Genomic DNA, 72,089 nt, shown 5'->3' on the forward strand with positions numbered 1-72,089 from the left:
AGATCAAAGCTGCATTTTGAAGCATAAGCTTTCGTGAGCTACAGCTCACTTCATCGGATGAAGTGAGCTGTAGCTCACGAAAGCTTATGCTCAAATAATTTGGTTAGTCTCTAAGGTGCCACAAGTACTCCTTTTCTTTTTGCGAATACAGACTAACACGGCTGTTACTCTGAAACCTGTCATTTTGAAGCAGTGACACAGAAGTAAAAGACTCCCGATCTCATTACCTGTCCCTCGAGCTATCTGGCCTCCCATCTCAGCCATTTCACTTCATCTTTTCCAAATGCCAAAAATGATTAGCCCCTATTATGAAGTACTGGCTTTTCAAATGGACTTTACAGCCACTTTTGAGCGATCTGAGTGCAAACTAAAGAATTACGAGATGCGATACAGAGAGTCGGTCATAGCAAAAAGTTTTTCTGATGACATTTAGGGTGAATAAATGACTCCAGGACTTGGAGGGAGGAACAGAAACTGAATTCCAGATGGTTGGGAAAGCAGAAATGAAATAGCAAACTCCTACTGTAGGGCGGGACCAGGAATCCAAGATATGGGGAACATAGAAGTTGGGGAATGTGCGGTTATGAGGTCAGAAAGCTGGGCTGGAGACAGTCCACAAATACGTTTGAAAACTAGGAGAGCAATTGGTTGTGAGATTCGGAGATAGTACACGAGGGTGACATGGAAGGGGTGTGATAATATGGGCTCTGACTGAGCCAGGTACATAAGTATATACCTAACTTTAAGAATAGAAGTTGTCCTGCTGAAATCAATGGGACTACTCATGGTGTTAAAGTTAAGCATGTGCTTAAGTACCTTGCTGAACCTGAGCCATACTGAGGTCTTGCTTTCTTGAGTTCAGCATTCTGCCTGTCCCCTACCCTCTAGGGATTTAGTAAGCCCTAAGAGGACATAAGATCATGAGCGTCAAGAAGAAAGTGATTAAGGCAGGAATAAGGGATTCATCAGCAGTTATATGCTGGGGGTGAGGAGAGGCAGAAAGACCCCTTTACGCACCATGGAAATGTGCAAGAAAACATAAGCAGAGACAATAAAAGGGAAATGCAGAAGAAAACAGTTGAGATCAAGATTCCTGCCTTGGGGGTAAAGTTAAGGGCTCTATGAAGGACAGCGATAACAGCCAGAGACTATCATATAAGCTATCAGACAGGAAGTATGAGGAAATGAAGTCATATACTGTACTAGTCCGGTAGTTTTGAATTCTGACACTATAATTGCAAAACATAATATGAAAAAGTATAAACAAAGGACAATGGCCCATTTCAAATCCACCTAAAGGAGTGAGCACCCAATTCCCATTTCAATTATCTTAGCTACCTCTGGAAATCTCACCCGAATCCCAGCACTGGCCCTGTACACGCAAGTTTTTTAAAAGGTCTATTAGAGCCAGCATTTGCTTTATCCCTCCTTTCCACAGTGCTGACCTGGACTTTGGTTGGCCTTGCCCATTAGGAGGCAGAAAGGTCAGTCAGTCATGAGATGGTTGGGGTGACTAGATGAGGGTTGAGTTGCTCCTCTGAGAAAAGAGAAGCAGGCAAGATTACTCCTGTCATATTGGGGACTTTGCACCCTGGACCAATGAATACTTTTAAAAGTCGTGAGTAACTATTTTAGAGACTTGGGGTCCTATTACAGTCAATGAGAGTTTTGTCAATACAGTCAGGATTTCACTCGTGGTCTTATAGTAGCGCAGGTTTTTGTCTTGAACAGAGACAAAATTCCACCAAAGATGCTTCGTTGGCCCCATTTAGCACTGAAGAGGATTGGACATTCAAAGTGCAGCAATCCCTGCCACGGGCCCTTTCACTGACAGAACAGCCTGTGAGAGCATTCAGAGTAAACATGACAGTATCTCCAGGTCTTTGTAGTCACAGAGTGTAGTATGTTGTACTCACGTTGGTCCCAGGATACTAGAGAGACAAGGTGGGTGAGGTAATATCTTTTATTGGACCAACTTCTGTTGGTGAGAGAGACAAGCTTTTGAGTTTAGGGAGAGCTCGTCTTCAGGTCTGGGAAAGGTACTCTGAATGTCACAGGTAAATAATGCTAGGAGGCGTAATCATTTCACCACTGAAATCCAGGGTGAGTGTGGTACAAGAATACCCAGTCATCTTCTGGCACCATTAGAGTGTATTTGGGTTACTAGGCTGCAACTTGCATCTTATCTAGTAGCCATACAAGATGAAATGAGACATGAAAGCTGTGGAGAAAGGGACAGAGAAAACACATAAGTGAGCAGAGATTTGGGAATGAAAAGTAAGGAAAGCAAGTGAGGTGGGACAAAGGAATAAAGATGTATGGAGAGGAGGAAGGAAGGGAATGGAAAGAAAGAAACAGAATGGGTACAGAGTAGAAAAGAAGAAATGGGAGATATAGAATGTGTTATAAACAGGAGTGTATTTAGCAATTTGAAATGCATACACACCGTGGCTGGTGTATTGCCCATAACCTTGCAAGCTACAGCAGCCATTAAACACCACACAATCATTAACGCAACAGATGCCACCACAGATACCTAGCAGGGTGTTAATATAATGCCTGATGAAGAAACCACCTGCTAGTTTGGCATGGTGACCCAGGAAAGATAGACAAGTCCTAGTGATTTTGCATTATTTAATAAGGCATCTATTGCTGTCTCAACACACAGATTACCTTTATGGGAATTATACACATCAAAGGTGAAACAGAGACATAAGCCCAAAATCTCTATGGGTGTAAACAGGAAAAAATCCATTGAAGTCAATGGAGTTGCACCCATTTACACCAGCAGAGAATCTGACCCCTAAATATTCTATTCTATTCTATTCTATGTAGGGTATTGAGAGGATTTCTATCTTTATAGATCCTAAACGCCAAGGGCTTCTTGCTCACACTGGTGTAAACCTGGAGTAACTGCAGTGATGTCAATGGAATTATACTGGTGGGAGAGGAGAATTGGCTCCTACATGGTTGCTACAGAAATGTATTTTATGGAGAAAAGAACAGTTTGCTCCCCTGTTTTTATATTGAAAACATCATAGCAATAAAACTGATGTGTATTATTATTCATTATTTAATACTGAGAAGTGTTGCAGCCCTTTACAGACATGCAGGAGAACATGCTCCTACCCCAAGGAGCTAAAGGTTGCATTGGCAACTTGCAATCCAGCCCCAGGAAGAGCTAGCATGCAGGTGTGTTTTCCCAGAGGCAGAGCATGGACTGAGACTCACAATTCACTCCCTCCTTCCCCCTTGCTCCATGAGAAGTAAGTTGTACCAGTTTCTTTCTAGGCACAGTTTACTTCCCCCTCTGCACTGGCTTAGATGTGCTGGCTAGCATGTTGGGGATGGAGCTAAGACTGCCCACTTTGCACATATCTGCATGGTAGGGGCAGTAGCATTCCCCTGGCAGCTACTCTCCCTGCCATGTTACAGGTAGCCTGTGCAGGGTCTTAAAGGACTTTTATATCCCTTTACTTTTCTGCATGGGCCCATAATCGGAGTCAAGACCTGGCCCTAACCAGAGACGCAAAGCAGAGATTCAGGGAGAGAGTTATGTTATCTTCTGACCTTCTTTTAACCCTTGCTTCTTTGCTTATTTTTTATTTTAACACAAGGTAACTGTAGCACCTTCCCCCATCCATCTCCTCCCTTGGCCTTATTCCCTCAAACCTTGCAGAGTCATCCCTGTGCTTTGCCTCCTCCCAGTTTCATGGAAGAATTCAGTCATGTGGATAACAGAATTATTTATCATCCTCTCCCTTTCCAGGATAACTTGCTGCTTATGGAAAGCACTGAGGAGCACGAGGGATCACACTACAGTTAAACACAGACAGAGCTTAAAGGGTCATATCCTCTCATCGATTTTTACACCACTCTCCTCATTGATTTCCAACAGGGAAGGAATTCAGCAGGTAGATCGATGGCAGGATCTATTAGTCAAATGTCACCCATTTAAAGTGAACAAATGCTGAATTCTACAAAGCCAAGGGAGGATGCTAGGGGTGGCTCATCTTTTGCCGAAAAATAGGAAATCCATTTTTGGTGCAGATCTGAGTAGAGAATGTATCCTTTCTGATATGTGACACTTCAGCTATGCTGCTTAGTCTGCTGATTTATAAATAGGTAACACAGGCCACAGGACCAAGGCAACAACGATCGAGACAACCACATGTGACATAGTTGAAATAGTTTGAATATTTTATGCTTCTTTACAAGTTTGTTAACAGCACTTTGTGATACGGCAATCCTAACACTCACCGGAATATCCATTCATGTTTTCGCTAGGAAAAACGAAGTGTGTGGGGTCAAGGGTCTGGAATGGGGCCCTTGACAGTGAAGAGGATTTAGGCTCCTAAGTGCCTGCCATTTGAAAATGAGATTTAGGCTCCTAAATCTGTTAGGTGTTACAGCGCTGAGCGCAGCAATGCCTAAATACATCTTAAAATCAGGGCCTACGCGGCTGGGTTACCAGCTTGTCAAATGGATATAAAGGGGCAGTGTTGGATTTAGAAAGTGCTTTGAGTAAGATGCTAGAGAAGGGCAAAGTATTCTTACTCACATTATTGAGTTGTATGACTCAGCAGCTCTTATGCAGAACGCCCCATTGAATTCAGTGCCGAAGAACTGACGGCACGAGCCATTGTTATTATTTATTGCGTTGTGTGTCTGTAGTTTGGACTGAAATGGGCAGTGTTATCGTGACACACAATGTAATCATTTGAGAGTGAACGTCTCACAACAGCTAGAAAGATGGATTAAGAGACGATTACCTTCAGAAGGACTTTGTTGTTGGCCCCAATCCGGCAAAGTACTGGAGCACATACTTCATTTTAAGCAGAGGGATTCCATTGGGGCTACTCCTTTAAGTAAAGTTAAGCGTGTGCAGTTTTTCAGGATTGGGAACTTTGGGCTAGATCTTCAGCCACAGCAAACTGACTTACTCCAGCTGAGAATCAGGCCCCCATGCTTTTAGAAAAAGCCAAAATATGCTTCCAAAAGGGAGATGTGTAGCGGTGAGATGCGCAGCAGTGTTGTAATTGTATCCTTTGAATTACCATCTCCCCATCTCTGCATGTTGCCTTAGGATCAGTGGATCAAAGGGCCAGAGATCCAACCAGGGAATTTCACAGTAACGACAAACATCTCCAACTCACCACAAATTAGCCACTTCCATGATAATGCTTGTCGTCCCTGTTAATTCAGTGTCTGTGGACCTGATCCTGCAGCCCTTACGTGTGCAGTCCCTCCTTCAGTGGGGCTATTCACGTACAGATGATGTAGCTCTGCTGAGTCACAGGGTTGCATGGATGCAGGAGAGTAAGAATTTGGGCTTGCAGCTTTAGACTTTTAGGCAAGAACTGTCATATTGTGTTTACATGGTCCTAGCACAATGGACCTGAGCTGGGTCAGGTGCTACCAAAATACAAATAATAAGAAATAATATTGCAGTTTTATGGTAGATAGCATGGCCGAGTTACATCCTGGAGTCAAATCGAAATGAGAATGATGGTGTTTCTCACTGACTTTGCACTGGTATAAAGGACGACACAAGCAGCACAGCTGTGGATGATCAGGCCCCAGGCTGTAAGATATATTTACCTCCTATAACTATATTTTATACCTTAAACTGTGTTGGCACTCTTACAGGTATTCAGCTGAATGCGCTAAATATCAATGACAAAGTACAGCGCACTTTTAATAGATCTCTCCAATAAGCATGTTAGTTTGACTTTCTGTCATTCCATTGTTCTGTGGAGAAGGGGAGCAGGGAACAGCTTAATATGCCACCAGAATAGTGTGCTGGTATGCAAATAGCTTGGTTTAATGCCAAACAATGTATCTCACTATCCAGTCTGGCAACCCGGCCAGTTCATACACTCAGTCCTGAAGGTGAACTTCGTGTCACCCAGCAGTGACTGCTACCCACCTTGTCTCTAGGCTGGAAATATTATTTGCATATTATACAAATCCTGCCCACAGACTTCTATGTAACAAGGGTTTGATCCTGTTCCCAGGGAGGTCGATGACAAAATGCCTATTAATTTCAATGGAACAAGTTCAGGCTCTGAATGCAGATACCATCCCATTAGAAAAGACACTAGTCCATCTCCATAAACACTTTGGCTTAAAATACAGGAGCAGGAACAGGCCAGAAGTTGTACAGGCCAGAAGGTCTCTACATTCATTGGATAGATCATGTGAATATTCAATGGACTCCTCCTTACTGATCGCTTTTTCTTACCAAAACATTTCCATTGATTTGCATGTGTGATTTTTCAAAGTACCTGTCTCCCATGCAAGTATCTGGAATGCTGTGCAAAATGATAATAAACAAAACAGAGCTCAGCTCAGAACAAATAGGCCAACAGAAGAGCCCAAAAGAAAGGGCTGAAAAGGGAGGCACAAATATCCATAGGTGTAACAACTGGAAGAGGGCAAAAATTGTCCTTGTTTGCTCTCTTCAGTTCTTGTTCGGTCCCTCGTCACACGCCGCATTTTAAAAAGGGGTGACCTTCCACACTGTGCACTTGTAATTTTTTTGCCCATAAACCTGCTGCAGACCATGAGCCTGTCTCTATCTGACGACAGGCACAAATCAGGCAGTCAACAGTACCGGTAGGTAAGATGATTTGCGCATGTAATTTATTTATGCAGACTCAAAGCTACAGGAGCAAATTTTGAAGAACTAAACAATGTGCCCCTGGAGAGGGAGGACAGGCCTCAGTCCATCTGAAAACATAGGCCAAAGAAATGAGTGTTCAAAGTCTGACATCCTTCTCCTTTTAAGAAGTGGATGAGCTGCCTTTTAAATGCACTCTGTATTTAAAGCCATTTGCCTATGTTGCTTTCTGGATTGTGCTTTTTAGATTCTGTCCATGGCTTTTGTAAATGTTTGGGATTGTTGCTGAAAGACCTGGGATCCTATTCTCTGAGACTGCTCCTTACGGTCTATTTCTGGAGCCATGATGCTTTCTAAGTAATTTTGCATCTGCTATGTGACAGAGCCTTTGTTACAGAATGTGCCCAGTAAAATGGCTTAGACAGTGACTTGCCTAAGGGTTACTTCCAATGTTGGTGTCCTTCCGCCTTCCGTAAAACAAATCGGCCATCCAAAGAAGAACAAACAAAACACGTGACTAATATTTTTATCATTTTTTTAACATGATTAAGAAGCAGACAAATCCCCGAACTGAAAATCAATGTGTACACTAATCTGGGAGGTTTTGCAGGGTTAACTTTCACATTTGATGACAAAAATACAACCTTGTTTGTCAGGCAGTCAGATGCCAAAGCAATGTAGAAATCAAATCATTAGAGTGGCTGCAGCCAGCTGGTCGGTGGCCATTTTAAAATTGTCCTAACTCCCACCTGCTGCCCCCAGCGCTTCCTTTAGCTCTCTCTGGCTAATTTGTCGGAAGCCAGAGATGCCTGCCCTTCCACTCCTCCCCTTCGCAGCTTCTTCCTGCGCTCTCCTGCTGTGAGACCACTTCCCTCCCAAACCCCGTCACAGCTCCTTGGCCTCTCTCATCAGCAGCCAAGGGCAAACTTTGTAAAAACGTGATTTGGTTTCATTATACCAGTTGACCTAGCACTGTTTATACTCGCATGGGGTGGGAGGGTGCCTTTAAACCACCTAGCCTGAACTGGTTTAAAATAGGGTTTGAACTGGGTACAGCAGAGATGATTTGGGCCACAGTATGAAATGAACTTTATATTCAGCACAGGACTCCATTGTGCCAGGTGGTGTACAAACGCAGAACAAAAAGATCGTGTCTGCCCCCAAAAGCTTACAAACTAAGTAAAAATATAACTCATAACTCTTGTGTTTTCTGAAGTGTGTAGAGTAGCTGTTGTCCCTAAAAGCCAAAAAAGTGTCCTACTTAATGCAATGGTGTCTTATAATTTGCACTAATCCTCATTCACACCTATTAAAACTCCTACATCATCCCTCCCTACATATAAATAGATATAGATATTACATAAAACTATAGTAATCCACCTATGGTACACTTATGTACAGTAGACTTACATGGACCATACCACTGAAAACTCTAGTGGATTGTATATTACTTTTATGTGACATTTTTCCATATAAAAGTGTCCTAGCCTGTTAGTAAGAATTCTTAAACACAACCTAGGGATTTTCATAAAGAAGGCTACTTAGATACAGAATTTCCTTCATAAGCATAGAAATAACTTTTCAGAGAGGAATAAAACTGCATGCAGAAGTTTCTGCAAGCTAGGCTCTGATCATTGGACTCTTTTGGCTCTTACATATTTTGCCCCATTATCAAATATTTGCAATGAACCATATAAACAGCCAAGTGTAAAATGCTTCCAGAGGAAGGATGCCCATCTGATCATCATGATGGATTTAAAAACGATGCAGATGCAGTAAATTTTTCATGAAGCGACGCATACAAGAAATACGAAAGACTTCTTATCACTAGATAACAGCTAAAATTACTCCTGAAGTTGGTTTTTACTAAAGGTTCAACTCTTTAAGGAGTTACCACTGAATATCCAGCCAATTATGTTTCTAGATAAACATTAGCCAATGAACTAATGAGGGGGAGGAATAATTGCTCAATGAGATTTGCATCGTTAGACTCTTCCCAACCTTTTAGGGACAGCATTGTTATTATTACTATGACAACACTGACCACAGGTTTGAATGTAACCCCCACAAACGATTAGAAGAAATTATACAGTTTAAATTTAAGTCATCACTTTTCCACTTGTGTGATGTCACCCTCTCCCCCTCCCAACCAGGGATGGTAACCCACAATCCACCCTGCACGACTCCATATCTGTATCACTCTGCTGATTGTAGAACTATGTCATACACACATACATCTGTGTGCCCTGCAAGGTGGCACTTGAATCGTCCCTTATCAGGAGACATTTGGAAATGGTTGCACACTGGCTCGTGGTTTTCCATCTCCAGAAAAGACCCCCCCTTTAAGGGCTTCCAACTCTTCCTAGCTGTTGTGTTTTGTTGGTCCTAAAGACCACCCAGTGAGCCTATATGACCTCATGAGAGAGCAGTAACCGCACTTGAAAGGCCACTTCTGTTCTGGTGGCAAGTCCTATGCAATTGCAAAGTGCCCATTAAAGCCCAGGTTGTTTCCTAGAAGCATGCCCAAGCCAGTCGCACGTAAACCCCTCCGGGGGCTCTGGAAAGCATTCCCTTTTGACATGCTGCAGGAAACGCCGAGATGAAAGGATAAGTCTCCTGGCTGTGCAGTTACAGTCTATTGTCTTCCATGAAGGAGAGTTATCACTCCTCAGTTGTGTTATTGCAGTTAATCCACTTAAAGGCTATTGGATTTGCAGATGAGCTGAATTCTTTGCTCCTGCTATTAAGATGCTTTGTTGAGACGAGAAAGGGCTGTTATTTCAATCACAATGAGTTCAGTGAGATGTCAGGGTGCAGGGGACACCTTGTGCCCGTTTACAGCGGGGAAAGGGGGGTATTTTTTTTGCCCCCAGGAGGAGGCTAGAAACGCCTTTGATTTGAGCACTCAGAGAAAGCGCCCAAATCCCAGGCCAATTATTAATTGTTAACGAGTTCGCTCAATCCGGAGTGTCGTAAGAACACTTGCCCCAGGCGATCGGTTGTGTAAACGGTGGCCAAGGAACCCTGCCCTGCAGCTCCATGGCATACAACGCGGAAAGGAGGGGCTGAATCAATAGGATACGGGTTTAATATGTAACAGAGTCGGCCCTTGAATAAGGGGCAGGGCACAAAACAGCTGCTGCGCGTTGACTTTGAACCTTTCCACGGGAGAGAGCTGCTCAAAGTCAAGCCACCCCTGCGCGCCCAGACAGACACACACCCAGGGCGCAACAAGCAGCTGCTCCAGCCCGTGGCAGTCTCCCGGCTGCTGCACTATGGCCCCAGCTCCCTATCCACCGCCTGCCTTTCGCAGGGGGGATTGGGGAGTGAGGCGGGGGCGAACATGTGCCCACCCCAGTGACCTCCCCCTCCCCACGCGATCACGAGCGCCTGGACTGCAGCAGACCGGGAAGAGCGCGCGGCGCCCGGGGAGGGAACCTTGCACTTCATGCGTGTGCAAAGGAAACAGGGGGTGGGAGGGGAAAGGTGCCGCAGGCGTAGGGTGGAGACGACGGGGAAGTTCTGGCCTTGCTGGCTGGGGGACCCCCCCCCACAGCCACTGCTCCCCTCCGAGGCAGAGACCCACCCACCCCCCAAGAGCTATTGCAAGCGCTTTCCTCTGAGCTTGGCATTCTCCGAGCAGCAGGACAATAGTATTTCCACCCCCAAAATATTTGCAAGGTGGGGAAGGGGACCATGTCAGGACCCATTAATAATCTCCTCCTTGCCCACTTGTATGGGAGAAACTCAGCTCGCTCTGCCGCTTAGCTGTCTCCTTGGAGTGACGCGACGTGACCCTCCCCAGGCAGCCCTTGGGTTTTTGGCGGGGGAGGGAGCGTATCAGGGGGTTGCCGAATAATGGCGATTTTCCTTTGCCTTATAAGCGAGACAAGGTGGATGCTTTTAAGGTTGCAGCCTAGATCTGCGCAGAAGCTCTCTCAGCCCTTCCCTGTGCGTTGGAGCGGCTGGCTCATCCCTCCCTCCCAGTGCCGCAGAGGGGACAGGGTTTGGGCTGGCAGCGGGAGGGGGCAGATAGCCCCCTCCCCCGGTTTTGCAGGGTCTCTTCTTTCCCCAGTGCGGGGCTCAGCTGCCAGGTGGCTTTGCAGCGTGCGAGGTTGGAGACTGCCGCAGGAAGCCCCCAGCCCCTCCCACTACTTGTTGTTTGCTGCCTGGAGTACTCTGGGGGGGGGGGGGGGAGAGGGAGGCGCATGGGGTGGGAGGGTGCCTGTGGTATATTCTCCTCCTCGGGATTATTTCACACTCCAGACAGCTCAAGAACCCTCCCTGGGAGTTCCGAGTCCTCGCTCCGATCGGCAGAGCCGGTGCCGGCCCCCCGGGGATTTAAACCTGGCCTGTCTCCCGTGCAAAGTGGGGAAGAAACTGCACCAGGCCGCCTGTGATCTTGCAATATTGCTCCGATTTATTTTTTTTTAACCTCACCCCAGCCGGGGCGGCGGGGGAGGGAAAAGCGGGGGGCATTTTTCAGCAAGAGAAACATTTCGGTCCCTATAAATAAAGATCCATTTACTGGGGGGGGGATCGGGGGGGGGAAGGGTAGTGGAGGACCGGGGGAGGGGGGCGATCTTGCGATACATAAATAATTAAAGGAACCTGCTGCTGCTGGGGTTTGCCTCCTGCCGGGGAAGGGAGGCGGGTTTGAAGCGCTCCCGCATGTCTGGAGGGGGGCGAGCTTGTCTCAGACAGGTGATGGGCGTTTCGGCTGCGCTCCGGATTGACTCCTTGGGTTTCACTTTGGTCTGATCTAAGCAAATATGCAGAAGTACCGGCTGGTCTAGTCCTAAAGCCAAGAGGAGCGCGCGAGAGAGCAGCAGAAGCGGAGCTCCTCTAGCCAAGGGAACATACAAATCCCCCAAGCAAGTCCCCCCCCACACCTCAACGTGGACGAAGAGCCCCGAGCCGCACGCCTCACCGTGTCTTTCCCCGAGGGATGGTACTGAATTTCCCAGCCACAGGAGCCGGGCTGGAGCTCCGACACAGCACCCTGACCTTTGATTCGTGCCCCCAGTGTCTTAGAACGCGATGAGGACCTGGGCTTGCATTTTGCTGATAGGGTTTTGCTACCTTCCCTTTGCGTTTCCTGAGGTAGGTGAGACTGGCTTCTTGCATTGTTAATTCCTAGGGCTCAGCAGCGGTGGGGGGTTGGAAAGAGTGTTTAGAAGGTCGTTTGGGAGGGGGAAAGCTCCTAGTTTTAACCCTGGCCGGGGGAGATCGTTTGTTAGTTCCCTCCAGGGCATCTCTCAGTATTGCTGCCGGGGGAAGCGATTCACCGCGGTTGCTAGAATTTTGCAAAGGCAAAAACCAAGTTGCCATGTAGGGTGCAAATGGGTGAGCGGAATGACCGTGCATTTTGCTCCAGGGCTGTTTGCTGGCTGCATGCTTTTTGGAAAAAAATTGCATACCCACCCCGTTCCAGTTTGCGACACCCATCGGAACGCAAACGGCCTTGGGATTATTTGCAAAGAAATCCGTGCTCGGACCTGTTGTTGCATGGCAAGGAGCAGGAATTATAGCGCGGTTTCCTGCTAACAAGAAACTAGAATGAAACCGCTAATAAAATGACCGAGGAGCAGTTACTCTGCTGGGTTCATATACACACACGATCTGGGTTTAAAACCGAAATCATTAAAACCTCCTCTCCCCTCTTCAGAGCTGAAGTTGTTCTTGTGCGGCCAAAAATGTAAAAATAAATATCCCTTTGCACCTATTTATTTGGAGCCCAACCAGGGAGCAGTGGGGTGTAGTCTGACCTAAACCCATTCGTATAGTCCTACCGTGTGGGCAGTAGATTCCTATGGAGAGAGATCTAAGAGAAACATGATTTTCTGTCTCTCTGGGGATCATTACAGGTGGCCATTTGTAGGGGGAAATTTGAGGGAATTTGTAAGGCAATTGAAACCCCACTTTGCCTCTCGCTAGCGGCACAAGGCACATGCCCACCCCAAAGCATCACACCTGGGGGGTTGTTATTATTAATTATTATTTTTGTAAGTTTCATTTTCGTTTATACGTGCAGCGTGGGTACTTGTTCTAGGATACGTGATTTCTCTCTGCCTCCCGACAGACGTTGGGGGAAGCTGCTGACGCCCTGGGTTGGTGTGAGCTTATAACCAGCTTGAAAACTTTGTTTTATCCCCTTCCTGTGAGTTTCTGGGAGGTTTAAGGATCTCTCCACCTGGCAGAAACTTTAAACCAGCTCAAAGATGAAAGTGTTAAACAATTGCTCAGGGGTTTGGGTTTCAGAGTCGTGGCGCATTTCAGCTTGATCTCTTCTGCTGGTGGTGATGGCTCTATGAAATCATAAACACCTAGGCACCCTCTCTCTCCCCCTGCCTGTGCACAACAGCGGGGCTATCAAGCGGTGGTGGACGCAGGACGACTCCAAACCCTGTGGAGGGGAGATTTTAAATGTCTAATCGCAACACGTCCTCCGACGCAAGGCGATGCCTAAAATGAGTTACTTGAAAATGTTAAGCAAGGAGCCTGTTGAATAGAATTTCATGCGAAAAGCCCCATTCCACTTGCATAGTGGGGTGCAGGGTAGAATCAGCTCAGAGCTTTCAGGGGCGTCCATAGGCACGCTCAGGCTGCAGTGCTCATGTACTCAGAGGTGATCCTGGAGCAGGAGGGGGAAGCAATGATTTGGTGTTTTGTCTGTTTGAAGGAAGCTGAAATCCCTCAGGAGCTAATCGAGAGGCTGGCTCACAGCGAAATCCACAGCATCCGCGATTTGCAGCGCCTCCTGGAGATTGATTCCGTAGGTAAATTAGTCTCTTTCCTTCCTTCCCTTTTTATTCCACTGTTCAGAGGGATGGCACCTGGGCCCACAGATCAGCACGTGTCTGTTTGTGGGGATGGCTTTAAAGAGACGGTTTCTGAATATTCCATTCACTCCTTTCTAGCGCTGGGTGGGCTGACAGACCTAGCCCAAAGATCAGAATCCAAAGCAGGGAAACCAGAGGAGGAGGATGATGAGTCAGGCGTTTCTCCCCAATCCCAGCAGGGTTCTTAGGAAAGTCCAAGAACAGTTACCCCAGACAAGGATCCATTTCCAAACCAGGCTTATTTTGCATTTAAAAATGAAACCGTCGAAAAGTGAGCAGACACCAAATAAACTTGGTGCACTTTTTTCTCGGTGTAATATTAATGTTGGTGACCTTTGTACTGTGAGACCTCTTTATCAGCAAAAAAAAAAAAGAATTTCCATAATTATTATGTTATTCCACTGTACCGTTATCTTTAAACTACTGTGTGAGAGTCATTTAAAATATTTGCAACAATATTTATGAATGAAGTAATGTCTCTCCAAGATCTGGGGCTTATTGAAAGGAAAATAAACTGTCCATACTGATTTTAAACAGGAACCTTCCTATGGAGCTTACAGACACTCATTCAGAAGAGAATAGCAGGAGGTTATTTTCTGCACCATTAGGCTTGTGAGACCGTACACTTCACTAATGTTCTACACTGGAACAAATGATTGCAGTTTGGAATCAGATCTCAGAATCATTGCATTATTGAGTCAGAATCATTACAGTTGATGCACTTAGCTGTTGGTGGTTTCTTCCGTTAGTTTGTGAAAGAATAAAACAAACAGATGCATCCTCCATGAACCCAGGGTAAACCTCTACCTTTCTAAAAGCACAAACAAAAAGTCAATGAGTTGTTGCTTGCATTGGTATTGGGAGAGCTCCACTGAAACCGTATGGTATGCATTTTGGTAAAATATAGACTAGGCTCAATCCCCTTCATTCAATGTTGCAACATCTTTTTAAATGTTAACTTGTCTTATTTTTTTTTAAAGTGAAGTAATAGTGAACAGAAATGTACCAGAAACATAGTTTACAGACACGGCTTTCCTTTTTCGTGATGCTGAGCAGTAACTGGTGTCCCATTAAGCTGAAGTTTCAAATACTCATCTCCTTTCACATTGCTTTGCCATAATGGCTGATTACTAATACTGTTAAACACATTCTTTCTTCAAAAACCCTCTTATCCATCTTGATTTTGGGTTGGTCTGAAATTTTTAGAGAGAAGTTCTGCTCTGATTGTCATTGGGATTAAATAAGCTTTCACAATAGGGACAAAATAAGGAATCCATATGTCCCCACCTAAAATTGTGCTTTATACCGTTCAAGTGCATAAGGACCTAATCCTGATTCCATTGGAGTTAGTGAATATTTTAGCTCCCGAGGGAGATGCCTGAGCACTTAGGAATTTGAACAGATTTTTTATTTCCTGTGCCTTTGAGTCAATAACTGGTAGATACAAGACTATATTATTTTAAAATATGGCAGTGAATGGAGCAGAGCAGAGGAACTTATTCCAGGCTATAATTACTTACCTAATTGCAAATATCAAGCAGAAACAGTACTGAAAAATTAAGAAGTTAACCATAAATGTGTTATTTCATTTTGCTGTTTTACTGCAAAGCATCAGTCAGAAAGCACCAGAAAAACAGGAAATATAAATATTTTAATATTTGAATATGAAACATTAATATTTTAGGGCATGAACTTATAAAAATTCCAAGGATCCAGTCCTGCACCTTTATTTTTACTTATGTGAGTAGTCCTTATCCAAGCATTAAACTCTATTACTCTATTCTGACTAATAGTTTCAGGACTGGGCCCTGATGGAGGTAGGTAGGCATTTATAATCTTAGTTTATGCTTAAACACATCACTGGACCCAATCCTGCAGTCTTTACTTTCATGAGTAATCCTTAGACCCCAAGTATTATTATAGCTATACAAAATCAATTAAAATTGAATTCAGTGGGTATACTTTGGAGATAAAGGATTGCAGGATTGGGCGTGTTTATTGTATGTGAGGTTAGCATGGGCTAGAAAGTTAGATGTCTGATGGTTAGCACTGCTAAGATAACATTTCACGCAATACTCTTTCTTTTGGTTTAATATATTTGTTACTTAGAATAATAACTACATTTTAAAAGGGTTGGTTCAATTAAGATCTATGCAGCAGTTATGTTGGTGATTTTGCAGCATTTACTCTGATAAATTATAGATTGCACAAAAAACTCCCAAATCCAAAAAACTCAAACCAAAACTCCACGCAGCCCATCCAGTTATCACTTTCTCCCTCATTTTAGTGTGTAACCTTGAACATCCTTCCTCAAGTGACTAGCTCTAGTAAACTCAATAGATCTTCTCAAATCAGTGAGAATTGCTCTTTTGGGCAAGGGTTTGCAGAATTAGGCTTTCATGTAGTAAATGTCTGACTTTCCTAAGAAATGTATAGCTCAGTAAGGGGCAGAGTCAGTGGAAATTGGGAGAGAGAGGTCACTTTCTCTCTCACACTGTAAAACAAACACAGTATATGTTTTTCACAAGTAAGTCTTTTAAGTCAGAGTGGGCAGCTCTTCCTTGCATTCTGACAGATTTTGACTCGATCTTGTACTGCAAGGATGACTGATAACCCCTTCATAAAATTAGAAACCACACCCCCACACCATCTGGCATATTACTTAAAGCAAAACATTATCCAACACGGTGCTTATCAATGTTTTCAATAAAGAAAATCTGGGCCAAATTCTTCCTTGTTTGCCAGAAGCTGGGAATGGGTGACGGGATGGATCACTTGATGATCACCAGTTCTGTTCATTCCCTCTGAAACACCTGGCATTGGCCACTGTCAGAAGACAGGATACTGGGCTAGATGGACCTTTGGTTTGACGCAGTATGGCCATTCTTATGTTGTTATGCTCTTATGACCTGATCCTGCACTCCCTAGTCTAAGAAAACTAGGACGGAAGGCAATAGGAGTTTTGTTTCAGTAAGGATCCCAGAAACAGGTCCCTGTGAAAGTTACACTGATGTAAATCCATTGAGTTCCACTGAGAGCAGAATCAAACCCTGGCTACTTAAAATATAAAGCATGCATGATCCCAGCTAGTAAATATCTCTAGCATTCAAGGTCCACAACTTTACTACTAATAGCTAAGAGAATAAATCACCAAAAAAGAGGCATTTCCTCTACTCTGCCTGCAAAATCTCTTTCGCTAGCAGTGTGGTGCTTACTATTCACACACTACCTTCTCCCTTCTGTCCTGTGGGTGGTAGAGTTCATTTAATCATCTAGTAGATTTGCCTCCTGGCTCATCACTGCTTGGACTGAGATGAGAATCTCCCACAGAGGGAACAATAGTTTCCCTGTACTAGTGGATGATGTTGGAGCATCAACCAGGAAATTCTGGTGCTGCTACAATGCTAAATTCTAATGGTGTATTATAAAATAACACACACAGATGGAAAAATTGGTTTTATGTTAGTTCATTAAATCACAAAGAGTCTAATTCATTAAAAGCTCCTGTTGACTTTAGCAGTCTTTGGACCAAGCCCCAGTTTAAAAATGGACAAGGATGCAGATATTATCTTCTGTTAGGCCAGCTGAAAACAGTGAAGGAGGCAAGCTTTTGAGATATGTCTGTATTTTGCTCTCTTCTTCTCCCTCCCCTCCTGCGACATGATGTAGGGAATGTGGCTCTGGAAAGCTTAAATACTATAATGTTATTCTTTTTAGTTACTAAATTACAACTCTCCACAGAAAAATGCATCCTACATGTTACTATTTTAATTTCTTTTAGTAGATCAAAGTTTAAAACTTAGACAGTCTCTGAGTTTGGATATCACAAGGACATATTTTAGACCGGATAGAAATATGATCAAACTGTCTGATTTTGCCTTGGGCTTTTGGGAGTAGGACTGATTTGTAAGAGAGATTGTATTTGTTATTGTACATTGTATTGAATTCCTGAAAGAGAAACAATGAGAATTTCATAAGCTGATGATGATACCAGGAACCTTGGGCCTCCATTTCTTGTACACACATCAAGATGATACTTATTTAGCAGAATACAACTAAGCGCACCATTTGGGACTGTACCTTATGCACAAAAATTACATGTGAAAACGAGGATACCATACAGATATATAAGTATGTAACAGTTGCTTTAGTTTTAGGGCACTTTTCACATGCTTATTTAGAGAGTACAGTAATCACATTATTGGCAGTGTTATAGGAATGCTGAGATTTATGTATTAGCTACTCCGTGACATAGTGGAAAAATGCCAATCTGACAAAAAGAACAATTTCAACTACATTAAGGGACTGACCAGAGCTAATGGCTAGATTTTTTTTCTACCCATCATCAGAATGTTGTCAGTGCATCAGTGCATAAAAGATTAAAGAGAAATTATTTGATCAGCTGCCATGAAAACATTTGTTTTATTAAATGAACTACCCCATCTTAAAAGAGAGTGGCATTCATCTTGCTCAGCACAGCATCCTCAAAGTTGACTTAGCAACCAGTACTTTTCAACGTTTATAAATTGGGAATCATACTTTTTTTCTTATATTCAGATTTCTCAACTCTCTGCTCTTAGGACCTAATCCTGCAAGGTGCTTAGCACCCACAGCTCTCTGTTCTGGATTGCTGAAACAGCGTTGTTTTAACCATTAAAATGGTAAAAATTCCTCTTCTTTCATTGATTTCAGTGGAAGTTAGGAGCCTAAATACCTTTGTGGGCCCAGGTGCCAAGAGGGATACAAAATAGGCTAACTGCCTTCAGTTACAATAACTCTTGCAGTAACCACATGCTCCACAATTCTGCTTATAAAAAGACACCAATGATTGAGTGAAAAAAAAGCATTTTGTACGTACGTTTCATAATGCATTTAGATTTCAGTGGAACTTGTTTCACAGTCAGCTGTGTTAGCAGTAGGGTAGCTCCACTTTTTTTTGCTTTCAGGACTTGCACCCTGCTGGGCATATGGTTGTGAACCAATTGCATTTTATAGTGATACAGCAAGATACAGTATAAGCCAAGGGCCTTCAGCGCCTTACAAGTTATCTTAGAATAAGCACATCCAGCATGTCATTTTGCTTGTAACCTGATGGTAGCATAAGACTAAATGGAATTCTGAGTTGTGCAACTGCGGTGTCATAAACACGTGGTTTCACATAGTGGTGGGTTGATGAGATTACTTCCTGGATCTTACCTGATTCATAAAACAATATAGTATGACTGAGTTATGCTAAATCGGAGCTTTGCCCAGTAAGGGACGGAGGATTGGAATCTGGTACTCCGGGCTGCTCCACAATTCATTTCTTTTTTCAGCAAGATGGCCGCTACCAGCAGGAGGCTAGGCTCAGGAGTATCAGTTTTACAGATAGCCTTTACTTTTTAAACCCTGTTTGCAGGTAAGCAGAGTGGCTTTGCACCCTGTGCAAGTCAGGCTCTTGTGCTAAGCAGAATGAATGCAGCTTGCTTTTGCATAGGGTGACCATATTTCCCCAAAGAGAAAATGGGACACCCCACTGGCCGGCCTGAGTCCGCCCCGCTGCCCACCCACTCGCAGGGCCGGCCTGAGGTTCCCCTCCCTGGGGCCATCTGAGGCCCCCTCCCGCCCACCTGGGACTGGCCTGAGGTCCCCCTCCCACTAAGGGCCGGCCCAAGTCCCCGCCCCAAGCCACTCTCCTTAGCCCTCCCTCCAGCGCAGGACTGGTGTTGCCACTCCCCCCCCCTGCACCCCCCGCATGTACTTCCACACCCCTGATAAGGGTCACGACCCACTTTTTTTTTTTTTTTACAAAACTGTGTGTTTGTCGAGTTTGTTCTTGCCCACTGATGCTTAGTCAGTAAGAGCCAACAGGGCAAAGGCACAGTTTTGCCAAAAAAAGTCAGGATGGCTGGGAGAGGGCCTAAAAAAGGGACTGTCGTGGCCAAAACGGGACATATGGTTGCCCTGCTTTTGCACTGTAGTTTCTTGCATCAAAGAGGGAGAGGTAGCCAGTGCTTAATGATCTCCCAGCATATGGGAAATCATTAAGGGTTTGGTCCTGAGAGGTGGTGAGTACCCGCAGACCCCACTGAGTAAAAAGAACATGCCAGATGCTCAGCTAGTGTAAATCAGCATAGCTTCACTCACCTAAGAGTGGAAGGATGGCCTAGTGGCATTGGGGTGGGACTTGGGATTCAGTTCCCAGCTCAGCTACCTACTTCCTATTATTGTAATGATACAAAACTGAGGTATAGGGTGGATTAAGTGACATATCCTAGGTGACCTTGGATATGTCACTTAATCCACCCCGTGCCCCAGTTTTCTTTCTGTAAAATGGGAGCAATATTTCCTTACCCTTCAAGGGTGTTGTGAGGCTAAAAGCCAGTAGTGATCGCGAGGTGTTCAGACACTCCTGTGATGAAGGCCACATACATACCTAGACAGATTGGGTTCAACGGGGCTGTGCTGATTTACACCACCCCCACAGGATCATTCCCACTGTTTTAGGAAATGGGCAGGATTTGCCAACAGGTGAGTGGAAGTGTTTGCTGGAGGCTACAATTGCATAGCCCACTTAGTCTGCTTTTTTCCACTTATAAGAAAAGAGGAATTACACACTTGAGGGCATGTGGTTCCTTCTAGGCTGCTGAAGGCACCCGGGCTCTGTCTTTATGTCTCACTATGCACCCGAGGCGTGCAATTATTTCACAGCCGCATGCTCGGTTGGGTGTGATTCCTTGGGTGTGTGTGCGTGGGGCGGGAAGGAGTCGGTTTATTTATAGAGCAGCCATGTGTGATCCATACTGTTAACATAGTTAACAGGTTCCACTAGAGTCTGGATACATTATGAAACATGCATATGAATGCACTGGAAGCAGAAAGGACTGCAGCGTTTAGAAGGCATGCAAAGCTATAGAAAACAGGAGACCATTACATGCTGTTAGCAAGCAGAGAGTGTAATTGATTTTTTGTATGCCACCCACTTGTATTTTGTGTGCGTGTTACAGTTCTCCTTGAAGGCATTGGTGAAACCTATACAACAGCCCATTATGTCACAGAGGGCATTCCACTAGGCAGATTACCACACACACGAGATGTGTTGGAATTTAGTTACATTTCAGTCTGCATTTTGTTTATACCAGCAATGCAGTATGTGCTCATATCCTTCTGAAACCCACTGCATGTGACACGACCTGGACTGCTTCACTTCACAAAACCAAATAGCGGAGCTGTCATTTTGTTGTTGTATACGATAAATGAAATGCCAAGTTTTCCATCTTTGCTTTTTCTCATGGCCCTTTAACCCATGTGGTAGGCTTATTTAGGGAACGAGACAAGCCTGGATGCAATCCCAGAGTCTGCAGTAGCTTCAGATGCCCCTCCAAAGGTTAGGATACTTCACAAGGGATTTGTTCTGCAACAGAGAGACCAAAAGGAAACCCAAACTAGTTATTGCTTGTTCTTGAGTTAGCCAGACAAGAGAAAGTTTATAGTAACAGCATTATTACTACAACACCGTATTTTGTATTACGTAGACTCACACCACCAGAACTCTTGGAACTTCTTATAAGAGAACTTCAATCTGTGTATTAGCATCATGAAATATTGTTATTCTAATTTCTACACCTAGATCCAGTTAGAAAGTTTATTATACCTTTCACAGGAAAAATGCAACAGAATTAAAACAGAATTGCCCCTGTATCATACAACACAGAGAGTTTCTATATTTTTCCATAAAACCAATATTAAAGAGTTAAAAATGCACGTTTGTGTGAGAAATTCTGCATTAAGTTCTGCCCTTATGCCCCTGCAGTTTTATTGGCAGGAGTCTCACAGGATTGTATATTAAGGCAGGATTTGATCCTATATATATGGCTGACGCATATTCTTATACATTAATGGTGGAGAATTAAAGTGACTGTCGTGCTTATGACACAGTTAAGGTCTGATATTGTGTTTTCTACTTTAGGATATGATGATGTTTCAGAAACAAACTTGAGATCTCATAGTGTTCATTCTGCTAAACATGTTCAAGAGAATCACCCTGTACCCATTCGCAGAAAAAGAAGCATTGGTAAGAAACAACAAGCTGTTTGTGCTTAAAGAACAAAATCGTGGGGGGCTCCTTTGATTAGTCATGCAAGACACTTCATTGTGCAAAATAAAAAGTAGAAAGTAAAATGGTCTTTTCCTTTGAGTATGTCACTTTTCCAAAGTCAGTTGTTGCATCAGTCACCTTCTGCTGGGTAATCTATCCACAAGAGACAAGCATGAATAAATTCTTTACATTCACTGTCGTGTTGCAGCATGTTAAAAGGGAGACCTTAGCTGGAAAATGTGGTGATATTCAATGTATAATTCATAGTGTGGGGAACAATTACTGCAATTTTCTTTTTTTAAAAAAACATCAACAGTTGGTAGAGTTTTCAGGACAGAAGCTCTAGAAAAGGAAACAGCTTGACTCTTTAATTCAAAACCAGTTTATCCAAAAATTGAGAGCAAGACTGAAGTGCTATGACATTAATTCCCATCATTACACAAGGGACCAGGCATGTTTACAAGGCATTTTTCTAATAAGTATTAATGATGGTTTCAAACAAAAGCCTGGATATAAAATGAAATAGATGTTAATTGACTTCAAAATGGCATTTTTATGCAACACTTGTTACAAATGATTAGGTCTTACTGATTTACCATTTAATATATCTTTGGAAAACATGCATATTCTTATATGCTGTGGGCAATTCCTAATCAGTATATTTTAACTTTAGACTAAGATCTCATGAAACATACAGCAGAGCACACTGTTAGCATGGATTTGCACTGTGAATTGGCAACTGCAGACTCCTCACACTGAATGCCTCTAGAGAACAATGCTTCTAAAACCACCTGCTACACTTGGCACCTTATTCTGTAAGGTGCTGAATGCGTCCCATTTAAAGTCGATGGGAATGGCAGTCTTAGCATTTTGTAGGAGCTGCCCGGTATCTTGCACTATCAGGCCCTTAATTGGCCTAGTTAACAGCATTGTAGGGAGTGAGAAGCATCCTTCCTCTGCTGTGATATTTACCCACCCTATAGAGTTGTTTTTAAGTTTCCTCTGGGGGCTTGCCCATCGAAACGATCCTCTTCCCAAACCAAATCAAAGCAAATGTGATCCTAGGCTTTCAAGTTACAGGTTCAAACCAGATCACATTTTCTTTTCTTTATACTTCTATTGAGGATATTGAAGAGCATCCCAACTTCATCATACCCCAGCAGCTTAGCCTCTTTAACTGGACAGCAAAAAACAAGCTGCCTTCAGATAAATTCTCACCATTCAAATTTCCCCGTTGGGGTTGCCATAACAGAGATAAAGCATTCTTTGCCAGCCCATCTGGTCCTGGAGTCAAGAATGTCACTTCTTGAGTAGTCCTAGCTCTTATCATCCCAGGGTGCAAGAGATCTCAGGTTTGTGGATCTTGGATTGTTCATATGTCAGCTAAATGCACTGTGACTGAGCTGTCACCGAGCAATATCTCACAACATTGCTTTATTGCACAGCAGACATTATACAGCTAACCCTCAAATGCCTGAAACCTTTGTTTGTAAACTGGTCTTTCAGCAGCAGAAAGTTGCTGTAGATTGAGACCTGGTAAAATAATTTGCACAGCTGAACATAGTATTATAGGTTTCAGAGTAGCAGCCGTGTTAGTCTGTATTCGCAAAAAGAAAAGGAGGACTTGTGGCACCTTAGAGACACTTTTGGTCATGGTTTCGCCTTGTTAAAAAAATCAAGCCATGCATCATTTTCCCAGCTTCATTCAGAAATAAGGACTGCTGCCATTTGTATGACCGCTTGGTGGTGACCACTGCAGAACTGAAAGTTGGAGAAAGTTGTGTCATAAACTAAGGGATGGTGCATGGTGTAGCAATTACAGAAGCAGATTGTGTGCAGTTTATTAAATGTGCTTTGTATGTGTGAAATATACATAGATGCACATTATGGCCCTTATCCTGGAAAACAGCAAAGCTTCCACTGACTTCTATGGTTCAGGACCAGTCCCTATCCAGCTATCTGATCAGGAACTAGTACAACAGTGAGAGTTTCAGACGGTGTCCTTGCCTGCTGTCACCTTTCAGACAGTCTGTGCCTCCCATTTATTTGTGCGCGCTCTGACCTGCACTGGGACTTGGGCGGTGGAAAGCCGTCGTCTCGTGAGCTGGGTGTTTGGAGCAACTCAGTCTTCACTCTGGGGTAGCATGCACAGTTGAACGGGAGGCAAGCAGTAACAGCTTATCCAAGCCCAGCACAAAGGCTTTTCGTTAATGTCAGCAATAGGAGCATAGAGCACTTGTCGCAAAAGCCTGGGTGGGAATCACTCTCTTAAGCACGTAGTGGTGTGAGCATGTGTGCTCTAAAGCGAGAACAGCTGTTCACCTGGAAGTCTGGGTTCTTCTGTTTGCAGAGGAAGCCATTCCTGCCGTCTGCAAAACAAGAACTGTTATATACGAGATACCTCGGAGTCAGATCGATCCCACGTCTGCTAATTTCCTGATATGGCCACCGTGTGTGGAGGTGAAACGTTGTACTGGCTGTTGCAATACCAGCAGCATGAAATGCCAGCCATCACGGATACATCACAGAAGTGTCAAGGTGAGCAAATTCTGGTTGTAGGGATATAACTGTAAGAGTTTGGGAGCTTCAGACATTCTTGTGTGCATCCCGTTTAGCATCTACCTTTACCACCCTAGCAAAGTCAGTTAGATATCTTGCTCCCTTGTAAGTGAGCAGATGCCTTTCATAAAATATGATTAGTGGAAAATGTTATTTTTGGATTTGATTTTCATGGATTCCTTTCATTTTCCTTTATATCTAAAAAAAAAAAAAATAGTTTTGATTGTGTCTTTCCCACGATCTCTCCCAGAACAGATCTTGAATTTAAAAGATAGAATGACTCGAGGGGCGTTGGACTGCAAAATCCACTGCACAGAATTACATTTCTTTAATTAAATATTGTGCAGCCTAAATTGGGCTTTTATATGTGACAATATAACACTTTTGATCTGAAAAAATGTCTTCCAAGTTATTGTATCCCTGGGGTTAAGAGACTCAAGGCTTCATGCTATATTTATTCATTAAGCAAAATCCATTTCTCCCTGCCACAGGCTTCTGGTAAATATTACATGAAGTGGATGGTATTTCTTGTATTTTGCTCTCATTTAGATCAGTGCAATTCAGCAGTTACTCTGCTGAAGTCAACGGAGTTGCACCAGCATGAGTGAGAATCACATTTCAGAATCACATTTCATTAACCTCTGGGCCCCATGCGTGCCTGAAAATTCGAAGGTCAAAATTCTATTTTTTAAAAATTCAAATATGGATTTGCCTGGTAGGATATAAGGAGTGCAGCAGCCACTGTGGTTTACTGAGTAATTATAAGAGGTGCTTCTAACACATTTATTTGGTCATTGTGTATTCCAAGTACAAAGCGCAACATCCCAACCAATGATGAATTGTCTGAACCCCCGAAAAAGTGTCTGAGTTTTTTAATGGGCAAGGAAAATTTTCACACTCTGATAAGCTGGAAAACACCTGAACAGATTTTTTCAGTCTTTCCAAAAATAGTTATACTTTTCACTTACATGCCATCATTCCTTTGTGGATCTTGATACACTTTGCAAATATAATTAAAAATAAATAAATAAATAAATCAGGGACAACTCGATTAACTGCTGGGCTGAGAACAAAGTGAGAAGTCTAAGCCCCAAAGTGTAAGCCACTTAAAATAGAGACCTAGAATGAAAGTGCCTCCCTACCTGTAACCATCATATCACTGGTGAACGCAATGCTAGCACCTTTGGGCCCAGTCCTGCTCCCATTGAGTTCTCTGGGCCAGATTCTATAGTTAATATGCAAACATGGTGCAAAGAGGTGAAAATCAAGCTGCAAATGCCGAGCAGAGAATTTCCCTGGCTGATGAGAATTTCTGCTGGTGCATCTGTACCACAACCCGGTCTCCACCCCTCCATCTCCCACTGAACTGGAGGGGGCAGGGAGTGAGCGGGCCACAGCAATCCCCCACTGGCGTAGGATGTATTAAGGAACGTAAGCCAGTGATAGAGTTTAAAACTTAGGCAGCAGCTTTAAGTTATGCCAGTGCTGGGCCTGTCATCTCCCCACCATTACTGCGCCAAGGAATCTGTCTCACTGTCTCACACGGTTCAGTGATGCACATTGGTCCCCTTCAGGATTACATTAATTTTATTAAAAGTTACCCTATCAGGCAAGATGATTTTATGGCAGCATTAATAAGGTGAGACCAATGATATCGATATACACATCGGCCAGTTCTTCAGAAAATTCCAAGGCAAGTCCCCTGCTCCAAACAGTAATTAAGAAGCAAGAAGGACAAGAGGTCAAATAGAAACAGGATGCTCATTGTCGAGGTTGCCCACTGACCCCACAGTCTCATCAGAAATCTCTGAACAGAATCTGTATTTGTATCCTCCAGAGTTGGCTTCTCTCGTAGGCTTTGATATAATTAATTGTTGGGTGAGCCTTTTGGAAATCCTGTATTTAGAGCTCAGGGGGTGTGCATGCCATTATCTAGCAAAGCCCTGCATGAGGGTCCCAGGAAAGGTAGGAGTTGTTTTGGGGGGGCTTGTCTGGGTTATTCCTGGAATGCAGTTGAGAGCTCTCTTGTTTTTTCCATGATGTCAGGCTGGATAAAAGCGCTCTTTTGATTAGGACTGAAAGGGCTTTCCTCCTTCCCCTTTCATTGACAAGGTGGTGAGATCATAGCATGCCTACTCACACTGCAAAAATGTCCACCCAGAAAGGTCAGTGAGTGGGTTTGCAGACGTATTATCTCACAGGCCAAAGCAAAGGAGGTTTCTTTATGCTCTTGTGGACAAAGTTATCATTTATCAATTAGTCAGAGTGTTAGGGCTGGAATGCGAGGGCTTAGTGCAGGTGCATTGAAGGTGGGTGCAGGCATTAGGGGCATTCCTTTCCTAGGACTTGAGCCTAAGGCCACTGAGATCAATGGAAAGATTCCCATAGACTTCAGTGAGCTTTGGATTAGACCCCGTGTACACCAGGCAGGGGGCTGCTGCTGCGGAGCCAAGCAGTGCTCTGGGCCAGCACTGCTGGTGGCCCTGGCCTCCCACAAAGGGGCATGGGGACAGGGGTGCTTTGACCTTTCTCCACTTCCCAATGAGCCAGTGGACTTGGCTGGCATTAATACAGCCGGGCACAGGCTGCATCCTTTCAGAGGGTGATGGAGCTCAGACTCCAGGATATGCTCCTTTTGGGGCTCCCTCTGCCTTCAGGCCCCTCTGAAATCTCCCTACCTCCAAATGCAGCCAATAGTTTTAATAGTCACAGCGTGATCCTTTGTTCTTAGCTTGAAAACAAGCCATCTGATACTATGGAATCTCTTTCCTCGCTGAGCGATCAACAAAAAGCAGGGTCTGAGAAGTGGAGCTGCTGCATGGCAGCACAGAGAGCACCTATGTCGGATGTATCTCCCTTTCCCCACGGGAATATGTTTTAAACAGTCTGTTCATAAATAGCATGAAAGAACGCCTGTTTGATTGAAATGAAATGCCTGTTTTAAAGTCACTCTCCCTTGTTGACCCTCAGGTGCATATAAGCACAAGTTCTGTTGCTTGTATTTTTATGCTAACATACTCGAGGATTCAGTAATTGGACCAGACTTGAAGTGTTTGCCGTTTCTTTTATTGAACCTCTGAATATCTTTTCTGACCCGGCTACTGAAAAGTCTGAACCACGGTGCAAAAGCAAATTGCTTGGTCCTGCAGAATTTTGACTTTGGGAATTCCTCTGTGATTAGCACATGGCAAGGAATCCAGTCGCTCCCTAGTGCCAGCTGGTGGAGTGTGATTTTTTTTTTTTAATGTCACTTGTGGAAGCATTTTCTTTAACTGTGCCTGTTGCTGCAACAAAACTCAATTCATAATGCTTAGAGGTTTCATTGGTTTTATATTTGTTCCAGAAATATGTCAGGTAGATGAAGTTTTAACCAACCCAAGGACCTGGGATATCCCTTTGTTTGGCATTTCCTGAAGTTTACTTAACTGGGTCAGCCCAATAGCAGTCATGAAAAAACCCACATCTTTCCATTCAGCAGATCTGCTGGTTTGTTCCTAGCCAGGAGAGCAGATGTGAACATTATGGAGCAAATCCTGTTCCCAATGCCAATCCCGAGTAGCTGAGCTGGGTGTTAGGGATCTCTGCAGGAACAGCAGGGAGCAATCTTCCTTTCCAATCTGTGGAGCAATAGCAGAAGGGCTCCATCCACTCTCCTTATCCGCTACTTCAGGTGTAATAGCTCTGATGGATTTGGAGCTGCTCTGCATTAATTTATGAATGTTGCACATTGACCTGGTTAATGGGATGTTTACTGTATGGAGGTGCTGGTGTAATTCAATAAGGGGCTGTTGGGAAAGACAAGCAGGAAGGGAAAGAGTAGCCCAAGATAAGCCACTTCTCAGCAGACAAACACTTGAGAGTCATTCAGAGACAGTGCCAGGGCAGGAAAGGGCAGATACGCAAGAGATCAAAAGAACTCTTGCTCGTTTAAAAAGGAACACTTCCTCAAGAGAAAGAGGTGGTTGTTCAGGAGAACCAGACTGAGATGCATGGACCTGATGGGGGTATCTTCCTTGGTGACCATCAAGGGATGATAAGCCTTTCGGTAAGACAAACAAGCAGATAGAGTGTTTCTTGTTATAAAATTCTTTTTCTTGAAATGTCTTGTTCTTTCTGTTAAAAGAAACAATACTTTGGTTTTAAGAAGGCTGTCTGATCCCTGGATATCACTAGACTCCTGAAGGAAAGAACCGCGGGTACCCAAGTTCAGTTAGACCTGCTGGGTAAGAATGGTTGATCCACAGAGTGCTGTAGCCCAGAGCCTGGTGTAAGAGAGGGAGAATTGCAGAATTCCACTCCGCCATGGGTTAAGGTCTGCAGACTGGGAGACATGACAGATATGTGTTGCTTGGTGCACTACTGGAAGGTGTTCAGATAATATGGTGATGAGTGCAGTATAAGAACGAGTAGAGTAGAGAGCAGATGCATTCAGTGAGACCAGAAAGGAAACAGAGGTGCAGTAACTGTACAATAGCCTCTACAGTCTTTGTATCCCCCATCACATGCAGGGGTCAGTGGCTGGTGAGTCCCTACAGCAGTAAATCCAGCAACCCTACACCCAAAGAACCCTCATGGCTCCCTTATCTGGCCTCCTCTACACTGTAAAATGGAACCGTAGTGGTTCCTCTACCAGCAAGGCCTTCTGGACTAATTGTGCGTATCCTGGTAGGCGGTCCATGAGGTCACACATGTATGGTTTAGGGGCCATGGACATCTAGGTAGCAAGAATCTATCTGTAACAAAGCATTTCTTGAGGAGTGTAGTGGATTCTTATCTCTTCAGTGTCCCTGTTAGTGTCCAGGGCCAGGCCGTAGTTTCCCTCTGAGGTAGGTTTAGTGCTTCCAGTCAAAACAAAAGTCCTCCCCTTCCAGGGCAACCACATGAATCCAAAGCAAAATGATACAAAATGGTCCTCTGGTCCTCTCCAGGTTCAACAATCCTCATTCCTGAGGCAAAGCTAATCAGATTCTCTGTCTTCACTGCGCTAAGTATACTCTTTTCCTGTGACTCAGAGCTAAATGGCTCTTTCCTTGGTCCACCATGGGCCACAGCTCTCTCCCCATTCATGTAGGGGAGTGAAAAAGGGACTTCCTCCTACTCTTTCTGGAAGCACCAGTCTGAGCCCCTAATTGTGTGGCCAAAATCAGGCCTCAATCCCTCACCAATACTGTTTGCCCTATACTTTGTCCTTCATATGCTTTGTCACTACCCTGGGTTTCTTTCACTAGGCCTCCTCCTAGGTCCTAGCCACAGCCTCTTCCAGGCTGTTTCCTCTGCTCTCTTGGTGAAGAGCCACACATCGAGTCTGATCTCTCCCCAGTTTCTCCTCTTCTGAGGGAAAGCTGCTCCTTATATTCCCTGATGCTGCTTCCCATCATGTCTTGCTGCATCGTACAATTTCCAGTGTCCCTCTGGGGACTACATCTTTCAATATTCTCTTGTTTTGTGCTGAAAGGGGACCAGGCAATACTTGATCTTTAACTTCCCTTTAAGAGCAATTGCAAACCCCATAACAGGTAGCGTTATAATAGTTCTTGTTCCATAAAACACAATTGTGCAGTGACTTTTTGACCTATTATAGGCAAATGCACCTTGCCTCAGCTGTGGTTTGACTCCAGCTGACTTCTTTGTGTCTAGTTAAAACGCAACAGACCTCTGTCTTCGTTCTTTAACTTGAGACCTCAGTTGCAATTTTTAGAATTGCCCAGGTTCATAGAGCTTCATTCCATCATACCATTGCTAATCCACTTCTGAGCTAGAGCAAACTGATGCCTTTGTTAGTCATTTCATTTCTGAAAAGCATCCTAATGCAGGATTTTATTTCATGCCTGGTATGTTAAACAGTGACCATCCAAGTGGGTTTTGTTGTTGTTGAGTGTTATAGTAAAAGTCATCTCCCATGCTGAGAGGTTTCTTGTAAGTTCTTGTACAGAATTAATTTTGTTATTATGCTGGTGGGGTTCTCAGGGTTTTCATGCCCAGAGTCCTGCCTTTTTCCTCTGCTTTGAGTCTCTGATTTCCATGAGACTCTGCATTGCAGCCTGCCTGGGAAAACTCATTGCCATTCCTTATGTATCACTGTTGAACAATTTGAAACATTGCCTTCCCCTTGGGGCTGAGGATACCATCAAGTGTTCCCACCAGACCAGATATTTTTATCTGAGCAACATAACTTTCCCCTATGCTCCCTTCCCCTCTTCCCTTCACTCCCTCCCCTCTCCTTCCTCATACACAATAGGAATGTGGAATAGAGACCATAGAGGTACAGAACATAGACCCTAACCTTCATATTATGGTACAATTATTTAAATGTAATATTAGGAGGAAATTAAAAAGAAACACAAATGGAACTTGTCTCCCCCATCGTTTTTATAAGTAATATTTTTGGTGGATTTTATTGTTGTTGAAGGTTTTTGGTTTTGTTGCATTAGAGAAAGATGAAGGAAGCCCATGTTGAAATCAGTGGCTTGCTGAAGACTAACCATTTCAAAGCAATGGGTAGTACACAATAGCGTGTAGTTATCCTTCTCTTGCGAGCAACAAGATAGGGACAAAAAGAATGCAAACCTACAGTTGGATCCTGTGATGTCAAAATAGCCATGGTGTTTTACATCAGCTGAGAATCTGGCCCAGAGCCTACTGTTTTAGCTTAGCATTAATTATAGATCCCATGGTGGCAGCAGGTGTTATGAGACAACACAGATTTAGGAATTTAATTGTATTTGATGTTGCTTTAGCTTGAGAAATTGAATGTTTACAGCACTTTATAAATCTTCAGTCTTAACTTGCGTTGCCTGAAGGAGAAAGAGGAGCCTGGGGGCTGCTTTTTTGTTTGTTTTAATTTACAATGCACTTCACTAAAAACCGTAGCTTTTAATTGGTCAGTGTGAAGTAGGTTATCATCATAGAGTCTCTAAGTATCTCCTCCTACATCTTCCAGTGCATGTAGTATAAAGTAAGGAGCGGAAGGTGTGTATATGTAGTTATCTCAATTTGGAAAAAAATAGAGATGGTCTAAAATAAAGGTAGATTACAGTTTTAGTTGCAAGTAATTTTTGATGATGCTGGTTAATTCCAACAATTGGAATATGCATGGCAGATATCAAAGCCATTTCATAATTGCTGGGTCTCTTTCTAGGTCTCTGGTTATAGAGGTCTTAATCGCTGTTTGTTATTGTGAATTTTCAGGATTAGTCATCCTTTGATGCCGGATGACTCAAATGTACCATACACTTTCAAATCTTTGCATTCAAAGCCTTGCTAGAGTTATACTCTGATAGATGAGCCTGAAACATATTGCTGTGACCCATTGTTGACCCTTCAGCAGAGCATTCTGACATGTTAGAACCAGCTCTAAATCTTTTTGTATGGAAATCTGACAGCTTCAGAAAATGTCTTTAATGTGGACATTTTAACTACTGCATCTGTCCGTGCAGAACTGTTGTTTGTTGGGCAAATGCAAATAGGCTCCAGATCTTGTTGACAAAAGGGCGCCATGACTGAAATGTAGGTTTGAAATCTTGGCTCTATTGAAGTCGGTGGCAAAACTCCCACTGATTTTAACGGGGCCCAGTGTTTCACTCTAGGCTCTGGGTACTCTCATTCAGTTGTCCATTGGTCATGTGTGTCCAGAAAGCTAAAGGATGGTTTCTGACAGCTGGGAAGTATAATTTCCCCTCCCTCCCCATGTTATGAGAAGGATTTGCTGCTTTTGGAAGGACAGAGGGTCAATGTTTTCTCAGTGCTAAGATCAAGGAGCATTAAAAGCCCCAACAAACAAATCAATTCACAGTTAGCAAAAGGGTCTAGTAAAAATTGTGGACACTGATCATTTTTTAACAACCCTGCCTATTTTAATGATATACCGATTGACTGGTGCTATGTCCTCAGAGCACCACATGTGTGTCAATCATCTCAGTGTGCAAGGGATCAGAGGCCCAGTCTCTCGATTTCTCTCTGTCTCTAATTTGTGTAAAATAATACAGTATCCGCACTATTAGGTTTCATTGCTGTCCATGACAGCCCATCTTTACAGCCCCCTACTGTCAGATGGGAGGCACATTTTGGATGTCTCCCTAGTGCCGAGCAGGATTGCAAAGCAAAGCAGCTAGAAGATTCCCCTTTGGGTGTGGTTCTTTCCTCAGCACAAGGCCCTGTCTATAATGGTTTCACTCAGGTTTAATCTCAGTGGTGGTTGCACAGGGCTCTAAGAAGGTCAGGCTGGCCAGCGTGAATGGGGCCAGTGCAAGTTAGAACAAGGTTTAAAATCTGTGTTCTATCTTCGCTCTCTTCCAGAGCTAGAATATGGTCCACGCTAGCTCACCAAACTGTGTTAGAACCTGTTTGTACTGTATTTAAGCATATTTGCTATGTAAAGGCTAGACTGGGCCTGGAATGTACCTGGAACCTAAATACTAGTTAAATATGTGCTCAGTATATCTGAAGAGGTAACATTTCCATACAGTAGAGAGAGAACATCAAGCAAGATGGATGTGTCTCAGCAAAGACTTTAAAAAAAAAACTGTTAATCTCCTTTTCATTTTCTTCCTAGTTCTCCTTTAAAGGTAAGTGAGCTCTCATTTACCTGGAGATTGCCCAGAGTTGCTGCAAGAAGCTTACAGGACAGAGAGGGGGTGTCCCTTGTGAGATTTGGAGCTAGGTTCTCAAAACAGCACTGGTGCTTTCCATGTCTTCGCTGTTTGCCTTAGTCTTAAAAACAACAGGTAGTTCAACATAACCCTGGTGAAATGTTGTAGAGAGAAAAATATATTCGAATCTGTAAATTCAGCAGACAAATGCAGATTTGAGACTGAATATGAAACTTTACCTTGACTTAGAAAAATCCTGAAATATAGAATTGCTCAAACCCCATGAATGGGAAATCAAACTCTTGGAGAAAAAAAACCTGGTCTGTTTGGAACTGCTAAATTTGTATAAAGGATGTGTCATGAAATAAGTGTGTGATGTATGTGATGCTCTACCAGGATAGAGGTGGTTTATATAGATATGTAACCACTTGTCTTAAATCCTGTTATGCATTAATGTGTCTAAGTACAAACACCATTCTTTTTTTTAGGTGGCAAAAGTGGAGTATGTTAGAAAAAAGCCAAAATTAAAAGAAGTTCTGGTGAGGTTAGAAGAGCATATGGAATGCACCTGCACACCATCAAATTCTAATTCAGATTATCGAGAAGAGGAGACTGGTATGTCATCCTTTTATTTTTGTACATGTACTTTTATCAGATGGGAACTTATATTTGTAGTAAAGAATATGGACCCAACCCTGCTCCCGTTGACCTCACTGAGAACCCCTCTGGTTTGAAGGCATGAAATTAGAACAGGATTTGGGTTGTATATAAAAATTTGGATTCAAAGTTGAAATTGCAGCAGTTTTCTTTAGTGCAGCCTTTAAATTAAACGTAAACTGCATAACATAAAGATCTTGCCTAACTGATTTGAAGGTTATGCTATTTGTATCTTGCTGGTAAATTCTATCAAGTAATGACTCTTCTGAGATAGAGTTAAGGCTGACAATTCCCTTTACTAAAGGGAAAACCAGGTTTGAAATGAATAGAACATTTTATTTAAAAAGAATTTAAATGTTCAAAAGTAAGGAATTTTGGAATTAAGTTTCCTACTGCAGCCTTTATTCAGTTTTCATTTCTCTACGCATCTTTGCAGAGATTGTCGCCAGTTGTCACATTAAACTTATGCCTGGCTTGTTGAGACTATGAATTACAGAAAAAAGGGGGATTTATGATAGCCCAGGTTCTCTCCTGTACCCAGATCCACTGATCTCAGGGGCTAGGAGGCATTCAGGAAGCTGGGTACGGAGCAAGCTGCCCAGGCCTTGGCCCAACCCTGGTGTAAGTCAGAGCAGCCTAGCAGTTTACTTTAAGTTATGCCAGATCACTGGGCACCCTAAAGGGTCATACACCAGTTTTAGACTTGGTGGAGTGCTGGTGCCCCCAGGGATGAGGCAGGCAGTGTAGCAGCTGGCGATGGTGGATAATGTATAGGGAGGACAGGTACAGGTAGATCTTTGGCCTATCTGTGGCAGGGTTTTTTTTTCCTGCAGACTGTAGTAGGAACATTCATGGGGTTATTGTGTGATGTCTTGCCTATATCAGGAGATAAAGTAGTGTTTTCTGTTGCTGAGAAAATAGTTGGCCTGATAAACCATTAGGTTGTTCCAGTGTGGTGCCTGTGTAACTCCATTGCAGTCAACCAGAACACAAGATGTTATAATCTCTAGCTGTAAATGGGAGGATGATCTGGTGAAGGATCAAGGCTTAATTCCATATGGATTAGGGGGCCTGATCCAAAGCCTACTGAAAGACTTCCACTGACTTCAGTGGGTTTGGGATCAGGCCTTAGCTGGTTAGCTAGTTTATAAATTTGTCTGTAGAGTTTTGGCAGGGAGAGTGTACTTCTGGACTCCATGTTAGGAAGGGATTGGACAACGATAAACAGAGGGACGGGTCGTCTCTAGGTAGCAGCTAGCAGATGGCCAGGATTACGGGTGAAAGCTAAGGTTGATCCAGGACCCGTAATTTCCTTACTCTTGAACATTTTATTGTTATTATTTAACTGTAACTCCACCCCATCTCCCATGAAATATATTTGCAGCCACAATTCTCTGTCTGAAAGTCTTTTGTCTGACAGTTTCGTTGGTGTGGGTTTGGGGGTTTTCCATTATTATTATTATTTCATTTTTCCTGGCGGCGTCTTGCTGTGGAACATTTTGGTCAATAAGCTCTGCGTGTGCCCACGGATACTATAACTGCCCCAGGGACTCTGACAGTGCTGGGGGGCGTATCTCTGCCATGAGGGATTTTTCAGAGGTTGTACTCCTATTGATTACAAAAGGCCTGATTCTCCCCTCACTTCCACCATATAACTCCATTGTGCCAGATCCTCAGCTAGTGCAGATCAACTCCACTGGTATCAATGGCACTGGCAATTTACACCAGCTGAGGATGTGGCCCACTGACTTCAGTAGATTTTCTGCTGATTTATACTGGTGTTAGGAACAGGAGAATCAGGCCCAAAGGGTCTGAAACTTTTATAAGGAAAGTAGAACGGGTGAAACTTGCCTGCTTTGGGATTTCTGACAAATAGGAAACTTGCTAGGGTTCCCCAGACCAGGCCTGAGTTTTAGGCAAGTTTCTTACTTCTATCTCCTTCCCCCGATGACACATCTTTGCCTAGGAGGTCCAGGCTTCCCATTTACCCTTTATATTTTTATTCTGGAGTGTAGAAGTGGGCAGCCCATTGGCCTGATGTCACTGAGGTGGGAAAGCAACTGGCTGGATATTTTTGGTGCTGGCTTTAATTTGCCTCAGTTTTCCAGCAGAGGTTACAATTTCTGTCAGATGCCTGGCTGAGATTGTAACTTGGGTGAGAGAACCTGCCGGAGGTTACCAGGTCCTGCAGACACCTGCTGTAAATTTTAACCTCTTCAGAGGACCTCTTACTAGCGCAGGTACTTAGCAAATGCAAGGCTCATGAGCTGCAGGTTTATATTTATTGGACTCAGAAGCTCATGTCAGCAGAATTTACCTAGCTGTTTGTCTTACAAGAGCTTTCAAGTTCTCTTGACATGCTTTGCTTTACATATAACCTCCTATAGGCCTCTCGAGGAAGTTATAATATACATGGAGAGCTGAAAAATGCACTGGCTGTCATTAAGCACCCACAGGTGAATCAAGCTGGATGATTTTAGTCCAAGCTAGTTTGCGTTGTGACTGGACCAAAACATTTAGGAAAAATTGGTGGCTTTTCATATTTTTGTAAATTGTTCTCTGTTTCATACATGCAAAATCTTATCTAATCAACCTCAACTTTCCAAAATGTTTATTGTGGACAACAACTAAGCAGTTGAATTTTCAAGATGAAAAGCTTGTGTGTATGGGAGAGAAATAGGATGTCAGTTCAGAATCAGGCTTCTGAAGGAAGTGATGACAATGGCAGAAGACAATGATTCACATCCATAGTTATAGGTGAGAAAATGTTACGGGTGGCAAGTTTAAAATAACTAAACTACAGGGACGGAAGGCAAATATTGAATACAATATGCTAACAGTAGTTACAAGGCAGATCTGTCACCACCAACACCATCTTGGGTTACTGGAGCTTTGCTTTTATATAATTACTCTACCTATGCAAACATTAATTTCAAAATCAGAAGTTATAAAGAAATACCTGTAATGCAAAAGATTGAGTATTCTGTGAGCGATAACAACTTGAGTATTTATTACTTCATTTTCAACAAAATGCATTATCTTAGGGCTTTTTACCAGCCTGCCCTTATGTTAACAGGAAGGCCTAGGGAAACAGGTAAAAAACGGAAACGAAAAAGGTTAAAACCAACATAAAAACTACTGGAACTATTTGCTTATCAGGTAGGACCTATATGCTGAACACCCTAATGGCACAAGTAATGGAAAACGTAATCAAATATCATCACTCCAGCTTAATCACTGTTCAAAATCTTGACACTTGCTACCTCAAGGCTGCAAAGAGATTAGATGTGATTGGCTTTGATAATTCTACCTGCTTGGTATTTTCCCTTTAAGCTACACATCACCATAAGCATCTTACATTCTTCAGCTACTTCCTCCTTTTGCATTTTATTTATTTATTTATTGAGGGTGCTAATATTTAAGCTTCTCGGAAATCTCAAGTTCCATTTCCTCTGCTTTTTGTTTCATTATTATTGATTTCTGAAGTCTAAGCATCCCATGATAATGCATGAATGAATTGCTAGGTTACAAATGGTTTATGCTCCAAGCCGTCGGCTGTGAAAGCATTCAGTACGTATGGTAAATTTTATTACATGCATGACCATCAAACATTCTTTGGCCTGAACTGGGGACTGATTAAATATGCATCTGAAATTATCGGAATCACTGCATAATTTACAAAACAAGAGGACACCTGTTCTTCTGTAACAAGGCCCTGTATCAGAGAGCTAAGAACCTTCATTGGTCTGGGGGCTTTCAGAGGAAGAATAGGATCCAAAAATAGGATGGCATCAAAATTTATAAGGTTTACATTGTAGGAAAAAAAACAAAACAAGAAACCCCTCAATACAAAAGAGTGGCTTGATCAGCATATTAGTGAAGTTTGATGTGACAGCTGTAAAATTTCCAAATTAAATATGGATTTTGTATTTCTAAAATATCTGAAGTAATATGAGCTGCAACAGTTGCAGATGATTCTAGTGTTCTGAGTGGGATTTAATTTGAATTTGTAGCAAATGTATCTAATTGCTGAATGATGGGGTATTTAATAATTCAAGCACTTTTTTTTTTTTGCACATAAACTCCCAATGTCAGATTTCATTTATATGGATGTATCTTTTTGAAAGAATGCTAAACTTGATATCCTGTTTCAGATTAACAGGTATTTATTGGGAGTAGTATGATAGAAGCAAAGATTTTGTAAAATTCAACTTTAAAAGTCAGCATGTAAACTCAATCAAAACAGCATTTAGAACTTCTTGTCCCAGGTTAGTGAATTTCATGCAGAATAGTTTTTTTTAAAGATATCTAAGAGGAAAGGTCCCTGTGATTCTAATCATGGAGTTATTATATGTTTTTTCTCTCCTGCAGATGTAAGGTGAAATAAGCTAGAAAAAAAAAGAACTTCTCTCTGGGACATGGATGTACATGGTTTGTTACATTCCTGAACCTACTATGTATGGTGCTTTATTGACTGTATACTTTATTTGTTCTCCTATGTGAAAAAACTGGCTGAAAAGAACACTTAATGAGAACAAAGAGACAATGTACATTTGTTTAATGTGACATCAAAGCAAGTATTGTAGCACTCTGTGAAACAATAGGAAGCTTCCCTGTCCAAAAAACCCATGAAACAACAAAACAAACAAAGAAAATAAAAAGACAGTTGAATGAATGGAGGATACCAAAAGTACAAAACAAAAATAGAAGAAGAAGAAGAAAAAGACAAAACTCTTAAGTGAATAGTGGATTTCTGTCAGAGGAGTCAACGGTGCTTTATGTCAAGAAATGTGCCTGCGTTCTTGATGAAGATGGATGGACACAAATATACGTCAGGCACAAAAAAGCAGGAATGTATCAAATGCCACGCAAACACTATAGAAACAATACATCCTTGCTCGGTGGTGTTTTAAAGTCTATACAAAAAAAGAATACCTTCTGGGGAGCCTTAAATGGATTTTTTTTTTACACCATAAAGTGATTATTAAGCTTTCTTTTTACTCTTTGCCTAGCTTTTTATTATCTCTTGGACTACATTTATCAATAACACATATAGAAGACTGGTGTAACAGTAAGCAGAACACAAACATTATGGTATTTCTCCTAGTGGGATGCAAACTAATGAGATATATTAAAATAAAAATGGTATACCTATGCATAATTTTCTAGACGTTTCTTGGTTTATGTCTCCCAACCTCCCCCGTAATTTAAAGCATTTAAAAAAACCTGATGTGTGTAAACAAATCATAGGATATCCATGCAAATATCCTTTTTTTCTTTGAGACTGATGCCAGTTGCCTAATAGTGATATTGTGTTAGCAATTGCCATTCTTATCAGTATACAAATACTTTTATTTCACATGTTGGCGCTGTGTGAAATGTACAAATTCTTGTATCCGCATTGTACAATGTCATTGTGGCATGGGAAAGACCTTGCTGCAAAGAGTTGAACAAAACCTAAAATTCTTTATTTTTGGTAAAATGTTATGCTTTATGTGTATTCAACAGAAATATGTGTTTTGTAAAGGTGAAGTTTGTATTTTTATCTAAAATTAACAGTTTTATATACCTAAGAAAGCCTGCTATGTTTTCTTGAACAAAAAAAAAAAAAGAAAAGAAAAGAAAAGAAAAAAAAAGCATTTTGTGGTCATATTTTTGTAGTTGAGTAGCCCAAATAACTTCAAAATATATTTTAACTATAGCAGGGCAGATAAAATACTCAGGCACCAAATCCTACATTTTCAAAGTGCCAAGGAATTTAATTGTTCAGTTCTTCCATGGACTGTAATGGGAGCCACATGGCTAATTCTTGTCTGCTGCTTTGGAAATGTAGGCCTGTGCCATATATATCATGGCTACCCTGTTAGCCAAAATCACTGCCCCACTCTGGTTGGTTTAGATGATATGCCCCTTGTGTTACAGTATTTTGATTATCACATTGGACATGTAAAATAAACTACTGGGTTCTTTTCTTTATGAAACGTCTCCAATAAGATGAAAGATTTCTCTCTTCTTTGTACATAATGTCAAAAGAGCAAGTCTTGAGGATAATGTGTCCACCCTGCATTAAAAGTCTTAGATGTGAATGAACTGTAGAGCTTTAAGATGTAACAAAAAAAGAGAAATTTTGTTAACACATCGCCCCACTCACTAGAGCTATGTCCAATTTCAACCAAGCAAAGCAATTTTAACAAACAGGCATTGGTTTCAACTGCTAATGCAGGGATAGAATTAATCACTGTCCTGTTTTGCGATCATCTTCCCAGTGTATTACATTGAGCACCAAAACTGGAAATACATTTACTAAAACTGTCTGTGCTTGTTCTTCACTAAGTGTACTGTTCACAATGTTATGCCCATGAATGTATGTGTCTGCGTTTAAAAGAAAAGTGTATAAAATGTAATTTATATATTTATGTTTCGGTGGGATACCAATAGTGTTGCTCAGTTTTTTGGTTTTCTTTTTCTTTTGGGGGTGGTTGTCTAAAATATCTAATGAAAAAAGAATTCATATATATCTATTAAATTTATGTAGATGAAAAATATTATGTGACCCACTAAGAGATTGTGCAGGTTTGAAAGGATGCCAAAGTCACTTAAGTGGAATACTGCATGAGCAAATTTTTCAACTAAGGTTGCACTGGCACAATAGGGATTAATTTAAATCACTCACCTGGGCCAGATCTTCAGATAGTTTAATCTGGTGTAGCCCCATCGATTATAATGGTGCTGTGTGTTTACACCACCTGAGTATATTTAATCCCTGATGAAAATGCAACTACTGGCATGCATTTGCCTGGTGCCAGCATAGATATCTATTATGCCAAGTTTGAAAGGAGGAGAGAATGAAGACCGAATGAAGAACTTTCTGGTAATTATTTGTCTGAGATTTGAAATTTGTAATTCATTTTGTTACCAGGAATTAGGAGCATACAAAGTCTATTTTCAAACCCAGTGTTTACATGGCTCACAATAGCAATCATCAAAGTCTTAGGGCCAGATTCTCAGCTGGTGTAAATTGACAAGCTCTATTGACTTCAATTTTCATGAGCTGAAGATCTGGGCCACAGTCTTTAAAATATTGCTGAATGTTATAATTGGGGCCATTGATTCTATTCCAGTTGAAATTTTATCTGCAGCATTTCTAGCATTACTGTCTGTTGAATCAGTCCTCATCTATTTCTGTGATATAACAAATATAACTAGGAGGAACAGTAACATTAAGGCTTGTGATTCAAAATAGCATAAGCAAGGGACAGTAATTCAAAGTTAAGTTGGGCATTTTGAGGGCCAGATCCTCAGTTCACGTAAATCAACAGCTCCACTGACTTCACTGGAGTTATGCCAATTTACACCACTTGAAGGTCTGGTCCTCTATCCTTTACTCATCCCCTTTGGTCTCAGGTCCTGCAAGGATCTCAGATAATTGCGTATGGTTAATGTAACATTATGTTCCAACACTTAAGCACCATTGGTGAGTTTGAGAAAGTGTCAGACTTAACTTTGAATTTCCATGCTTTGAAATGGTTTGTTTCACCATCGTGGCTGTAAATTAAACAGTTTTCTGTGCATTCACAAACATTGTGCAATGGTGTCTTATCTCTGCTTCCAGTATAAATACAGGAGGAAATTGTTTATGATATTGTCAGTGAAAGAGGAAGCCCTGTTTGCTTACGTTTAAATTGTAACATTTGGAGTGTCACAGAAACAGTTTCAGGCGCCTGGGAACCAGGAGGTATCTGATTGATGGCCCGTATTTTTGCTTTTCTGGGAGGTGGGGGATTGCCGAGGGTGTAATGAAGCAGTAGGGAAAATCATTGTTACCTGGAAATCATGTCTTTTTTGGTAATTCTCAGTCTGAAATGTCATAGCTCTTTTGCTTGCGTACTTCAGTGATTTCAGGATCAGATGTTTTTGACACCGCTAATACCCCCAATCATCACCGGCTGTAGGAAACTGGTCTGATAGTCATCCCGTTTGCAGTCTTTTCTGGTTAAAGCGCATGATAGGAAGGCACTGGCCAGAAAATGTAATTGCAGCATAACTTTGGCTACAGTCAGCGATTCTGTGTTTTAATACAGTATTCTGCTGCTTTGCTTCCTCTTTCCTCAGTTGTCCTTCACCTGCTTTTATGAGTGAAATCAATTGTAACAGGGTTATCTTAACCCCTTGTCACCTGCTTGCTATCTCAGTTTGCCCCTTCTTTGCTACCTGCTGAATGCAGCCCTTCCCACTCCACCCCATTTGGTTCAAGTAACATCCCCACCTGGGGTCTGGTTTATTAGACTTGCACAATAAATATGAGCAGTTGCTCCTTTGGGGCAGCAGTTGGTTCACAAATGAGTCCATCCCTTCCCTTTGAGCTTAGTTCTCTTTCTCCCCTTGGAACAGGGTTTCACAGCTCCCTTGGGGCTTGATAATCCATCGTTCCTCAGTTTGGCTTCAACAGTCTCTCTGCTACATGAAACTCGGCAGCTTTCCTTCTAGGCTCTGCAGTACAATCCCTTCTGCATTCTATATCCATTAGCCCTCTTCCTAACTACCATAGGGAATCCCAATTCCCTGGGACTCTGTCAGGCCATGCATCTGATCCAAGTAAAGCATCCCTCTCAAATTCTTCCCCAAACCCTGGATCTCTCCTGTCTGATATCCCTGCCTAGGAAAATAGCCTTTAACTGGTTTCATGTAGTTCACATGATTGCTGCTAATCATGTGCCCTCAGACTATAGCTTTGAGCTTTAAAGAGCCAGGCCTCATAACAGATAGCTCATTGCACATGCCTTTAAAGCAGTGCTCTGTTACATAGTTATACACGTACTGGAGAAAAAGAGGCATGTTTTCACCTGCTTAGCATTAGGAAAAACTGTCTCAACAAAGAGTTCCATGTTGCAGCCAAATTTTGATTCCAGTTACACCAGTGTAAAACTGGACTAGTACCACTGAAGAGACACCACATTTACATTGCTGTAACCCAGATCAGATGGCCCCCTCTGATAGCTCAGTTTGGATAAGCAACCAAAAGCATGAGGGTGGGATTTTCAATGCTGCCTCTGAGATTTGGATGCTCAGTTCCTCCTGGTAATTAACAGCAATTAGGGCTCTAGTCAGCTATGTGACTTTGAAAATCCCATCCTGGATGTTTATCTGACTCCCTCTTAGGCTGGAAGTCTTGCTTTAAAAAAAGTGTGTTGGGTTTCATATTTCCAGACAAGGCAAACCATTTTCTTGGCATTTCTCCACCTGGTTCTAGCTGATCCCAGAAGCACAACAGTCATATCAAAATGAAAAATTAGAGGGTGGGGGAAAGGAAGCAATTTTTTTCAGTTCTCAGCAAAGATTCAGTTCAAGGAATTAGGGGAGGGAGGGAAAGAGGCTCAATAATTCATCTCTCCCTATGCTCTGTTATCTTTTTTCACTGGGAGCTGCGCTCCTGTCCACACGTTTGTAGCAAGAATGTATTATTTATTCAAGGGCTTTTCTATGCTACTCCTCACTATGGTGTCTCACACCCGTTCATGGATTTCCTCTTGCTGCACCCCAGTGAGATAAAGAACTTTTGTTATCCTATTTTAGGGGAGACTGAGGCACAGAGAAGCAACTAGTACAAAGGTTTCAGAGTAGCAGCCGTGTTAGTCTGTATTCGCAAAAAGAACAGGAGGACTTGTGGCACCTTAGAGACTAACCAATTTATTTGAGCATAAGCTTTCGTGAGCATCTGATGAAGTGACCTGTAGCTCACGAAAGCTTATGCTCAGATAAATTGGTTAGTCTCTAAGGTGCCACAGGTCCTCCTGTTCTTTTAACTAGTACAAAGTCACCCAGCAAGTCTATGGCACAACCTCAGGGTGTGTCTTTACTGAAAATGACAGTGTCTTTGTAGCATGAGTAAGCACACCCATGCTAGCTTTAACTCTAGCTAGCACGGATAATAGCAGCGTAGATGTGGCTGCATGGGCTACAGCACGGGTTCGCACCCTGAGTACGTACCTAGAGTCCCTGGAGGGCTTTAACTCGTGTGGCTAGCCTGTGCTGCCACATCTGCACTACTGCTGTTACTCATGGTAGCTAGATTGAAGCTAGCATGGGTACGCCTGCCCATGCTACAATCACACCTTCACTTTGCAGTGATGACCCACCCTCAGACCAAATCAGATTCCCCATCCAGTGCCCTAAACCACATGGCCAGCGTTCCTTCCAGGACTGAACCCTGCCACCCTTAAGGCTAAATACTGTAAAGACTGAGGGCAAGTCATTTTGCCTAATGAATGCATGTATGGGCTACATGAACAAAAACTATGCCATAGCTTCAAAGGCGGTAGTGACTGATGAAAATCCAGCTCTCTGCCCATGCAAACGTAGACAGTCTGTTACGCTATCATCGGCTAGACATTTCCTGCCCATGTAAGTACTCAGCCTTCTGTGACTTCAAGGGGAATTATGCAAGTGGAACAAATGCAGGTTCAGCAACTGTAGAATCAGATTTTATGGGAATCTACAAAGATTTAGTAGACAGTAGTAGGCACTTTCCCCCAGCTCATACACTCCCTGTATCCGATGAAGTGAGCTGTAGCTCACGAAAGCTTATGCTCAAATAAATTTGTTAGTCTCTGAGGTGCCACAAGTCCTCCTACTCCCTGTATAGAGGTTGGTATCCTCCTTAAGAAATCCCTTTCTACTGTGGCTCCAATCCTGAATTCCTTATGCAGGCCCACTTTGGGAAAACACTTAAGCATATGCCTAAATCCATATCTATTCAGCACAACACTTAAGCATGTGCGTAACTTTAAGCATGTACTTAGTCTCATTGGCTTCAGATAAGGCTAAGGTTGGGCTTTAGTGCTCGTCTGGAGTAGGTGTGAATCGGGACCACAACAATTGCAGGATTGAGCCCTGTGTGCCCTTAATGTATTGAGGTATGTTGTATATTAAATAACCCCAAATATGGAGCAACAAGGCCTCTATGAATAAGAGAAAGAAAATAAGAGTATCTTCAATCAGAGAAATCTGTGAGACCTCCCCACAGTGTTTTACATGATTTAAAAAAATAATTTCTATCCTTTGCTGTACACAGGACCATCTTAACATCTGTAGTGATGGCACTTAATGTGATTGTTGCTCATACACCTGAAGCATGACATTTGAAAACACAGGTTATTTCTATAGCTAAGCCAAATTTGAGAAACATTCAGATCCAGATGAAAAAGTTATTGTTGAGATAAGCATTGTCAAATTTTAAAACATATTCTTCACTCATCCAGCTGTCTAACATGTATTAGTGTGTCCATTAAAGCCAAACATATCTGATGAGACAGAAATTTTGGGCAAAAGTATTTTTTTAATTGTGAAATTTTATCTGTCCCCTTACTTAGCTCTAACTATTTGATTTGTAAGGAAAAGAAATTTGTGTAAACTATGTTTAAAACTGGTTTCAGAGTAACAGCCATGTTAGTCTGTATTCACAAAAAGAAAAGGAGTACTTGTGGCACCTTAGAGACTAACCAATTTATTTGAGCATAAGCTTTCGTGAGCTACAGCTCACTCAGAATCATCATGGTACACATGGAAGGATGTGGCTATGTTGCCTTGAATTGCTAGAATATTTGAGGGGGACATGCAATCAGCTGTAAATTAAAAGCACAACTCATAGGGTGAAGTGATTTATTTTCCTTGCATAGTATTGCTACGGTTATGGTGTGTTCAGTCGCTGCTTGCCCAAAAATATGTGTGTGTGTTTTTTAGCTTTTATTATTGATTCATTAATGTATAATTTGCATGTATTACTGCTTGTTATTATGCAAAACAGTCTGTGTATCATACATTTATGGACACATGCTGCTCCGTAAAATGAGAAAAGCATTAGCAACACTATTCCTCTCTGTCAGTTTTCTACATAGGATTTTATCTCATGAGCCTTGTAGTAGCAATGCTACCTAGCATTTTACAATTTTTTACTGACTAATTAATCCTAATATGTGGTAGGCAGGTGTTATCTCCTTTTTATAGGTACTGAAGGAAAATTAAGTGTCTTCCAAGGTCACAGAAGGAAGTTAGGTTTAGAGTAGCAGCCATGTTAAGTCTGTATCCGCAAAAAGAACGGGAGTACTTGTGGCACCTTAGAGACTAACACATTTATTAGAGCATAAGCTTTCATGGGCTACAGCCCACTTCATCGGATGCATAGAATGGAACATATAGTAAGAAGATAGATATATATACATACAGAGAATTATGAAAAGGTGGGAGTTGCCATACAAACTAAGAGGCTAATTAATTAAGATGAGCTATTATCAGGAGAAAAATATTTTTGTAGAGATAATCAAGGTGGCCCATTTAGACAGTTGACAAGAAGGTGTGAGGTTACTTAACATAAATTTCCCTATGTTAAGTATCCTCATACGATCTTGTCAACTGTCTAAATGGGCCATCTTGATTATCACTACAAAATTTTTTTTCTCCTGCTGATAATAGCTCATCTTAATTACTTAGCCTCTTACAGTTTGTATGGCAACTTCCACCTTCTCTGTATGTGTGTGTGTATATATATATATATATTTTTTAGAAGGAAGTTACGGACAGAACTGGGGGTAGAACTCACAGGAGTAGGAGCCAGGACTTCCTGAGAAGGCTACAAGACCATGCACAAAATCCTGGCCTTACTGAAGTCAATGGGAATTTTGCCATTCACTTCAGTGGGGCCAGGATTTCACCTCATGTCTCTTTCTTACTAAGGCTATTTCTTCTAGTCTTAGTCTAAGGCGTTGTCTACACTATGGGGGTAAGTTGACCGAAGTTACGCAACTCCAGTTATGTGAATAATGTAGCTGGAGTCGACGTAGCTTAGGTCGACTTTCTGCAGTGTCTGTACTGCATTGGGTTGACGGGAGACACTCTCCCGTCAACTTACCTTACACTTCTCGTTCCTGTGGAGTACTGGAGTTGATGGGAGAGCTATCTGCGGTCAATTTAGCGGGTCTGTATTAGACCCGCTAAATTGACTCCCGATGCATCGGTCGCTACAGCGTCGATTCCCGGTAAGTGTAGATATGCCCTGAGTATAAATACAGGGGAATCAAGTCATTAGTTGTGTTCCATTCATTAGCAGGCAATTGAATCTTGGCTAGTTTGGTTTTCAGTTGAATAGAACTTTCTGAATGGATTAACCTTTGCTCACTCAAACTTTCCTTAATGATTCCAAATAAAAAATAAATATGACAAAACAGACATGTCGATAAATGTGCCTTTTTTAAGCTCTGGAAAATGTGAAATAGCTCACGAAAGCTTATGCTCAAATAAATTGGTTAGTCTCTAAGGTGCCACAAGTACTCCTTTTCTTTTTGCGAATACAGACTAACGCGGCTGCTACTGTGAAACCTGAAATATCTAGACGCCTAAATCTTCAAGTGACTAGTGATTTTGGGTGCCTCAGTTTTGAGATGCTGAACTAGAGACACCACAAGAGGCTCAATTTTCAGAAAGGGCTGAGTTCCTATCCTTGGAAATCCATCCCCTTTAAGGTGTCTGAAGTTGGACATTCAAAAATCAAGGCCTCCAATATCAGTAGTCACTTTTGAAAAAGTAGGCAAGCTTTTAGGACCAAATTTTCAGAGGTGTAGATAGGTGACTAGCGGGATTTTCAAAAGCACCTAGGCATTTGAAATAAATAGGAAGTAGGCATCTAGGTGCATTTGAAAATCCTGCTAGGGGTCGTAGGTATCTAAATACCTTTGAAAAACTGGCCCTTAGTACATTTAGCAGCTGGAAAAGAAAATATGGAAAATACAGTATATCTAATGATCATTCAGTGGCCAGAAAGTAGAAACACAGAAAATGTGTTAATGTTTAGAGCTTCTCAGCAGTTAATGATCATCGTCCACAGACCATAATTCTTGAATACTTCACTTATCAATATATATCAGGGCTGGGATGAACTTTGAAAGTTCTGAAAATGGTACACTCCTTAGCTTAAAGATAGCTGGATGTTCTTGTCACTGATCAACCAATTACTCATATAAAGGACCAGATCCTAAACTGGCGTAAATTGACATAACTCCACTGACTTCAATGGAGATGAGGTTTATACACCCTGAGGATTGGGCCCAAAGACTGTAATACTCTTGAAATGATTCAGATAATGATTTCATTTTTTGCTACTAGGATTGCTGTAAAAATAGATTCTATTCCCGGAGCAGCTAAAATAACGTAATCAGAAGAGGCCATTTCCCACAGAGACTCATCCCCACTGGAATTCGCATGCTACGAGACTGATAATCCGGATGTGAAAATGTGCTATTACAAAACAAAACCCAACAACTTTGTTTAGAGAAGTCTCTGACCTGTGAAAAATGCCAAGTATTTGCTCAGACTTTTCGTTGGCAATCAGTGGGTAGAATTACTTATTAAAACAGGTCCGTTTGCTTGCTGGGGTAGCAGTAGTAAACTCTATGCATCCTTTGTTCCACCACATGGAAGCAAGAGTTTATTCACGTACAGCTGGATCCTGTGTGGGGCTGAGGGGCTTATCTCCCACACAAGTCACATTCAAACTTGGAGGTGGTCTCTGACGTCAATGGCAGTTGTGGGTGCTCAGAACACCCCATCCTGCACCAAAACTCATCCAGAATCTGTGGATGCTTCTGTCTGAGATTTCCAAAGGATTTGGACATCTAGTTCCCATTCATTTGAATGGGATTTAAAAGTCCCAGATGGTTTTGACATTCACAGCCTGTATGCATGCAATGGAGACCAATCGTGGCCCTGCTTAAGACCATGTGAATGTTGGAGAAGGGACAGGCTCTAGTTTAGTCTCTGCTCTTCAGTCAAGCTGATTCCCAGCAGTAACATGAAAAGTCATTATTACGCACCCAATTTACCACTGTTATGGCTCCATGTTTACAGCAGCCTCCTGACGTATCAAATGTGGCATCCTCACTGATTAAATATGTTTGTATTTAACATATGGCATAGACAGTATAAAGTCTGTGAATGATACCAACCTGGGTGGGGTTACGAGTGCTTTGGAGGATAGGATTAAAATTCAAAATGATCTGAACAAACTGGAGAAATGATCTGAAGTAAATAGGATGAAATTCAATAAGGAGAAATGCAAAGTACTCCACTTAGGAAGGAACAATCATTTGCACACATACAAAATGGGAAATAACTGCCTAGGAAAGAGTACTGAGGAAAGGGATCTGGGGGTCATAGTGGATCACAAGCTAAATATGAGTCATCAGTGTAACACTATTGCAAAAAAAGCGAACATCATTCTGGGATGAATTAGCAGGAGCTTTGTGAATAAGACACAAGAAGTAATTCTTCCACTTTACTCCACACTGATATGGCTTTAGCTGGAATATTGTGTCCAGTTCTGGGCGCCACATTTCAGGAACGATGTGGACAAATTGGAGAAAGAAAGTCCAGAGAAGAGCAACAAAAATGATTAAAGGTCTAGAAAATATGACCTATGAGGGAAGATTGAAAAAATTAGGTTTGTTTAGTCTGGGGAAGACAGAGGGGACATGATAACAGATTTCAAGTACATAAGAGGTTGTTACAAGGAGGAGGGAGAAAAATTGTTCTCCTTTACCTCTGCGGATAGGACAAGAAGCAATGGACTCAAGTTGCAGCAAGGGAGGTTTAGGTTAGATATTAGGAAAAATGTCCTAACTGTCAGAGTGGTTAAGTATTGGAATAAATTGCCTAGGGAGGTTATGGAATCTCCATCATTGGGGATTTTTAAGAGCTGGTCAGACAAACACCTGTCAGGGATGGTCTAGATAATACTTAGTCCTACCATGAATGCAGGGGACTGGATTAGATGATCTGTCGGAGTCCCTTCCAGTCCTACAATTCTATAGAACATACTTCCACACTTTATATGGTTTATCCTGTGTAGCTATGTACATATCGTGCATGGGAGTGAGAAAAATATACAGGGCCAGACTTTCATTAAAAACTGTATGCATGTGCAAAATGGTTCATTTGTATGCATGTGTCCGTCCACACAGAACCTAGATTCATATTTTAGAATGCTAGCTGCAAAATCCAACCCTGCAAACACACACATACTTCACTTCATTCCTATTATTATTATTAATTTCTATTACTGCAGCATCTAGGAGTGCTAGCCATGGCCCAGGACCCCATTGTGCTAGGTGATGTACAAACACAGAAGAAAAAAACATGCTCTGTCCCAAAAGGCTTACAATAAAATGAGTGTTGTATTGATTTCAGTGGAACTATTCACATGTATTGGCAGAATCAGGGTCCAAGTCCACTGTCCTGCAACGGGATCTATATGGGCAGAATCTTATACCTGTGGGGATTCTGTGCAAACTTAAAGCCCTTCTCACAGGTTCCTTTAGGGGACTGGAGCCTAAAGCTGGCCTCTCTTCGCAACCCCCCTAGGAAAGCAGCAGTGCAGATACAGATTCTGATACTACACGCTGCTCTGGGAGAGTGGGCCCTTGCCTCCAGCTTGCAGCACTGGGCCCATACCATGCTCTCTCTCAAGGTGACTCCCTCCAAGGCTTCACCTTCGGGTGAAGGCAGCATGTGTTGGTAGAGTTCGTACATGCTTATGACAGCAGCTGAGAATCAAGTCCTGTATGTGGCCTAGTCCCATCCACATCAAAATAAATTGCAGTTTTGTCATACGTTTTCCTGAGATCAGGAAACCCATTTAAATAGGTGATCAGAATATGAATTCTGTCTTGATAGCATCTGTTTCCCATAGGTATAACAAATTACTGATGTAGTTTACATGTATGAATCACAGATATTCAATATGCCCCATTTACCATTCATACCTTTCCAGTATATTGTAGCTATTGCAAAAGTCACCTTTTAAACAATATTTTCAGTGCCTGTTCAATGGTACACACAAATATATGTTTCTCTTGCATGTGCTTTAGAAGAGAGTAACCTAACAGCCAATGTCTATTTGCAACAAGGAGCACAGCTGTCTACACTGAAATCCCAAAACTAGGAGTGTGCAGCTAACTTTAGTTTCAGAACACCACAGATGTGAACAGCAGCCAAGTGGTGTGCACTAATCTAATTGTGTAGTTTAGTGGGTGCAAAAGTTGCTTCTTGGCTACGTAGATACACATAGGTTGCGATTCAGCAAGGTGCGTAACCAAAAGCCTAACTTTAAGCCTGTGGGTACTCATTTGCTTAAAGTTAGGCATGGTCTTAAGGATCTTGCTGGACTGGGTCCCTAAAGAGCCTGCTTTGGTAATACCATGTGTGCTTAATATTCTCCTTTTGTGCATGCACAGGCTGATGATGCTCAGTATGCAAGTGGCATGCAAACTTTTGAAAACTGTCCCATAGTGTCTGGTGAATGCATAGCCACTTAGTGGCCTAATATCAGTGAGCTGGGCTGCTACATAAAGCATATAGCAATGTTGGCCTTTTCAAGCCCCATCAAAGACTTCCTACCTTGTTTTCCTCGGTATGTTTCCTTATTACAGTGAGTGTAAAAATAATACACATTTTAAAAGGTGGGAAATTAACCTGATCATATGGTCTTAATTGCTTTATGTGGTTTAATTAAGAAAACAGTTGCCAACACTGATCTTATATTTTGCAGAACTAGCAAGGATGAAGAATCCTTACAGCAACTTCAAAAGACTTTTCAAGCCAGGTCTATAAATCAGGAAAAGCTAAAACCTGAGGTGGAAACTTCTCACATACTTTATAGCTCATTAATTAAAAAGAATACTTTGTTCTATAGGATATTAATGAATTGCTCACGAGGAGGGTTCCAAAAGCAAAAATTACATATTCTGGGACTTAAAGAAAGGTCTGATGGATTTTTGGTTGTTTAGATAGTACAATGATGATGATTGATGAGATAGTTAGATAATCATAGCTCTCCCCAAAAACCATTTGTAATTATCAAAAACTGGCACCTTTGCTGTCAGTTTCACCAGGAAAGTCTTATGACTGAAGGGGTGTAGAGACTACAATACCCTCTGACCACAAGTAGAGCCCTGTGCGGATACAGAATTTGTATCCACATCTGATCTGCAAACATGATCTACGCATACAGAGTGAATAGCCACAGATCTTCAGGCTCTAGATATAAAATTTGGATCTGTATCCATATGCGATCTGCAAACATAGTCCGTGGATATAAAGCGGATATCTGCAGAGTTGCAGCACTCTAACCACAAGCCCTTGTCCTCTGCATCAGGGCTGAGTCACATTAAGCGGGAAGCCTTGAAGTGTTTACAATTGCAGCCTTCACTGCATCTGTGACTAATGAACTTCAGTCTTCAGAGCTGTCAATTCAGTATCTGTCAACAGATGAAGGATGATCTTTTGTTTAATGTACTGAAGTGGGACTCCAGAGAACTGGATTCAGTTCCTGGTTGTTCCTCAGACTTCTTGTGTGACCCGAGAAAGTCACTTGAGCTCTCTGTGCCTCAGTTCCCTATCTATAAAATGGGCACAAATAACACTTCCTTCCCCCCCCTCCTCGTACCCTTTCTCTCTCTTCTCTATTTAGACTGGAGGTTTTTTGGGTCAGTGACTGTCTCTTACTAGGTGTATATATAGCACCTAGCACAACGGGGTTCTGTCTTGGAAGCTATAGCGGCTACTATAATATAAACAATTAATAAATAATAATAACGATGCCATCTATAAATCAAATGGCTACTCCCTTCAGAAAGTAAGTTGGGAAATGTGACCAAAAGAATGGTGAGCATCAATTGTTTTTCACAGAAATACTTCACTGAATGTATCATTTTAAAGATCTAAAGTTTCAAGTACTACCCAAGAAAAAAAAAAGAAAAAAAGAACAGGAGTACTTGTGGAGTACTTAGAGACGAACAAAGTTATTAGAGCATTACATTTGTTAGTCCCTAAGGTGCCACAAGTACTCCTGTTCTTTTTGCGGATACAGACTAACACGGATGCTACTCTGAAAAAAGTACTACCCATGAAACTTTAATATTTCCCACTGTCTGCCCTCTGAAAGAGCAGTAGTTCCTTCAGTTTGTTTTACCACTATCCTGCCTACTCCATCCATCCCTGTCATGGTCTGTTGAACGTTCATAGTGTAAAATTAGACTGAAAACACAAAGTCCCTGAAGACAGGAATCTTGGGTAAAATTTTTGAACGCACCTAAGTCTAAGTCTCATTTGCAAAAAGTGGCTTAGGTTTCTAAGGCTCAGAAGTACCCAGGTGACCTTGAAAATCCCACTAGATTCCTGTCTGCATCTTTAAATATCTTTAAAATTCTGGTCTTATTGAAGGTCAATAGGAATCAGGCTTCTGAGTGCCTATGTCACTCTTGAAAATGGGGCTCAGGCTCCTAAGAGATTTAGGTGCTTTTGAAAACATCACCCCTTGTCTTTATGTTCACCTTATATTTGCCTGGATTTGCTGCATAAGTAATAATGATAAACAATTAGCTAAAGCGCTTTATTGATCTCTTCTCTGTGTGTGTATTTCATGGTTGATATTCTAGGTCAGATGGTGTCCATTACGGCCTTAGGTGCCCGACCGCTTGAGGAAAAAAACCCTGTCCTTTCTTAAGGTTGTAACAAGCCACTTATTTTTAACTAGCCATTTTAACAAGACAGTCAGTGACAACTGCTTAGGACCAGGGATGGACTCAGAAATCCTCCTTGCTCCTCTAGCAGGTACAAAAGGTAGCTGGGTCCATCTGGCTGAGGCTGGTGGGTTGGGGGGAATATGTGGCAGAGCAGACTGTTAATGTGATTTTCCATAACTTTCCTTGCAGCTGCATTTTTGAGGGGAGAGAGAGAGAAATGGAGAGGCTTGCAGTAACTTGTTGTGCTGTCATAAATGCTACAGCCACCATCTGTTTCCAGACTACAACTTGAAAGAAAACCAAGCAGCAATCTCATAATTCACGTGAACGTTTTACACTTGTGAACCCTTCCTGACCTTTGTCTGATAATGAAAGGAGCATGCAGCATCTACAGTTTGGATTTATCCTGCAAGTATTTGTGTTTATTTGTATGTGTTTCTTTTGAAACGTGTTTCTTCACGGGCCCTTAAAAAAAAAGTTCTCAGGAAGGCAAAGCAGACAAGCTGCATAGCCAAAATGCACTCAAGGCTAAATCCTGACTGCATTGAGCTTAATGGAAAAACACCTCAAGATGAGAACATTTTAACATCTCTAACTCATGTCTGTTGCTTATTTGTTGCTTAAAGAAGGGAATAAATTTGAAAATGAAATTACAGGTTGTAATAACGGCCATTTTTCAAAGTCTTCTGCAGAAAAAATATGCCATGTGCTGTTAGACCTGCTGCTGGGATTGCACATTTGAAACCAGCAAAATCAGACATGGTCGTCTATTAATGGCTGGACCCTGATGAAAACAAGTTTCTTTGCTAATCATAGAATCACAGAATCATAGAATATCAGGGTTGGAAGGGACCCCAGAAGGTCATCTAGTCCAACACCCTGCTCGAAGCAGGACCAATTCCCAGTTAAATCATCCCAGCCAGGGCTTTGTCAAGCCTGACCTTAAAAACCTCTAAGGAAGGAGATTCTACCACCTCCCTAGGTAACGCATTCCAGTGTTTCACCACCCTCTTAGTGAAAAAGTTTTTCCTAATATCCAATCTAAACCTCCCCCATTGCAACTTGATTTGAGCTTGATTAATCTTGATTTGAGCTTGGTCCTCTGTGGGATTAGGATATCAACGGCTAGCTAATGACATGCCCAGGTTCAACACTAGCGGATAGAAGGGACAAATTACTTGACAGTTACTTTTGTGAGTGATAGCTGTCTAAGTCTCTTGCAGTGCTGGGTTGCCAAAGGTCTGGTATTCAGTATTCACGGAAATACTGTTGAACTGCAGTCTGTGAATTAGGGTTAGCCTCATTCTAGGATTCCTTCTCCACTCTTCTGTTCAGCAAAAATGAGAAGAAATGCTACGTCTATTTCCTCTTCCTTTTGTTTGGTTACAGGCAGCACAGCTACATATCCTGTGCTATACAAGAGGATAGACTTCATCATCTTATGGTCCCTGACTTTAAACTCTATGTATCTATTATTGTTATCTTGATTGCATTGTGAGTTACTTGGACTGGCAGAGGATAAAAGGTTACTTCTTAACTTCCACAACCCGCTGATCTTTAAATCCTAGCACAGGTACGTGGGGAGGACAGCACATTTGAAGCATCCAACACAAGGCCAATAATACAGACGTTGTTGTCATATAGATGGTCAAAAGCTGTCCATGAAGGGCATTATCAAGGGATGAAACTTGTAAGGGGACACCAACTCAGTCGGTATTCTCCCATATTAGGGAAGAAAATATAGATCAGAAGGATTGATTTTGAGCAATGAAGACGTGTTGCCTGCAGAGATGGCCTTTGCAAATCTTCTGATGCCTTCACAATGGCATGTCACGACATGATGGGCCACTCTTTGCTCAAGTAAATGTTGGGGGTAAAATCCTGGCCCTGTTGATGTCACTGATGAAACTCCATTGATCCCCAATATGGTTAGGATTTCACCTTGGATGATTAGCACCAAACAATCTTTTTGCTCTCAAAAGCCCAGTTAATGGATTGCTGCTGTTGGACTCAGTGGTCTAGGAGAGCTATTAATGGCTATTCTGAGGCATATTGATGTTGGATGAGATATGGAAGTAATAAATAACTACCTGTTACTTGTTCAGCTTGGGGATGGTAACAATTACATATCTCTGTGACATTTTCCTATGTGATTAAGGAGCCCTGAGGACATTATTTTGCCTATGGCCTGGTCTACACCTAAAACTTAGGTGAATTTAGCTACATTGCTTAGCGCTCTGAAAAATTTCATGCCCTGGGAGACAGTTAGGTCGACCTAAACCCCACTGTAGATGCAGCTAGGTTAATGGAATATTTACACTATCAGCCAAGCGACCGCCTCTTGGAGAGGTGGATTACCTACACTGACAGACAAAACCCCTTCCCTGGATATAGGAAGCATCTTCATTACAGCACTACAGTGGCTCAGCCGCAGCTTCATAGTGGGGCTGCTGTAGCTGCTGTAGTGTAGACATACCCTAATTCTTTATAGGAGTTAAAAACAACCACCAGGAGGGTGAAGGAAGGAGTCAGAATAAACAGCTCCACCTTCATTTTATAGCTCCCCCTGCTTTATGTTATCGTTTATTACACCATCCTGTTGGATTCATTTCCTGCTGCAGTCCCACCCTCCCATCTTTAAGATACGCCCACTTACCAAAGTGCTGCCACCAGGCATTTATATCACCTCTGAACTGGGCATTTCCTTAAAAATGCTCAGTGGGGCTTCCCTGACATCACTCTGTCATCACAGATTGTGGCAGTTGGGGTGTGTGTGTGTGTGTGAAAGAGAGAGAAGTCGGGGCTGGTGAAAGGCAGTAGCAGAGAATGCCTAACACAAAATTCTCATTAGCAGGATTTGCACATTTTATATGCATCTTATAAGCACAACGGAACTGAATTATTACTCCATATTCCTTCTTTTCTTATTATTCCCTTATGGTCTGTATTCGTCCAACCCTGTTGTGACATTTCCCCCCTAGATTTAGGTGATCCAGAGGCTAAGAAACAAATACCAATATATGAAACATAGTTCACAGCCAAAAAAACACCCTGAGTTAGGCCTGTGATGGACAGAGATAGCCCACCAGCTCCAGAGAGGAGGAAGAATGATGCAAGCCTTCAAGGACAACTCTAAAGAGAAACTGAAAATAAGAGAGGGGGAGAAAAGAAAGAAGGAGGGAAAAGAAGGGCGCCATGTCCCCCTCCTCTCTTCCTCCTTTCCTTTCCTTCTCAGGAGTTTGAAAGTAGTTGTCGATTTCAGAATGACTGAGCTGCTGCCAGGCCCGACTACCCTTCCACTCACTGCATTGGGAAACTGGCTCTTCTGAAAGCCTCGGTGCCTTGAATGTTATAACTTTCACTTTGTGGCCTGTTTTTGTTTTGTAGCACTTGCAACACAATTCTCAATTTCATTGCATATCAAAGCAACTATACCCAAATGTCTCCAAAATTCAGCTATAATGAAAGAATTGAAAATAAAGGCCCATTTTATCAGCATATACAAATGTCTGCCCTTTATTTAATCAGAATTTCATGCATTCGGTATTAACTATGTTGCATTCATATTCCACTGGCTTGTCTCTAGTGCTCCTGGAAGTAGGAATTTCATTCTGTAACCAAAAGCATGTTACCCTTCTGCTGTTTTGATGGTACGGCATATATAAATCCTAGAGCTCCTTCCTACAGTTACGAGTAATGGGAACTGTCATATCTATTTCACAATGAAAACCGTGTTTAGCATCAGACCAAGGCCACATAGCGATGGAAGAGCGTAACCTTTCCCCTTTTCAAATGGTCTCTGAAATTCAGGCATCTGTTATAACCATTGAGGTCTATAGCTGAAAAGCGCTACATAAGAAATAGGTATTAATTATTATTGTTACCCCTTTTGACCTAAGGATTAGTCAATATTCAGAGCTCTCCCACGGGTCCTGATCCAGTAGCCACCCTCTGAGTGTGCCCACTGGATCAGGCCCCATTCAAAAGCTGGAGGAGAAGCCCACCTTATAAGATTTAGCCCGGTGGTCAGAGTACTCACCTTGGATATAGGAGACCCAAGTTCAATGCCCTCCTCCCTGGCAGAGGGGGACAAAAGATTGGAACTGGGGATTCCCATGTCTCAGGAGAATTCTCTAAACACCAAGCTTTGGGATAGTCTGGTGTGGGACTCCACCAGTTGAAAGTCTGCCACTGTGGATAAAGTAAGGAAAAAATGATTGGGCCAGCAAGAGAGAGAATGACTCTGTTGTATGCCAGTGGTTCGGGCACCCACCTGGGGGGCAGGAGACCATGGCTCCTGTCCCCCTGCTCTAATCACTCTTTCATTATTTATACACAGCTGCACAGCTTCAGCAGGAGAGACTGAGAGTGCCCCACATTAGACAATCCTATGACTCAGTGGCTAGAGCACTCTCCCGAGAGGTGGGAGAGCCCAGTGCCCATCCTTCCCCTGCTCTGCCACAGAGCGGGGAATTGAACCTGGGTATCCTATGTCTGAACCACTGTGCTTTAATCCGTGGTCTAAACGTTGTAAGGTGGGCACCTCCACCTCCTCTGGCTGTTTTGGGTGAGCGAGGCAGGCAGCTAACTCATTCCTGCAAGAAACTACGTAGCCACCTAAGCCAGGCGGTGGGTTCCCGTTCATGGATAGCTAGGCAGAGATAGGCTCCTCCCTGGAGTCTGGACTTAGGGACCTATCGCTGAGAAAGGGGCGGGGCATAGCACATCAGTGTCTCCCATTGGCTAGTTCAGGCAGGCAGCCGCTGAGCGTACTGGCTTTTGTGAATCGCATTCTAAGTCACCAGTCTCTCCCCATTCGTTGCACAGGGAGCCCAGGTGCTGAACTCAGCGTTGTGGATCACAGAGCTGTTCCTGTGGTTTTCTTGGTGCCTACAAGTTAGGTGCCATGCTATTCAGTTTTGTAACCCTTAAATCTCTTTATGGATTCCATCCTTCATTTTGGCCTCAGGTCCCAATCTGTAAAATGGGGATAACAGCAGTGCCTTAACTCCCAGGGGGGTTGTGAGGCTAAATACAATAAAGATTGTGAGGTGCTCAGATACTATGGTAATATATGGTAACAAGGTCTATGTAAGTGTCCTAGACAGATACCCTAATGCAGTGCCTGAACCACTGGACCAAACTGCCCACTGAAAAGCCTTAATTTTGTATGAGAAATATGGATGAAATCCGAGCACATAGGGCCGGCTCCTCAAAGGTATTGAGGCACCTAACTCCCATTGAAGTCTGGGCCATAGGGCCTGATCCAAAGTCCACTGAAGTCAATGGGCGATTTTCCATTGAGTTCATGGGGTTTTGGCTCAGGGCCCACAGAGGGTCAGCAAAATAGATCCAGAACAGCACAGTATCATCAGTAGCAATACATTTATTGCTGAATGATCAAAGGCGGGCCAATGGGTGTGCACACACTCATGCCACCTGAAACTAGATAACTATAACAATATTACTTTGAAACAGCACCTCCTCTCTGATGTCCTCCAAAGCTCTTTGCAAATGTTAATGAATTTAGCTTAACAACATCCCTGTGAGGGAGGTATTATTTTTATTGGAAAGAGAGGCAGAGAGAGGACAAGTGACTTGCATAGTTACCAAGGGAGTCAGTGTCGTAGCTGGAGATACAGCCTCACTCTCCTGCCTTCAAGTTTCATACCTTAGCAACCAATTTGGATGCATAAACAGGCAGTTGCAATTACCCATTTATGCCTGCAGAAATGCAGCTTTCAGAAGGGGCATTGCACATGCCTGTATTCGTGCAGGTGACCTCCTTTGAACCTCTGTTCTTCAGTCACTGAGTATGGATGGACATTTTCCAGTTTATCAGGGTGGCAGAAACCCAGGTGCGGACAGTGGCAACTTAGGTCATGGTACAATAAAAGAAAAAAGTGCTTTCTGAGAATCATTATACTTTATCATAGTTGCTAATGATTATTTAAGCAGCAACACATGACGATTTCAAAGATCGGTTTTTCACAGGACTCTGGCTGATATGAATCATCTCTTGTGATTAACATTTTGCTTCTTACATAGTGAACATAGCAAAGGTATGAGAAGTGAAGGTTAATGATTTCCTTTTAATAAGCATTCAGAGTTCATTCCATAATGCTAATCAAATGTTTTGAACAACAGAGTAGCACCAGGATCCACCCAGTGTTATATAATTATCCCACAGTATAACACTTTCATGTTTCTTTGCCGTGAAGATCAGAACGGAAACATTTTGTGAAAGCCACGCAAGAATTGCTTGCATAATAGAGCCATTTAATTTTGTGCAAATCTAAACTGATCAGTAGCGTTTCTGCAGAAAGAAAGCAAAGTTTCTTCTAACCAAGAAAGGGTATCTGCTGCTTTATTTAAACGAAACAGTATTGCACATTTCTTCCGGAGCATGTTTTACAGATGATAGGTCTATGACTGCAAGAACAGGAGGTAAATTAAACAAAGACAGTTTGATCTAGTGGATAGCTGGCTGGGCCCCAGAAGATCTGAGTTCTATTCCTCATTCTGTCACTGGCCTGCTAGGTGACCCTGAGTAAGTCTAGTTGCTTCTCTGTGCCTCAGTTTCCATCTGTAAAATGGGGTTAATGGTATGGACCGCCTTTGTAAAGCACTTTGAGAGCTATTGACAATAAGTCTTTACAAGAGCTAAGAATTATTATTAATTATTATTATTATATAAATTTCTCCATGCATGGATGAACATTGGGAAATACACTATGGGTAAAAGAGAAAAACAAGAGTGCCACATTTTATTTGTTGCTAAAGTGAACTAGAGACACCTTTCTATTCCATGATGTCCAAATAAGTTTCTTGCTTAATGTTCTCTCTCCCTTTTCAGCTTGGTTGTTACTTGGAAACTGTCTTAAAATCGTAAACTTTTTGTTTTGTTGTTTTAAACAATGCTCAAACTTGGACTTGTCAGGCCCTATTACAAAAAAATGGAGCCTTCATATTCTAGGGTTAAAGTGATTCTAGCCCAAGGTTCTTAAATACCCACCTAAGGTGGTTTCTGCAAAAAAGAATAGTAACCATATCCCTAAAAGGGTTGGTGTTTTAAACAGCAAAGCTGGCTTTGATGGTGAAAGACACCTTAAGCTCAGCAGGGACTGTATTTCTGCACTGTACACATGGCTGGTTTCAATGAGGGAGGTCACCAAAATGCATGAATTCTCATGCTTCCCTAACAACTGTTATCATCTTTGTATAACCTGGTTAAATAAACGGAGTTGTTTGCCACTAGAGCAATAAATGGCTGCTTTTTCTGTGTTTACATAATGCTTCCGTCTGCTTAGTGTAGATGCTTTGTAACTTTGTATGCTTTGTATACATACATTTTAGACTGTTTTAATGTTACTGATTTCTGATTCATTGATTCTAGCTCAGAGACACATACTTTTCTAACACACAAGGAAGGGAAACCCCCCCCCCCACCTTTAGGAACTTTGACCTGTTAAGATCACATACAAAAGCAAATCTCTAATGCTAACTTCCAGCTAATGCATCAGGTAAGGCCTGAAATAAAATCAGATTCGATATGTCCCTTTAAAATGTCTTTCAAATATGAAATCTCTGTCAGTTAGGGAACTGGCTCCGTATCCCACAACCTAAAGTGCAATAGCAGAATCTGCTTTCAAGTTTCTTTTTAATAACTGTTATGCATTTGCTTACATATTGATTGGCTGATGTATGTACAACCTTTTTGGGCAGGGCACGCGGGATCCAACATGAGGCTTTCCTCTCCATGTCCCTTTGATTAATGTAGGAGTGGCAGTAGGAATTTTTTGCTTTACCAGTAGTCTGGGTAGCCTTTGAGCCCAATTTTTCCATCATCCCCACCCATAAACAAACCACCACTGTAATGATACCAAAACTCCAGCCACAAGGCTAGGAAGCTTCTGGTTCGTTCAAAGCTGTGGCCAGCAGCCCTGCAGACAATCTTTCAGTAAGTACGTGGAACCAGTCTGATACCAGGCACATTTCCCTTTCTGCAGGTGCTGTGCTTCTCTTAGAGGTGAAGTGCAAAGGAGAACACGTTTGTGTTTTGAGCTATTTATATACACCTTCAAGGAACAATCAAGGGCAATATGGCTGGGCTTTCTTTTCTTTACGACTTTTCATTCACCTATCTTTAATTTAGGACTTGCAGGTCTTGGTGTCTCTGTTTTTTTCTGGATGATCATTGGTAGACTGGAGAAGGGAAGGTAGCATCATAATAGTCTGAAATCTGAGCTTCTAGGTCCTCAGCTGAGGGAGCAGAGGGGGCTGTCTATCCACACGCACACAACAGCAAAAGGAAAAGAGCCAATCAGACAGAAAATTGGAGGCTGTTTTCTTGTAGAAAACCAAATGCACACACACTTTTTTTTGTTAGCTTGGCAATTACACCTTCAAATTCTCTTTTGTTTCTTCTCCTCGCTAATCTTTTCTCCCTTTTGCTTGTTCTATAACTGTCGGCCTCCCTTGTGGCAAAACCAGCAGGCAGGCGGCTTCCCAGTGGAAACATCACCAGTACCGTCACTCAGCAAAGGAGAAGTGATACAGCTGGTACTGTACTTTCTTTCTCCAAGGAGTAAATGAATCATCTTCTTAATATGCAGTGTTACCCAGGATCTTTAAAAGGCTTATGAATTCCAGCACCTCGGGAAATATTATTTCCACAGTTTGGCCAGACTAGGAATCACTAGGTAGGGTAAACAAGTCAGGTCTGCATTTGCTATTTCTTTTGATTTATTTGAAATGAGTCTCCAAGCACTAGGTGCCTGTACAGATATTACAATACAAGGAGAAGGGCACGTATCCTTGACACATAAACCCCACTGCCTATGTATTGGCCATTTAAACTCACCGAGCAGACCACTGAAAAATGAAAACTCACCATAACTTAATAGCCCACCTTCCTCCCAGAATTCCCTTTGTGGGAGGGGGGTGACGAACACCCTCTCCAGTGTAAGTTTGTGCCTTAAAGAGAGTGCTCGATCTCAAATTTATTTTCCCCCCACTGGCTCAGCTCCAGATTAAGGTCCCAATCCTGCAAATGGTTGTGTATGTGCTTAATTTTATGCACGTCAGTATTTTGTTTTGTGTTTGCGCAATGCCTCACACAGCAGGGGCCTGGTCCATGATGAGGGCTTCTGGGCTCCACCACAATACCATTTGTTGTTAATAATAAATAATAAATAATACTAAATAATTCCACTGAAGTCAATGGGACTACTCATGCGCTGAAAGGTAAGCACATGCATAAGTGATTGCAGAATTGCGACCTAAGGCCCTCCCCCAAACCTGGATCTGCAAGCACAGACCCTGTCCCCGTATAGAGGCTGCACCATTGGCTTTAATGGGATCATGCACAGTACTCCGGAGCATGTGCAGGAATAAACATTTGACGGCTTTTGGAGGTGCACGTTCTGTGTCCCTGCTGCAGCCCTGGCTCCGGAGGAACTTGCTCTCCCTGCCGTGGCCCCGGGGCCAGAGGATTTCTGTGCCTCTGCTTGCCCCCCTTTGTGCATGCCCCTGACAATACTTGTCTATTGTATTCCTCTCAGTTACTTCTGCAATTAACATAGGCCCTATAAGAATTGAAGACCCTATAGGAGTAGTGTTATTGTTATTTGTATTATAGTGGCACTGGGAGGCCTCAGCCAGGATTAGGGCCCGATTGTGCAAGGTGCTGTATAAACACACAGAAGAGGCAGTCGATGGCCCAAAGAGCTTATGCTCTAAATAAATAGGATAGGAGACAGGAAGTTGTTATCCCCATTTTACAGATCGGGAACTGAGGCACAGGGAGATTAAGTGACTTGCCCAAGATCACACAGAAAGTCCGAGGCAGTGAAAACTGAATCCAGACCTTTTGAATCCCGGTCCAGTGATCCACCAGATCATCCTTCCTGTGTATATTACGAGGGGGCCAAGTCTCTAAGGCCTCATTTACGCTGGCGGTGGTGCGTACGGTACGTGTAGTACACACAGCAGTGAAAGGCAGGCTGTGTCCCCGCTGCGCTGTGTAGCTGCATGCAGCAGTGAAAGGCTCTGGCTGGGGGAGGCCACGGGACACTACACTGCTAAAAGTAGCGGTGAACACGTGGGAGGCATTGCATGGGCATGTAGAGAGCCGTGTAACTCACATGCCCTAAAGTTCTGGTGTGTCTTTACTCTACTCACCTAAGCAGCGCCTTACCATCTATGCTGCTATTTATACCCATGCTAGGGGGGCATGCAATGTACGTACTGTACATGCCGCTGTAAATGTAGAGCTAGCCGAAGGGCATTTCACGCTGCCCTGAGCGCCATCCTGCTTATTCTGTCTCTCTTTCTTTTTTGGCCATCTCCTTTGGACCTAATTCCCCTCTGCTCTCGTATTACTTATTCCATCTAATGGGTGTTGTCAGTTATGCAAGCAGGTCAAGCATCTTCCTGGACCAGTGCTGCAGTTGCTTGTTTGAGAGGGCAGCAGGAAACATTTATCTAGGCATGGTAGTTGATTTTTGTAGGTCAAACTATGGTCACTGCTGCACTTTGCATGTCCTGGGGTATGGGAGAGAGCTCTCCCAGCGCTCCTGGTAATCCACCTCCACGAGGGGATTAGCTCCGAGCGCTGGGAGCCTGTCTACACTAGTGCTTTAAAGCGCTCAGACTTGCTGCGCTTGGGGGGTGTTTGTGATTTTTCACACCCCTGAGTCAGCAAGTTAGAGCGCTATAAAATGTAAGTGTAGACAAGCCCCTGGTGCTGAGGGGCTTAGACATCATCGGAGCATGCAGGGACTATGGTCACAAGTGCCATAGAACTGCCCCTGAATAAAGATACTAACTAGACCACTGTATTTGTTCAATGCGTTGCAGTGGGAAATACGGATCTGATTTAACATAGATATTGTCAGCCTGGTCACAATATTGTTTTCTTCTAGTCTCAGGTTTTATGGATACGAACAGCCAATACTTTCTTTTTTTTTTATTTTTTTTTAAAAGGAGTTTTGTTATTTGGGCCAAGCTTATAATGAGACGTTCCTGTTCAGCAGCCTGGAGGATAATGATCGAAAATATAAACCCACTAAAATGATCTTTCTATGTGTTTATCCCATTCTGGCATTTTCCCCTTTAGTGTCTCCGTCCCTGTGTATGCTGCAGACCCCAGTGCCTCCACAGTACTTTTATTTACGACAGCACAATCATCATTTCCATGGCAACATGTTTTTGAAGCTGCAGATTGAGGATTGCAATTTGCTAAGCAAGAGAGGAAGAAAGTGGAATTATTATTATTATTATTTTTTTTACCAGCTAGTAGCAACTTTCAAATGCAAAATAATGAGTCAGGGCAAATCATTTAAATGCTACGTTATAATCAAGGCAATTTTAAAGCTCAGCATGGTTATTTCTAAAAATAAAGAGAGTTAGATCCAGCCGTTTCATGAAAAACAGATCAGGCAATGACATTCCCATCACTGCTCCACTAAGCTGCCTTCAACTTGTCCTTTCGGTACAGCTGAATTTGGCACAGAACTGTTTACAGAAAGGCTACTTGGTCGTTATAATCCTATATGTTTTAGGACCAAGTTCCCCAGTGTTCAAGGAGACTAACAGTACAGCCAGCCTGTTTGAAAATGGCCCAGGCTGTTAGCAAGTGAATGTTGTTGCCAACTGGCAGCTGATGGTTGGCTCCCACAAAATAACTGCCCCAGCACTTTTCATCTATAGATCTCAAAGCACGTCCCAAAGCAGACATTATTTTAAATATGGGGAAACTGAGGCACAGAACAGTGAAATAACTTGCCCATGGTGACCCAGCAGGCCAGTTGCAAAGCCAGGAACAAAACCCAGGTCGCTTCAGCCCCAGTCCAGGGTTCTGTCCCCTGGACAACACTGCCTCTCTAGTGAATTGGTGGTCACAATCTAGTTCCTTACCGTCTCAGCAGAGAGGCCAAGGACCAGATAAGTTTACAAGGAGCTACGCTCCCCCCCGCCCCTCCAAAAAAGGTTCCTCTCCAGGCCACGGATGCTGCACAACGGTAGGCCAGAGGAGTGAAGCTTGTGCTACCCATGTGGTTCCTGTTCAGGAGATGGATGAATGTCACTTTTCCAAGGCTCTCTCTTTCAGCATCTTTTGCCAGCACTAAATTCACTCAAGACTTTTCTAAAAAAGTAAATTTCTTTCCACTCTGGGTTTCCTGGCTCTAGTCAGGACTGGAAGTAAAAGTGACTAAATACAGCCAGAAAGGATGCTCTTGTGTTAGTTCCTGCCTGGCTGCAACCAGGGAGCCGCAAAACCTCCCAAGGAAGGCTCTGGTAAATATCTAAACTCTAGTGTGGTTCACTGACCAAACTGAACCTTTGGGCACTTTCAAACTCACCTACTGGTAGACGTGCTTTAAACCTAATCTGCAGTTTCGACCCCAGCACGTGATGGTGACACTACAGAACAATCTGAGGTAACATCTGTAAATCTGATTTTAGGAGAAGCCTCTCAGAAATGATTTTGAAGAATGCCATGGGGACCCAATTGCTTTTTGATTTCATTTTGACTAGCAAGGAAATATGATCAGGTATTCAAACTGACCAGGGGTACTTCCCTGCCCGTTAGAAATCTATTAATCCCAATAAATTCTACTGAAACTTTCCTGGGATTCCGGGCCCGGCCCTCATCTTTATTTAAGCAAAATTTCCACTGACTTTAATGAGAATGTTTGGCTGACTAAAGCCTGGAGGATCGGGCCCACATGGGTTATTCTTGTGAGGTACTGAGTGCTCTCAACTCCCACTGGAGTCAACTGGAGTTGAAGATGCTCAGCCGGCACAAGCCCTGAGTCTCCAAACTTTATGTCATTAATCTTTCATAACCGTGGCCAGTTAACTTGGCATCACTAGGTGGTGGAAATTAGATCAAGCCTGCCTCAGCTTTGAATTTTCACAGGAAATCAAGAACCCACCATCAAGAAATGTTAAACACTCGACTGAGGTCACCAAATGCTAATGAGAAAAAGCCAAACCTCTTTAATGTGCACCTTCTTTGTGTCTTTGAAGTCTGGTGTCAGACTTGATTTGGAGTCACAGCACCTGGGTTGGGAAGTCATGGCGCTACTAAATATTTTCTACGCTGAGGAAAGGGCTCACACTGAAGCTTTCTAGCAATGGACAAGATGGAAGGATTTTTCAGCACACTCTATGGTTTCAGACTTGAACTTGGAAATGTTTGTTTTTGCTGCACCACCCCTTCCGCCTTGGTTAATGGACAACTTTGAAACCCTGCTTTCTATCCCTTGTGTTTAATTTACATTCCCAGTGCAGGCGTCTGAATCACTTGTCAGCACAAGGGAAGGAGGTGACACAGTGGGAGGAAAAAGTGATACGTTAACACCTCAGCATAAACATACAAAACAGCTGGACAGCCCTGTTACGGGGAGTGCCCTGAACAAGCCAGTGACAACTAGTCACCTTGCTCAAAATGGTGAAGTCTAACCCATGTAATATATAGCAAAGAGTTTGTCTTTTTTGATTTACATTCAGTTCCTCTAACATGGCAACCCTGCATCCTGTTTTCCCTTACACACTGCAGCTGTGCATTAAGGTGAGATCTTGAAGACTTGGAGGGAAGATTTTTTTAAACCCCAAAATAACCCATAATTTCTCTTTTTTTGGTCAGCATGTTGCAATCCTTTTTATTTAGCAGCTATCAATAGCTACACTGACACACAGGAAACTTATATAATCACCGTTCTCAGGACAGAGAGAGTTCACCTGGCACTTTTGAATAGTCCAGATGGAAATATTTTTAACTTCTGTGTGATGATGCAGCAAAATCAGTAAGCAAAGTTTATTGAACATACCAAACAGTTTAACACCCCATGCATTGCAGTATCAATCAATGCAGCGGTGAGAAAAGGAGAGTGTTTAGAAAGTCCATTCAAAAATGTTTACTCCAAATGAAAAAGTATTATTGGCCCATCCTGGGTTGACTAGAAAAGTACCAGTGGATAGCTTGCATGAAGCAATTAATCTGAGAACTGCAACTCTGATGCTATGACTCTACAGTCAGTGTCAAGCAGCCACATCTGGATGTTTAAAACTTCTCTTAGTAAGAACTATTAATGTGACTCCTATCTCTAGGGCCCAATCCTACCTCCACTGAAGGACTGAGGAAGGGGCTCTTGCTTGTTCATGTCTGTTGGTTGGAGTTGTATGGTGTACTTAGAATCATAGAAGTGTTGGGGCTTGGGTGGACCTAGAGAGGTCTTGTTAACTACAGTTCATCAATATCAGATCAGAATTTCTTTCTGAATGTCCTGCCCCCCATGACCTGGTATTCTCGTGTAACTAGAGTACCTGATCATTTCAGCTTTTTATATGGCCACAAAATACTCATCCCATATGAGGAGAGACACCCTCATACAAAATGCATAAGGCCCTCAAGGTTTTATTGTAAATTAGCACGTTTGTTCCTTGCACCCATATTAAGCACTACAGTCCCAGAACTTCAGCTGGTTTTAATCAACCTCCATCCATTCTCTGACTTTGGCACTTAATGTTCTCTCTCTTTCAGTTGTCCTTTAGATAGGATATCTTTTAGCTCTTAACTATGGCATCTTGCTCTCAGCTCCGTCATACAAATCCTTTATAATGATAAAAAGGAAAAGGTGGACTCTTAGACTGATATCCATGGGCTAGATTAACCAAAATCGCAGACCAGTATGCTTTCCCGTTCGTTTGTCCATTTCCCCCTCATTTCTCATTACACACAAGCCTAAAATAGGAAGGTATCACATACTTGTCAAAACAGCAAGTCAAATATTTGTCCAGTAATTTATTCAGTTAATTTCATGGCAGTTTTCAAATAAATTGAAAATTTCCTCCTCACTCACCTAGCTTAGCAGGCCTGATATATTATCAGTGAATACTCCTGTATATATATATAATTCCATTGAAATTTTTGTGATAAAATATTTACATAATAATTCTCCACATAATTCTCTCAGCTCCACAGGGCTCTGCTGTACTCTCAACCACATACTCTACTGAAGGGCCCCTCCTCCAAGTTAAACAAGAAAGCTTACCAGAGAGCTTCCTCTTGTTTAGTCATGTATATCTGTCACACTAAGTTTTAAGCTGTGGGTTCTAGACTCATAAATGCAGTAAAGGCAAAGCAAGCAGAAGAGATGAGAAGTCCATTAAAATATAGAAAAATAAATGACTTAATTGAAAATCCCAGAGGACACACCCTAATTTTAACTTCCAAAACTCCAAATAGCAGCTTCATAAGACAGAACTACCTCTTTATATAGTACCTTATTAAAAGGTAGAGAAACTTCTAACTAAAACCCTTAACTGAAGTCTGCCAGCTCCTAGGACAGGAATGAGCTCCTAAAACAGTAACATGCTCCTGCCCTGGGCTAAACTAAACTCAACCGAGAGTAACCTTAGGAGCTATATCAAACTTCCAACCTAGACTGGGCTCCAAGGCCACACCATACTCACAGACTAGAATAAGCTCCTAAACCTGGAATGAGCTCCCCAAGATCAGAGCAGCCTTCTACCTAAAGTAAACTCCTATCCTAGAGCAAGTCCTCAACAGCTGGAGCAAGCCTTAATGACTCTTAGCCCCACCCCACTGGTTCTGGCCAATTGACCTCCTCCACCTGTCTCAAAATGGAGTATTACAACTAGTTGCAAACACTGTGGGCTCTTATAAGTCCAGTAGAATCTCACTAATGCATTTGCCCCCAGCAAAAATATCCACATTTCCATTATTCTAAAATAAAAATATTAGAGAAAGAAGCAGAGAAGCCAGTTCTGCATAAACACCCCGTGGTGGGGCTCTTCCTTCCCATTTCTCTTTGGGGCTAGTCCCAAGTAATTAAAACAGCCTATTACCCCTTGAAACCCTTTTACATACCACTCCCTAGTCTCTGTAACAGACTGCTCTATCTTAGGCTGGTGTTCTGTTCTTGCAGAAATAACTTACATAAATAGATCCCAATAATAATGACAATAACACATCAAGTACTCTGCACTTCATATTGCATTTTTCACTGTTGGATGTCCAATATTGGCTAAGGTTGGCAATCCCCCCGGAGATTAGATAAGTATTTCTACCCCCAGTTTATAGCTTAGCCCTGCAAAGTGCTCAGCACTCTGTCCATGGTGTAGCAAGGCACTTAGGCACATGCTTGACTTTAAGCAACAACTTCAGTAATTATACTCATATGCTTAAAACTAAGTCTGGGCTTAAGGCTTTGCTGCATCAGCACAAGTGTGCTCAGTATCTTGCAGGATGGGGACACTAGGGCAAAGAGAAAGTAAGGGCTGGATCCTGCTCCCAGTGAGGTCATTGACTTCTAAGGGGCAGGATCAGGTCCTAAATGGGTTGCCTGAAATTACACAGCAACCCAGTGGCAAACCTGGGAATGGAGTCCAGGAGGTCCTTACGCCCAGTCTTTAACCGTTAGACAAAACTTCCTCTCCAGGAGGAAAAGAAGTGGATGTGCCAGCAACAAGGGGGCTGAGATCATGGGGAAACTGGGGCTGATGCCTAAATTCCTTCATTTCTTTTCTAACCATGTAAATTCCTCCAGAAAGTAAACCTACAGTAAACCCTGATGAACGACGGTTATAAATGTAAATGCAAGGTTATAAAGCAGGCCTTTTGGATCGATGAGGACAATTTGAAAGTGTTAGCAAAATAGCTAAAGATTTTTTTTTTGCCAACCTGAGCACGAGTCCCTTCAGAATCAGGCACCTGATGACCTCTGCAGCCCTTATACAAGATAAATAAAGATACCCACAGTGAGGCTTGAATATAACCCAGAGTGTCAGATTCATGGATGCTGAGCCTAGATATCCAACAATCACAGTGATTTTCTATTGAAAATCCAGAACAGATTACAGTTTGCTTAGAAACAGATAGGAAAACCCTCCCAGGCATTGCATACGGCCCCACTATGAAATAAGACGAGACTTAGTTAAGTGCCCAGTATTTTTAGCACAGCAATCTCCTCAAAGAATTCTTGCTAATTACTAAAGCGATACTAATTTCCCTTTCAGAAACAACTTAAGCTGCTCTTACCCAGTGTATATTGCAACAATTCCCAGGTTTGAGCAGCCCTTAAGGTAACTTTTAAGGCTTTCATGTTCAGTGAAGTCAAGGGAGGTAGTCTGACATGCCCTTGGTTTTCTCAAAGCTCTCTGAAAATTATAATAATAATTGCATTATATTCGTTAGTCCTCAGGGACAGCTCCATTTTCCATGCATGTAACCTTTACCACTTTGGGTTGCATACCATACTGTTTGTCTTGGCAGCTTGAAGACCCCATAACTTCACTGCGATAACCATTTTTAGTTTGGCCTGTAGGGTTTTTTTCAAATCCATCTGCCCTGAGAAATCTAATTCCTGATTTCACCTGGTATCACCTACCCTTTTCATTTGCAAGAACAAAATTAGAATGATCTACTTTTTTCTCTCTCTTTGCGCTTTGGATTTCCCTAGCACCACTTACCCTAGAGATGCCTATTTTCCGTCACCATTTCTGTATTGCATATTTCTTCAAAAATATGCCTGAAATTTAAGGACTCTGAAAAAGGCACCATGAGGCTCCCCATTTATATAACTTCCTATGACATATGGATCAAATTTGCTCTGATTTCTAGGAACAAAATGTATAGTTTTAATGAGAGCCTGCACGGCACATTCAACCAAGGATCTGTGGCCCAGATCCTTAAAGGTGCTTAAGCACCTAACGCCCATTAAAATCAACGGGAGTTTGGCACCTAAATACATTTAGTCTGGGTCTGTGTTCTTGGCTCTTGCTTCATTATCAGGAACATAGATTCTGCAATCTGAATTTAACAATTCTGTTGATGATGCGTGAACCAGAAAAGAAACCAGCTCATTCTCCCATAGCTCTCTATTGCTCTGCAGTACTAAAAGAAAAAAGAAAGCAAAATATTTTCTTTGCTAGAAAAGTGAGCCAATGAGACTGGGGATACATAAAGGTAGCAGAGCTATTGAGAAGGAAAGTGCCATATATTTTCAAAGCCCCCTTTTGACTATAACCACACTTTAAGCAGCATGCACTAGGACTAGATCACCATACAAAGCCACTCATTCAGACTCTGGATCACCATTCAGAGCTGTCAAGTGTTCTTACAGCTGATTCTTTTTCAGATGACCAGCAGAGTTAGGGATGCGTTATTTAAATTAGGATATTAAGCCTGAGTCTATCTTCTCTCTCATTTACGCTGCTGCAAAGCAGGAGAGATTCAACTGAAGTCGATGGGACAGATTCAGGCCCCTACTCAGACCCCGTTATGCCACTCTGCCAGTGTATACAATCCATGAGGAGCTTTAGTTAGGCCAGATGAGAGTTTCCCCAGTGCCAGAGCAAGAATGGTCCTATTCTGTCCCCCACTCCTGTAGGCCCCAATTCAGGGGGCATGTTAGAGAGAGGCATGGTCAAAGTGTGGGATTCTGGTCTGTGAAGCAGTCGATAGGCAGCTGTGGGGAGGCTGCCATAAATGTGAGCAGACCTTGGGTCTGGCATCTGATTGAGCTAAGAATCTGGGCAGTATAAATGTCTCATAAAACCATCTTTGTTCCACCTCCACTTCAGCTGTGCCTGTCAGGTGACCCAGCACTGAATCTGGCCCATTGGAGTTACATCAGTTTAAAACCAGTGTCAGGTAGAGAAGAATCAGGCCAGCGGGTCTTTCTCGGTGAAGACAGGTTAAGCTGGCAATGGTAGCATCAGATATGGTACCATCTGAAGTTTGTTTGGTGAAAATTGAAGGTGCTGGAGAATTTCTATGCTGAGTAGGAGTTTTGGGTCAATAACAATACTTTCTGCAGCACCAAAAAAAAAATAAAAAAGTTAAAAAAAAAATAAAATAAAAGGCCCAAAATAAATATTTATAGGTTCATAATTGAGGTAGGGAGCAATCATTTTTTGCCATCTTGCTTCCCATGAAGTGGAACACTCTTCCTTCGGGCCCATACAAAACTACATTTGTGGAATAATTCTGTTCATTGCAGGAATTACTGGGTGAGACTCTTTGGTCTGTGTTATACAGCAGGTGAGACTAGATGATCAGAATGGTCCCTTCTGGACTTAAAACCTATGAAACGAAGATCCTCATGCAGTTACCAATTTAGCCAAACTGAAGATACATACTCT

The 72,089-nt window shown here is 42.4% G+C and overlaps 1 protein-coding gene across 4 annotated transcripts; it reads left to right on the forward strand.

The window, feature by feature from the left end:
* The first annotated feature begins 10,864 nt into the window (after nucleotides 1-10,864).
* Nucleotides 10,865-40,107, forward strand: PDGFA (platelet derived growth factor subunit A). Of its 4 annotated transcripts, XR_003565502.3 has the most exons (8): nucleotides 10,874-11,725; nucleotides 13,305-13,401; nucleotides 21,413-21,517; nucleotides 23,892-24,079; nucleotides 33,177-33,303; nucleotides 36,422-36,504; nucleotides 37,500-37,613; nucleotides 37,717-40,107. XR_003565502.3 is itself a non-coding variant. In XM_007065364.4 (7 exons), the coding sequence occupies exons 1-6, from the start codon at nucleotides 11,663-11,665 to the stop codon at nucleotides 36,475-36,477; spliced, it is 636 nt and encodes a 211-aa protein (XP_007065426.1). In that variant the 5' UTR covers nucleotides 10,874-11,662; the 3' UTR covers nucleotides 36,478-36,504; nucleotides 37,717-40,107. The 4 variants fall into 4 exon arrangements, 2 of the variants coding, with proteins under 2 accessions (XP_027683497.1, XP_007065426.1); XM_007065364.4 differs by lacking the exon at nucleotides 37,500-37,613; XR_003565503.3 differs by lacking the exon at nucleotides 36,422-36,504 and having other exon boundaries at nucleotides 10,875-11,725.
* The last annotated feature ends 31,982 nt before the right edge of the window (nucleotides 40,108-72,089 follow it).

Source organism: Chelonia mydas, chromosome 10 (assembly GCF_015237465.2).
Source record: "Chelonia mydas isolate rCheMyd1 chromosome 10, rCheMyd1.pri.v2, whole genome shotgun sequence".
NCBI classification, from domain to species: Eukaryota; Metazoa; Chordata; order Testudines; family Cheloniidae; genus Chelonia; species Chelonia mydas.

Coding starts and splice junctions, on each gene's coding strand:
- PDGFA (XM_007065364.4), top strand. CDS start 11,663: ATGAGGACCTGGGCTTGCATTTTGCTGATAGGGTTTTGCTACCTTCCC. Junction 13,402..21,412: donor CCTGGAGATTGATTCCGTAG/GTAAATTAGTCT, acceptor TTTCTACTTTAG/GATATGATGATGTTTCAGAA. Junction 24,080..33,176: donor TACATCACAGAAGTGTCAAG/GTGAGCAAATTC, acceptor TCTTTTTTTTAG/GTGGCAAAAGTGGAGTATGT.